The following is a 72,089-nucleotide window of genomic DNA, read 5'->3' as shown; positions in this document are numbered from 1 at the left end:
TGTAAGTTTGGCTAAAACTAGATTAAATAGATAAGTAAAAAAATCGAAAACTTTTGTATATTCAACAATCACTGCAAATTTTTAGAGTAATTTAATTTGTTCGAAGTCAACTTTTATAAAAAAAAAAACATAAAATACACTCCTACATCAACTCATATCTATTAGACCTGCTCTTCAAATTATTTACAACTACCTGATTTCAATTGAGAAGAAGGGATTTTTTGAAGTAAACGGATGGACGGACACTGTTAGTTTGATTTGGATTTAAGACTGAAGTAATACATTGGATTGTAAGTAGAGCTATAAGAGATGTTATGCCGATGAATGTAAATTCATTTGAATAATTTTACGAGAAGATTATGTTGCATAGGAAGAAGACCGAACAATACTGCACAGTTTCTCTTGTATCTGCTACAATTAAAACAAATTACATTCAAATATATTAGAAATCCTTGTTTTCTTTTAATACATTTAAAAATGATTGCTTTATAGAGTTAGGGTTACTTTTGAATTAATTTTTAAAAAACCGGCCCACAAATTCAGAAGATTGAATGGCAATTTAAAAGATTCAATCGAAGGAAGCAACAATTGCCTTCAGTTAACACCAAACAACCTCTTTGAATTATATACATTTTTTAAGGGCATGTTTTATGTAAATTCATATTTAGGGACTATATTCAAGAATTTTTATCTTAAATAACACAAGTTAATTTCGCTAATTCGTGAAGAATTTTTAATTTTTTTACGATTTTTTTCTTAGGTCATATGTTAAACCCTTTTAAAATTAGAATAACAAATTTGCATTTCAACAATTTCAAATATTTTGATGTATTTTCAGAAAAAATAGAGAGTTTTGATTAAATGATAGAACGATTGATAATGTATAGGCAGCCATGGACGACTATTTTAAATCCTACATTAGTGAGTATATTAAAAGTGTGGATTACTTTAGTTAATATTTAAAATTAGTGAATTTTCTACAAGAGGGATTATAGGGGGGCAAGGGTAAACATGAGCCTATTCCTATAAATTTTGGTTGAGGGATTAACGTGGACATTAAAGTTTTTTTTTTGCTGAATTAAATCGTGATCTTCTTGTATATAAGTGAATCTTGATTTGAATTTTCAGAACTTGATACGGGGGCTTGATACGGGGCTTGATACGGGGGCTACGTTCCGATCATTACGAAGACCGGCAATTTCATTAAGACTTACGTATATTAAAATTATTTTTTTTGGTTTTTATAAAGATACTCAAACATTTAACATTATTATGAGCTATAAAATCCTATATAGGAGATACATTTGTGTAGAGGGTGGCGAAATAATGGACAAATTTTAACCAATGATTCGTCCTACGTTTTTGTACAAATTTCAACAAATTATTTTGCAAATCGCGACCTGTAGCGCACATGGTTTACATGGACATATAGGCGGACAGACGGACATAGCTAAATCTATTCAGAAAGTGATGAATATTTTGCCATTAAAATCTGTTTCATTTATTTCATAACAATAAGAGATAGCGATTATTGAATATAATCCCTTGATATATAAGGCAATTTGTATATGGTATTGTTGTACACCATCGTAAAAAAAATCATACAACAACTTTTTGAATTGAGTTTTTTTTCACAGATTTTACATTTTTTGTTGCTTAAAGTTTGTTAAATCAAATTAGTAATGCTTGTTTTAGTTTTTATAAAGATAAAGAAAGAAACGAAAAAAGAATTATAAGTGCAGTTGTGGATTATTTTCTATTTCACTCTTTCTCTATTTATAAGCCTACAAATATGCTAAAGTTTAACTCCCTTGTCTATGTTGTGTTGTTATTGTTTTGTGCATGTAGTGCCATTATTTTTTCTACATCCCTCTTATATGCAACAGTTTTTTGCCAAGTGTTTTGCTGTTTGCCTGCACAGTTTTGTTTTACATCACATGTTGCCACTTGTTTAATACAATTTAAACGTTTTGCAATTTCTATAGAACTTGGCAACTCGTTTTGTTGTTTGTTATGCGCACAATTTCTAGTGTGGTATTTGCAAAAGTGTTTGTTTAAATTTCACTTTTACTTTTAGATTGTTTTATTTTTTATTTTTTCTTTGAAAAAAATCAATATTTTACACAGAAACCGACCGGCTCATTCACTTTGACAGAGGATTAAATACTTGAGTGAGTATTTTGTGTGTGTGTGTGATGGCTGCTGCTGTTGGTTGGTGTCATGTTCTCTGAGGATATCTTTTCAGTTTTGCTTATATTCAATTTGTGTGTGATTTCGCAAGAAATATTTATTTTATTTCTGTCATATAAATACTTACTGTTTCATCTTGTTCATCGTGTGAATTGCAATATTATCGTATTAATTTATTTTATTCTTTTATGCAATGAGACAACATTTGTTGTTTAAAATTAATAAAACATTATTTTCTGAGAAGAATATATTTACTGTGCTGGTTATTTACTTTCGTTCGTTCGCTCGTTCGTTCTCGTTTTGCTATAATTTCTGTTGCTGTCGTTTCAGCCACTAAAAATGTTTATTTTGAGTCATGTCTCTGCACGCTCACACACTTTGTGACCTTGACAATGAACTAGTAGAGTTGCCAAATATTTACTTTGGCATTATGAAAGAGAGTTTTTTGAACTTTAATTCGATATGAAACAAATGTATTGTTGGAGAAAAATTAAATTGTTATATTAATGTTTTAATAAATAAAATTATTGTTATACAATGACACGTTTATTTGTTTATTTATTTATTTTGTTGGCAAAAAAAAAAAACATTTCGAATCATAAATTTTGTTGCTACTGCTTGAGTTGTAGAAAAACCCGATATTAATTAAATAAGAAGTAAATAATTGTTTTTATTTATGTATTAGCGCCAATAATAAAGCCGAAACAAAAAAGTGTGGAAAGTTAAGATTTGAAAATTCTAATAATTGCATAATATATTTAAAATATTAATAAAGAGATTTTGTTACTACTCCAGTGATTATGGCTCGACAATGAAATAAATCAATCAGATAGAATACGTCCATCCATGTTCTTAAAGTGTTAAATATCCCGCAATTCCAACTCTGGATAATTTGAAAGTTTTTTTGAAAAACCATACTATTTTGCAAGAAATTGAGCAATTTTCGTTCACTAAGAATGGAATTAAATCTGGTGACTGCCAAAGTGGGAGTAACCCAAAACCAGTTATTATCTAAAATATATATATATATTATATGCAATTCCAGCTCTGGATATTTTTGACGATTTAAAAAAAAATTAAATTTTGTAAAGAATGGTGGAATTTTCAAGTTGATTCTACGGACCTTTAAGGAAGAAAATGTGGCCTCCGGTAGGTTAGTAATTAGTGTTCTAGTCTGGTATACCAGAGGTGGTGGGTTCGATTCCCACCCGTGGCACTGGTTAAGGAGCGCACAGCAGGCCCAATTGAGGCATAGGTGTATTTCTTTGGATTTGATGTGTATACATCCTCCTTTCAAACTAACTAACTAAGGAAGACAATAATCGGTTAAACGCCAATTCTAAAGTAGTCCAGGACCAGTTATTTTTAAAAATTCATAATTAATATGCAATTCCAGCTCTGGATAATATTGAAAATGTTTTGAAAAAACATCATCTAATGCGAAAAAAAATACATTTTTACTGGAAGAATGGAAGTAGCCTAGGACTTGTTCTTTCCAAAAACATATAGTTTTTATCAAATTCCTGCTCTAGATAATTTTGACAATTAAAAAAAAACATCCTAAAACTAGTTCTTTTCAAAAATATATAGCTTTTATGTATTCCAGCTGTGGACATTTTAGAGGATTTTTTTCTTTTTGCAAATAATGTTATTTTTGACTGCCAAGTGGGAGTAGTCCAGGACTAGTTCTTTCCAAAAATATATATTTTATATTAAATTCCAGCTCTAGATAATGCATGATCTAGTATAATACACATACCTTAAAATATACCAATGGTCTCTTATATCTTCTTAAGGCCGCCTGTCTGTCTGTGTGACCACAGAGCTGTGATGTGATTGTGCTCACTTTACAGGTCGCAATTCTCAAGATACTTAAATGGAATTTCCCACATACTTTTCTTTTGACCCAAAAACGAAGCCTAGTATATAATTATTATTTATTGAAATAGGTCCATTTATCTTTGATGATCAAAGTTCACTTTGATTGGACATTTAAAAGTTTTGTTTTACTTTCCTTATTTAAGCGTTACATTTTTTGATGTTGTGAAAGGTTTTACTTCTCTTTTTATAAACATTTCGTATAACATTTATTTAATACTTACTTTGAACAGAATAAATGCTGATAAAAATTTTTGTAAATGTTTTTTTTTTTTTTTTTTAATAAATTATAATATATTATTTTAAATAACAATATAAATAAACATTTTATTTGAGTTTAAATAATAGAAATCTTTCCGTATATTCACTTTATTACTGAAACAATATCTCAAAAGTGCCATTAATTCATATATATTCTATGTCTTAACTGTCTGTATAATTAGTTTTTTTAAGAAGAACAAAACAAAAATTAAATGTTTGCTAAAATTCTACAGCAAAAAATAAAAAAAATAAAAAAATGGCTATCAAATAAAAATTATTTCAAATATTTATTTTTTTCTATTCAAATTCTTTTTGTGTACATGTGGAAACCAACTGCCATAAACAATATTGGTTTAGGTGTTTTGAAAAAAATCAGCGATAAATTGCTTGATAATAATCAGCAAAGAAAAAAAGTACTTAAAAAAAAAAAAAAAAAAAAAATTGTCACCATTTCAAATGTCGCACTGAATATTTGAAATGGTGATAATTTGAATATTGAATATTTTTAGCATCTATGGAAGAGATGTTAATTTACTTCCAAAGGAGTGAATATTTTTTTCTAAACTGGAGATATATTTTTGTACTGACATTTTATTATTATGAGTCCTTATTAAATTCTCATAAGATGTAGACATGTCTGTCTGTCTGTTGAAAGCACCATAGAGCCCGAAAGTAAAGTGATAGAGAATTGGAATTTTACACAAATATTCCCTATAAATAAAAAATATAACGTTGGTTTTTGTTGAAAATGAGCAATATTGGTCCATAACTGTCATAACTGTTATAAAAATGAGACTGTAGCGATAGAATTCTCTCTACCAAATTTTATTAGGATCGGTCCATAATTGATTCTAACCCTGGCTTAAAAGTATGACTTTAGCGCTGAAATTCGATATAAGATTCTTACAAGCAAAAATCTATTTATGAATTTTATTAGAATCGGTCCATAATTAACCCTACCCCCATATAAGGTCCCCTTTGGAAAATGACTTTAATGCTTACTACTGATTTCAAAAATGTGAAATTCAACATAAGTTATTTTCTTATGAGCAAAAATCTCTTTACTGAAATTTATGAGAATCGGCCCATAGTTGACCCTACCCCCAAATAAGGCCTGTGTTACAATCATCACTTCTGCAGGTATTTTTCAGTACTTCTTTTTTTCAGTACTTGCGGTAAAATAAACTTCTTTTTCGCTCTTTGGAAGTCCTTTTTTGCTAGCTAAAGTAGATATATTTAAGTATGAAATAGATATATTTAATAATCCTGTTATTGCAATCCCGGGGTATAAAGAGGTGGCCAATACCTCCAGTCTGACCGGGACCGAAAAATTGGTTACAGTCTACTGCTTGGCTTAGTCTTTGCATAGATTGCCAGAGGTAAGGACCAGAGCACTGCATAATCTGGTACTCCGTGTGGCCAGTTCCCCACAGGACTATGTCCTGGCTGGTCAGTTGGTTGAGGTTCCTTCGGGATCCACGTAGTGTCTGTGGTTTAAACCCAAATTCGTGGGGAGAGTAAATGGCGGTTAAAAGACTGATGCATGATTATAATCAATATTTCGGGATAAGTTCGGTGCTGTTGCCAAAAATGTGTATGAATGTGTCGTATAAATGAGATGTGTACATTTAATACCATTGAATTTTCCTTCCTTGTCCCGATATGTTCAGAGTTTACTCTGTTCATATCAGAATTATCACAGTGTGTCCCTGTGAGTAAGAACAATGTCCACGGCTTATTGATGATCGTACTTCGGTCTACCGGTTACGTCTCTAGATGCTGTTGCCGAATCAACAGAGGCCATCCAATGGTCAAGAGATTAGATAGCTCGAGTATTCCAGCAAAGTTCTTGTGCATGGACCGGTTAGAACCAATGTACAAAAATTGCCACCTGCGTTCTTCATTGAAGAACAAAGGGGTAGACCGTTCTCAAGTCTACCCAGTGGATGAAAAAGACCACCGTGAGATAAGGCCGTCAAGGCAGGTGCTCACGTTAAAACTCTCGAGATTCCTGTCTGGATTACTTTTTTAATATTCTTATAATGATTGACATATAATCAGTTACTTAAGTACTTTGTTTTGATTTTTGACGTTTTATTTGCACATTTTAATGAATCGCGAGCTACCAACAGTTTTTCATATATAAAATATTTGTAAGTACTAATTAAGTAGTGATTTGTAGCTAGCGAGGCAAGTACTTGCCTCCAATGTTATCACCGTGTTAAAAAATTAAATAAAATGCTAATGAAAAAGTAATAAAAAGCGGGTTTTTTACTTTTTAACTTATTACTTTTTAATTTAAGTTTTTGCTGGGTAGTTATTAAAGAAATATTAAATTAATTATAAATCCTTTAAGTATAGACATAAAATATTCGCTAATTATATAAAAACCTAAAAAAAACTAAATAATAAAAAAAATATATTTTAATTTTTAAAATTTACAAAAAATCAATTTAAATATAATGTAATACTTACTTCTTTTCTTTTGTTTGATTATTTTCTTTTAAAAGAATAAATTTTTCTTTGAAATATAATTTTATTTTATATTTTTATAGTTTTTATATGATTTTACGTTTCATTTTTTTAAGTTTAATTTTTTCAAATGAGATATTTTTTTAGTTTTAGTTAATTTTACTATTTTTTCAGTTAGTTTTACTTAATTTTGGAATTAATTACACTATTTATAATTACATATGATGAAGTTACTTTTTTTTTGTTATTTATTAAAGTTTTTGCTATATAATTTAAATTATTAATATATATATTTGTTTGTATAATAATTATTTTGTTTTTATTGTCCATTGGAATTTGGACATAAATAAGGAGTCTTAAAATATATTTATAATTTTTTGGAAAATTATTTTAACTACTTTTTAGGAAAAATTAATCAATAAAGTATGTATTTTGTTTAAACGTATAAAGGTAGAAATATGAAAACTCGTTTACTTAAATGTTAAATAAAAAATAATTTTGTTTTTAATTTTAGTTTTGATTATTATGGAATTTTAGTTTATTTTAGTCTTAAAAATAATTAATAATAATTTATACAGTTTGTTGCTAATAAGTAGTTTAAATTAATTTTATATTTCTAATGGATTTAGTTTTGTTTATATTACAGTATTTTGTGGCGTTTTTAATTTTTTTTTTCATTTTATATATAATTTATTTTTATTAAATTAAAGTTATTACTAGTTAAAGCCTAAATAATTTGTTTAATTATATACACAATTATAAGCAAAATAATTTAGGAATATCATTCAGTTGTAATGTTTAATAAAAAGCAAACTTATTAAAATTTTAATTTATATATAGGGGAAATTTTGTGTCAAGTGGCCTAACGGAAAAATCGATTTAGATGAATTTTAAATATTTAAGCAGGGAGTAAGAGGGAGTTAAATGAGACAGAGTATAGAAACCCATTATCGATTAGGTACTTCATATCGTTAGCAGATGTTTGCGAAAGAAGTCGATATTTTAGTGGCTAACAAATCTTTGGCGAAACTCCAAAAATGTGCGATATTCCAAGAACGATTGGAATATCTCTAATAAAAACTCTGACATGTTCAAAAACCTTAACAAGTTACACATCCATTAATGCAGATCAACTGGTCCAAAAAGTAAAAAAATATCAGAAAATCATTAAAGGTGGAAGTACACAACCGGCAACGCGTTAAAGGATTCTATTGAAAACAGTTGAAATGGTGTATTTTTATAATTTTCAACGCGTCTACCGCAAAAAATTCAGCATCTTTCACTTTTTTACGCCTCGGCAGCTAATCAGAATTGTAGCTCAACAATCATGTGAACTTAGTAACGTTATCAGAGAAAAGCATTTCTGATAATATTGCGATACAAAAATTGTAAGCTGACATGGTTGTGTAGACACTTTCTGAATATTTTTCTGACAACATTGTCATGATCTTTACATAGATAACCAAGATTTGGCTTTACAACCACTTAATGGGATACGAATAATGGCAACTCAAGAATAAAATTTATCAATATTTAATTTTATTTTTCTCCATGTTTTTAAAATCGACGATTTTTTTTTTGCTCAAAAAAAAAATTTAACTATTTCCTTTGAAACATTTGTGTTTACATAAATATCGCACTTTGTTATATAGTAAAATTTGACCTTTCAACTCCACAGCTTATGGGTTAAGAATGTGCGATTTGCATAAAATTTTGTTTTTTTATTTGGACTATAATATTATGAAAATACTTTACCTTAAATGTAAAACACTAAAGAATTAATAAGACTTATTTTAAATATTACAAGAAATTCGATATTTACGAAATCTGAGTTTAAGTTAAAGTGTTGATATAACCTTTTATATCTAATTTCGTTGCTATACTTGCATTTTTTAAAATAGTTATGACTGTTCGAGGGCCACTTGTATGGGATTATATGAAAATGTTGACTGATATTTCCCATTTTCGATATACCTATGGGGAATACCAAATTTGGTGCCAAATGATCAAGGAGAGTTGTAAAATATTTTGTCTTATTCGTATTTATTTCTATCAGAATCAAAATATATCAAAAATGTTCCAGAAAAAATAATATTAAAAACCTCAATAGATAATATAAGATACAAATTTTAAAAGGCATTTTTGACATTTTTTACCTGATAGTTTAAAACGAAAACGGTACAACTTATTTCCCAATTATTCTTATTCATCTGTTGACATTATAATCGGCGATATTGTTTGAGTAGTAGATATATTTCATAATATTTTTTTGAAAAATATACTTCTTTAAAACTGTGATGTTCTTTAACAGGATCACGAAAAACGCAGTTTTTCTATATTAAATTTATAATTTTCGGTTCATGTCGGTTTTAAAAAAATCAATGCTTGAGAACTTTATTTGTTGAAATTTTAGCTAAGTTCTTAAAAAGGCTGAAATGCAAAATAGTGTGCAAAGGTTGTGGTTAAAAAAAAGCTTCTGGTATTAATTATTTTTTTAAGCTGGAATCTAAGTCAGATTAATTTTTATACCCTACACCACTATAGTGGGGAGGGTATTATACGTTTGTGCTGATGTTTGTAACATACAAAAATATTGGTCCAATACCCACCTTAAAGTATACCGATCGATTCAGAATCATTTTTTGAGTCGATTAAGACATGTCCGTCCGTCCGTCCGTCCGTCCGTCTGTCCGGCTGGCTGGCTGGCTGTCCATGTAAACCTTGTGCGCAAGCTACAGGCCGCAATTTTCAAGATAATTTGATGAAATTTGGACCAAGCATGTTTTTTGGCACAAGGACGAAGCCTATTGAAAATGGCTGAAATCGGTCCATTATTTCACCTAGCCCCCATACAACCGTACCTCCCGATTTGAACTTTTTATGCTATAATTACGTCAAATATTCTGCTATCTCTCTAAAAATTGGCACAAATAAGTTTTATATAAGTATAAATGATACTGCAGATTTTCGTAAGGATCGGCCTATATTTGACCCTAGCCCCCATACAAACCCCCCTTCAAAAAATGACTTAAACGTCTAAAATTGACTAGTAACCATTTGTATCGCAATGAAACTAAACAAAACTAACTGATATTTAGAAATATATCCTTTTCCCAAATTTACCGAGGATCGGCCCATATTTGACCTATATACTGCCTCATTTAGAAATTTTAGTTTTTATCAATAAATGGCTTAAATATTTTGGAATTATGGTAATATTCAACATAAAAGTTTCTTTACAAAAAATAAAAATTTTATAAAAAGTAAAAATTTTAAAAATATACTCATGGTGTAGGGTATTATATGGTCGGTCATGCCCGACTATACTTTCCTACTTGTCTTAATTGCAATTTTAAGGCAATTTTTCAATTATTTATAACAACTACAAAATATATACGAAATCGAGCAGAAGTCGTTTCAATGGAAATTTCTATTGGCTTTTTTTAGAATTGTAGTTATAGGAATTTAATGACCAATGTATATTTTAATTAAATTATTTTGCTTATAATTACATTTACAAATAAATATAATTTTCTTTATTTATCAAAGACTTACATACGAAAAATCAATTCTTGGTGGCGTTTTTTAGTTATCAAATTTTACACATTTTATATTTTTTCTAATTTTGTTATTTTTTATATACAATTCCTTTTAAATTTACACTTTTAAATAGTTAAAATGATAAACTTAATAATTTATGAAAAATTTAGGTTACAAATATAATTTTACGCTAATATTTTTGTGATTAAATTTTTAATGAATATTTAAATTCATTTACATATTTTTTTCATGTTTAGATTTTTTTCGCTTATTATACTCTATTAAATTGTTTATACGCAACGCAATTTTTTCACTTTTGCTTATATAATTTAGTTAATTTACATAATATTAAATTTACAACTAGCAAAAGAATTTTAAATTAAAAAAATGTATTTAAGTTTTTTTTTCTTTTTGTTTAAAAAAATTACTAATTATTTGATCTACGTTAAAGTTTTTTGATTAATCTGTTGCATTTTTTCTATTCAATTTCAAATAAATGTTTTTAATAAAATTTAATGAAATTCATGTATATTATCCAACAAATAAAGATGGTTTCATTAACAAAATGTTTTAAAACGATAAAGGGGCTCAGTTTTATCGTTTCCATTTCTTTATTGTTTCTTCACCATCTTTGTTTTTTCTTGTTCGTTTATTTATTTATGGAAGTTTTTTTTTGAGTTTTATAACATAAAATATTTTTAAACATTATTATTGTTATAAATTTTAGTTTTACAGTGGAACAAATATTTTAATCGTAACTCATAGCACCGTTTTATAATTCGTTGTTTTTTATTTTATTTTTATTTTTTTTTTTCTAAAATATATTGGTCAATTTTTGTTTTTTTTTATGTAAAAGATTTAAAACAAAAATGATTAAGTATTTTTTTCGAATTTTATAACTTTTTAAGTTTCAACTAGATAAGAGAAGAAAAACAGGTTTTTAAATTATATTTTTAGAATTATAAAATTTTGAATTTTTTCTAATGTTTTTTAACAAATTAAGTTTTGATAAATTTTTACATAATTTACAATTTTGTCTAATGATTTTTGTTTAATTTATTGAATTGTCTTTTTATATTTTTTAATAGGAGCTTTTAATGAAACTACAATAATTTTAAAATATCTAAGGGCAGTTCTCCTTTTAGGTTTTTAATTTAAAATTCAAATATTAACAAGAAGTAAAGTGTAGATATTTTAACCATTATTGGGGGAATAATATAATATTCTGGTTAGGAACCGATCCTGATAAAAATTTGGTGCAAAATATATATATGACTAATTTCATCGATATTGGTATTTATAAGTGAATGGAGGACATTCAAGTCATTTTATACTTTAATAACAACGTTTATATGCAAAAACGGACGGACGGACGGCCATTGTAAAATCGACTCAGAATGAGTCAATCGGTATACTACTAGATGGCTTTAGTATTAATATTTTAGTATGTTATAAACATCAGTATACAGGCTGATCAGAAAATTAATTTATTCCATAATGCTTATATAAACTCAAATTGAGCATCATAAGTTAAGCGAATGAACGGTGTCTTATTCAATACCATTTCGCATATGTTTAGTGATTATAAAAAAGATCCCATGTTTCGTAAACTTTCCATTTCTATTAATGACGAAATTTCAGATCTTACTAACATAAGGAGCGAATATTGTTAATAGATGAAGAACTGAATTTAAAAAGTTTAAACGAAAATTCTGAGAAAAAATATGTCATCCCGTATACGTTTAGATCCCCAGGGGCACCTACCAGCAGCCATGTTTCCTTGATGACAGTTCCTATCTTGGTGCATTGCAATTCGTGGGTAAAGAAGTGCTACTAGTACCTCTAGTCTGCAGGGACTATAAACTGGTGATGTCACTTTACTCCTCGATCTAACCAGAGAATTACATAATCTGGTACTACGCAGGACAATGTCCTGGCTGTTTTGGTTTAGGTTCCTTCGGGATCCACGTAGTGGCTGTGGTTCAAACCCAAATTCGCGGAAAAAGTAGCGGTCAAAGGATTGATGTAAAAGTCCTATTTTGGGAGACAAGATACACCGAACAGATGAGTGACTGTGGGACTAAACGTTATAAAAATATACGTAAATTGCATAAAGGAGCAGTGGTGAGTTGTTATTTTGTAAACACCCAGTGTAATAAGCATTTCGACTTCATCCCCTCGGGGCATGTTTCCATGATGATAAATTCCATCTTGGTATTGTACAAACGGGGTAAAGAGGTGCAACCAGTAATGAGCAAATATATTCTCGGTTTTTATTTTGAATGATTTGACATGGGATCGAACCTGAGTACCAAAACACTAGTACTACGGGTGACCAGCAGGACTTTGTTCTGGGTCGTTGGGTTCCTTTAGTATACATGTAATAATTGTAGTTAAAACCCAAATTTGCGGGAAGGGTGAAATATTAAAAGATTGGGTACGCGTTGGTATGCGATGTACCATCGGATACTTGTAAAAAATGCTCAATTTAGTACTGTAGGTCCTTGTGGCAATTAAAATAAGTCTTGTTATCGAAATAACAGAGTAATCTAAGTAATGCTGTTGGAGGATTTAAGAGGTTAAGAAATACACTGAGGTGTGTATTTAGAAGACGAGAAGAAACAGCATCAATGTTTTCAACTGATGATGGGTCCGCCCTTTCTATCTGTACTAACCACTGACTTCATTTTTCTTTGGCTGCGTTTGATTAAAATTCACTCATGAGACCTGTCATTCTTAAATAGGTCTACTACGGCAATAGATTAGATAGTTCGAGTACTCGAACAAAGTTCTTCTACATAAAACGGCAAAACCATGTACGAAAATTTTCCCTCTGTGTAAGATTTAAAAAAGGGTAGTGGTGAGTCGTGAAAAAAATCACAGTCAAATATGTCTTACACTGCAGGTGTTCACTTTTAATTAAAAGAAATTCAATCGTAACCATTTCTTATTAATAATGTGTTATGAAAAGGCTATTGTTAAAATTATTGTTTCTGCATATCTTTTTCGATACTTCCATGGAGTAATTTCTACTTTCGTTCTGCTTCTTTAGAAGTTCGTTCTGCTTCTTTAGAAGTTTTGCTTTAATTTGGCATAATTTTAGTGATGCATTTAAAAAAGACGGAAAAAGATGGAAAATATTTGAAAGAGAGCTTTGTGTAGACTTCTGTTTACAACACCTTCAAATATTCAAGGTTCTTTTTAGATTCTAAGACGTTCAATCTATCTTCTTCCGTCTGTCGCTCAATCTATTGAAATATAAGTATTAAGCTTAAAATATTATAATGCATTAATGCAAATTGTTTGATATTGAAAATTGATAAATTTTGCTTTTTATAAGCCAAAATCTGCGTACCAAATTCTACAAGGATTGGTTCATAATTGATCATATCCATCTATAAATGTGAATGAATTAAAAGTCAAAAAATTTATAAAAAAGTAATAGCTATTGTTTTGGCTGAAATAATAGTGTAAAAAACTTTAAGATGTATTGCCCTTAAATTTTTCTGAATTGTTATTTTTTTTTACAAATTTCCTTATAATTAATTCATCTAAATTTAATAGTTAACGAAACCATGTTTAATTTATATTTTATTTATATATTAATTAGAAATACACATTTAATTTACAAGTTTTTATTTGTATGTATTTTTTTTTTACTAAAAATTATAAATTTAATAAGCACTAACTGTTTTTTTTTTGTTAATTTATTTTAATATGTATTTAAGTTGTTACTTATTAAATTTAGATTTAGAATACAGGTGATTTTGTATACTATATATGTATTTTTATTTGTTTGTTTTTTATATAAAAAATGGAAAATATGTTTTTATATGTTTTATAAATACATTTATGTATTTTAACTACTAATATACAAATTTAATATTGATTTTTTTTTTTGGGGATTTGTTGTTATTTAAGGTTTATTTTGAATTTTTTTTTTCTGTGGTAATTTATAGTTACATGAAACATTTTTTTATTTTATATTAAAATTTTTGTTATTAAATTTCTGTAACAAGTTATAAAATTTATAGTTTTTAGACACACACATACATTTAGAGTTATAGAAACAATATTGTAAAAAGGAAATTAGTTTGAAAAAATATTTTTTATAAATAGTTAAACTTTTACAGTTTTTGCTTGTTTTGTTTTCTTTTTGTTATTTTTTTTATAAATTTATTTAACAGTAACAATAGTGGAAGACTTCCCCGCTTAAAAAATATTTGTTTTTTTTTTGTTTTTAAGTTTAAATAAATATTTTTGTAGTTTTGAAAAATTAATCTTATAGTTTATATTTTTCTTTTGTAATTTTGATTTTGTTTTTTTTTTTAGTTTAATTTGTATGAGTATTTTTATTTACTGTGTTTGTTGTAATTTTCAATTGTTTTCCAAAATTATACTTTTATTATATTTTTAATTGTTTTTACTACTTATCAAAAAATTTTATACTACACATTTAGACATAAAAAATAGAAAATATTTGTTGTTGTTTTTTATCATAATTTTTATTTTATTTAATAATTTTAGTATACATTTATTGTATTTTATTTAATTTTTCTATATTTTTTGTGTGTTTTATTTATTAATAATTTTTCTATATAAGTTTTACATCAGTCATTTGCATCAATTCGCTTAGTAATATATAAATGTTATTTGTTGAAATTTCTTGCGAAGAAAATACTTTACTACGGAATTTAAGGAAATGAAACAAATTAAAGGATTTATAAATATTCAAGTTATAATCAAAAAAAATGTTTGGTATAAAAAAGTGATAAGACATCTTATTGCAATAACTATTAGAGTGAATCATTTAGGTTTTACAATATTTTTTTTTATTTCCAAGATATACATATGTATGTACCTAATATATTAAAAAAAATAAATTGCTTATAAAGAGCTGCACTATGTTGCTTAATAGATGGAAACAGAATTCGATAGAGAAAGAAGCTAAAGTCTTATAAGGCAGCCTGGGAAGATTAAAATGGTTTAAGGGTATAAATAGGCTTAGAAACGTCATAGCATTATTAGTTTACTGTAGGTTATATTAGAACTAATATAGCAGGTACATAACTGACTTTTAACTTTTTAAAAATTTGTCGTTCGATATATTTGATCACAACATGACATACTTTGTAATTCATTTCAAAAACTGTATTTATACCCCTCACCTTTCTCAGTTGGGTATATACAAGCTTGTCGGCAATAGTACCAAGAGACGTATTCCGTAGTAAGAATTCTGGACAAGGAAGGAAAATTCAATGGTAAAAATTGTATAAGATACTTTTTATCCATTACCATTTAACCCTGCACACTTCTCATTCATCCGACGCACATTAATCGTTAAACTGACATTCTCTTCTCTCAAATTTGGGTTTAAAGATTCCAAAGGAACCTCAACTATCTGCTTATCCAGGACAAAGTGATACAAGAAACTAGTCACCCGTATTACCAGATTATGTGTTTCTTTGGTTGGACCCCACGTCAAATCATTCCAAAGAAAGGCCGAGAAAACATTTGATCATCATCATTTTAAAGTTTCATTTTAAAGTTTAAGTGGTCTTTCATCAAGGAGAAATATGTTGAATGATATATGTGTAAGATCCGGCCAAGGCGAATAAAGACTTCTTTCTGGTTCAAGAATGTTTTTTTTTATTTTTTTCAAGCTTTTTATAATATGTCATTTAAACAGAGATCCAGATGTCTTACTAATGCTACTGATAAATAGTTTTTACAACAAATAATTTCTACAATGAAAGTTCATAATATCATACGTATGAGTAATATAATTGGAGTAAAATAATTTAATCATTACGTATACGCCCCGAAGATGTAAAATAATATAATATTATGACAAGACGACCATACCGAATTGATGTATACAAAATATTATTATACATCGATATTAATATAAGAACACAAGTGGTTTTAGGAAAAGCTAATAAAAGTTTATTGGTGGTAGATTCAATACTGAATCGATCACTTTAATTGGACTTCATATTGGAATCAAATAAAAAGTCATTGTCTTTAAATGTTTTTTAATAGCCTTCATATGTCATAGTACATACTTTTTTGGAAATCCGATATAAATATGAAACAAATAATGTGGTCTTCAGCTTCTTAAGCATGAAGAATGGATCTTGTCAACACCTATTATAACTGACATCTAATATCGGTAAAATTCGGATATCTTAAGTGTTTAATTTGAGCAGTCACAAAGTCCTTGAAACTTAAGAGAAACTATTTTGTGTAAATGTTACATAAATACTTTAATGCTTCTTTTCGCCTTAGCTCCACTATTTTCCAAGATCAAAGAATTTTTCTAGCAAGTAATTAAAAAATTCCCTTTTTTCTACGTACATATGTATTTACCTTGGAGCAGAATTAAAAAAAAAATATTTCCTTTTTTTCCTCAATATTTTGTTAAGTATTTTCCCCAAAACTAATTACCATACACTTACAATTAAATCCACACTTGTGTTTTACAGAATTTTTCCCTTTTATAGGATTTGTTTCATACTTTTTTTACATTTTACTCATACAATTATTTAATTTCCTTAAATAATAAACATAAAATTTTATTTTATTTATTTTTTATTTTTTTGTTCATGGATTATTTTTAGTTTGTGCTTTCGGTGATTTTTGTATTTCGACATTGGATTTCGTTATTTTGCTTTCAATTTCACTCATTTTATTATTTGATTTTACGTCTTTTTTGTTATTTTTACGATTTTAACGTTTTTTTTAATGAAAAGTGTACAAAATAAAAAATAATTCTTAAATAAGTTTTCTCTCTTTTAAAACTTGTAGAAGTTTTTGCTGTAGTTATAGTCGTTATAACGTTTATTGTTTATGCAAATACTATTAGGGTTGGTTTTGTTATTCGTGTTGCTTTTTTAAAGTTTATTATTACTCAAGGGTTATTTTTGCAAAGTTTTTTTCTCTGTTTTCTTTTTAATAAAATATACAACAAAACAAAAAACAACACTTCAAGAAAAAGAAAAAAACCTAAAGTATGAATGAATGAAACTAAAAATATAAGAAATATAATAAACATAATTATTTAAATAAACATTTATTTTACATATTCTTTACATGGAAAAACAAAATTGTTTCCCTTATAATGGTGTTTCTATACATTACATACATACTGCTATGTGCAGCAGGAAAGAGCTTGAAAATGTTGCTGATTATGTGTTCATTTCATATGTTTACTTTTTGCACCTTTAAACAATCTTAAGTAGAGGGGGACAGTATCAGTTTACCAATGGTAAACACAAAAAAAAATATTGTAATATATTTACTTTTTCAAAAAAATTCTTGGAAAATATTTTCAAATTTGCATAATTTAATGTAAATTCCTTTTTTAAATTCAAATATAAAATTCCCAAGAATTTTTTATGGTTTTTTGTCTACATTATATGTATATAAATTGTAGCTATTTTTTACGATCATATTAGATTAATAGAGAGATTATATTTTATAAGTGTATGCTTATATTTCTTTCCTTTCTGTCATTAAAACTAATGACAAACATTTGTATAAACTAGTTAGAAAAATGGAAGCTAGATAAGTATGAGCTTTGTGTTCCTAATTAATTATTACTTTAATTTAAAAACAAGTAGGAAAGTATAGTCGGGCATAGCCGACCATATAATACCCTACACCAAGAGTATATTTTTAAAATTTTTACTTTTTATAAAATTATTATTTTTTTATAAAGAAAGTTTTATGTTGAATATTACCAATAATTCCAAAATATTTAAGCAATTTATTGATAAAAAACTAAAATTTCTAAATGAGGCTTTATATAGGTCAAATATGGACCGATCCTCGGTTAATTTGGGAAAAGGATATATTTCTAAATAACAGTAAGTTTTGTTGAGTTTCATTGCGATACAAATGGTTTCAAGTCAATTTTAGACGTTTAAGTCATTTTTTGAAGGGGGGTTTGTATGGGGGCTAGGGTCAAATATAGGCCGATCCTTACGAAAACCTGCAGTGTCATTTATACTTATATAAAACTTATTTGTGCCAATTTTTAAAGAGATAGCAGAATATTTGTTGTAATTATGGCATAAAAAGTTCAAATCGGGAGGTACGGTTGTATGGGGGCTAGGTGAAATAATGGACCGATTTCAACCATTTTCAATAGGCTTCGTCCCTGTGCCAAAAAACATGCTTGGTCCAAATTTCATAAAATTAGCTTGAAAATTGCGGCCTGTACCTTGCGCACAAGGTTTACATGGACAGCCAGCCAGCCGGACAGACGGACAGACGGTCATGTCTTAATCGACTCAAAAAATGATTCTGAATCGATCGGTATACTTTAAGGTGGGTATTGGACCAATATTTCTGTATGTTACAAACATCAGCACAAACGTATAATACCCTCCCCACTATAGTGGTGTAGGGTATAAATAGTATGTAATAATAAAGTATGCTGTGACGTATGATGAATATTTATCATACAAACAAATTTTAACACTCATACGCTTAGGGCTAACCTTCGTGAGAATAGTATATCGAGGAACTATATTTAATAATCTTTATCTAAAATAACACAAGTTTTTAGGAGAGCAAAAAAACTGTTTATTTCGCTTGTTCGTGAAGATTTTTTTATTTTTCTTCTATAATATATTTTACGACCATATTCTAAATCGTGATATATAAAAAGAATTAAAAATTTTGTTTTCTGAATATTTTGGCATCAAAATCTTATATTCATGAAAAAGACAGATAGAGACTATTGAATATTGTCCCTCGATATACTATTATGGGAATATCGTGACAGTGACCCAACTTTAAAAATCGTTGTCTTCCGATGTCATACTCTAAGTGACCACAAAGCTCTCAAAGGCAATAGCATACTGTTGAGTAAAAAATGCCACAAAAATTGTATTATTTTGTTAAAAAGTAATTTTTTGATACATATTCCACTAGCATTCCATTATGGAACTATAAGCCCTACATTGAAATTAATTTCTTTTAACCAAAATGTTTAGCTTTGAACCTCTAAATCGGCAGTGCTGAACAATCTGATTTTATTTAATTTCAATAAAATTTTTATTCAAATTATATTGAAAGTTGTGAAATTCAACAAAACAAAATGTTTTAAAATGAAGCTCTTCCTTATATTTTAATAACAAATCCCGCAAATTTTGCCTTTATATATATTCGTGATATTTATCCTATTTGCTGATAAAATAACCCAGATCATACTTAATAGAAAACTGAAACCGAAATTGAAAACAGATTACCATGACAACTCTCACCTATATGTTGCAGATTCCAGGTTATGTCCTGTCTAATTACTATTACGTTTGACCGATGCTGATTATTTATTACTTCAAACAATATTCTCCTTTTGGCCTTATAAATCCTAGTCAATCCTGTTTCTTCTTATTTCGATAAATAAAAATTCAACAAAACAAAATGTTTTAAAATTAAGCTCTTCCTTATATTTTAATAACAAATCCCGCAAATTTTGCCTTTATATATATTCTGAGTACAAACATTTTCCACACTATATTTAATCATAATAAACATGACAATAAAAAAAATCCAATTTAAATGCGCTTAATTTTAATAAAACTACTAACAGTATTAATGCTCTGTAAATAGACTTTAACAAACATAATTAAAATATTCCGTAAAAAAATGGTTCAAATGTATTAAATATTTCATTTATTTTTTTTTACATTTTCCATAATTATTTTCTTTAAGCAAATTTTTAACATATTTATTTAAATAAAAATAAATTGTTATTTATATAAGTTTTATTTTCCTATACTTAGCCCATTAAAAATTCCTCTTAATAACGAATAATAATTTTGTAATAAATTGATTTATATTATAGCGAAATTAAACTCTCATATAAGATTAATGTAAATATCTGGTCGCAAAATGAAACATTTTTGTTGGAATTTATATAAAAAAACCTTTTGGTGCGCAAATATTGGAATGCATATGTATGTAGTATGTATTTAAAAAATTATATAAATTATTACTTGGTTTCATTAATATGGCAAAAATATTCACACTATATCTGCATAATAATATGCAAAAATATTTATAGTATTTATATAAAGTATGCATGTTTATTAGCGTGTTCCGTGGACCACTTTTATTTTGGAAGAATATAAGAGGATTATACATTCTTTTTTATTTTTTAAAGAAACTATTTTTCCCGTAATTAGACCCATTTCGAAAAGATTGCAGAAGTATCATTTTAACATTTTGTGTTGAGATTAAAAATTAAATTTTTTAATTTTTAAAATTTCAAAAAGTCTTTAATAAATTGAGGGATTTATATAAACAACCATTGGGAAGCTGTCCATTAAGGAATCTAGCCCGAAAAATGTAGCCCTCATAAATGTTGTACTAAATTTCTTAAATATCGATACATGGACTATTTAGAAGTTTCACTTTTTAATGTCAACAAACCTTTCAATTTAAATAAACAAAATGAATTTTAATAAATTTAAAATTTAACTAAAATTTATAGAACTTTCTCTATACAAAAGTAAGGAAAACCTCCTTAATGTGCACATTGGATAAACATTAGTGAACCGTCTGCTCATATGAATTATATATGTATATGAATATAAACTTCCAACATTGCGTATTTTATACATACATTTGACGGCAAATTTGGCTTTAATGCAGTAAAGTTAAAAAATAAGGAAATAAATATTTCATAGTATATCCAAACGATAAGTACTGATTTCATTAAATAATACTATAATTTGTTATTAATAACATTAACCCAATGAACAGAATTTGTTTATAAACCTTGATTTTGATCCATTATTGAATTATCAACCTAAAGTTTAATACAATTTTTCACGAAAAACTTATAAGTATATCACTATTTATAATGTTGCAAGTGGTATTGCCACGCCTACTTCTTTAAAAGTCGAATATCTTGGCATTTGGTATATCTAGAGCAGCAATCAAATGGTTCTCTAACTGGTTTTGTTGTTTTTTTATATATGTTTGAGTTCACTTAAGATCTCACTGCATTTCACTAAACAATGGTAATAAATCGGCGGATTAGATATAGGGACGTGCTTCAACCTATATGAAGAAAAAAAAAACATTTCGGATATCTGTGAAAACATAAATTCTAAAAGTACATTTCGATTTTATTTATATCGCTTTTAGAGCAACAAAACAAGTTTTCAGTTAATTTTTTAAATAATAAATTCGTTCTAGGGCGTGTAAAAAAGTTTTAATCAAAATTTGCTGGAAAAAAACTAGTTGCTCTAAAGCAGGAGTGCAGCAGTTCGACAAAGAGTCAATGCATACGAAAAAGACAGTAATTTCCACTAATAGTTAACCACCTGGATGATCGTAATTCGTATGTTTTGGGTCATTCGTCACGAATGTACCCTTTGCAAGTCGTCACTTTAGTGTCCTCTTTGTAAGCGGGATCGCAGACAGTCGTCTCATTACTATCCTCAAGTAACCTAGAGATTATACTCTTAAAAGTAGTTTTTTTTGTACTTCCGAAAGTAGTTATTTTACCCATCTTTTGCAGAAATGATTATTACTTTCTACTAATATGCTACCATTTGGTTTACTCAAATTATATCTTTCGGGTAAATCGTCACATTATTGTCCCATAGTATCTAAAGAGTAGACACTTGAAATTTTTAAATTTTAGTTCCATTAATATTTTACCACCTGTCTTCGTCACAAAAAAACTATTTGTAAACGAGAATGAAGACAGTCGTCACTTAAGTGTCCCCTTTGTAAGCAAGAGCGGAGGCATTCGTTTCTTTACTGTCTCTTTGTAGGGTGTAGAATGACGATTGACTTCCTCGTAGGACAAGCCCATGTTTAAATTATTTTTTTTTACGAAAAACAAAACCAAATTCTACGTGTCGTCATTGTTTACCCGCAAAGAATACGAAAGTGTTGTTGCTTTGCACTATATTCATGATTTTTAGAACTAGTTATATAACGAATAAAATTTTCCTGGAATATTAAAGTTATTTATTTTTTTATGGGGATTTACGGGCTTTTTAATATCGTTTAATAGTTTAATTCATATGAAATTCGTAATATGTTTCAAAAATAATTTATTTTTATATATTTATATGAAAAAAAATTAAAGAAAACACTTATATTTTAGATCAATTATGAAGTTATTTAACTAATTAATGCTGGATCATATTGAACAAAAATGATTTATTATTCAATTATTGTTGTCAGGACTCTTTGTCTTACTTATGTATTTCTTAGAACAGACTCAATATTAAAATTTTAATTATTTTTTAAGATAAATTAAAATTTCAATTATTATTTCTAATATTAAAAAAGAAGCAAAATTCATATGGTATACATTATTTGTAGATTTGATTGTATTGGTATAAATTTATTTATTGAATTGTGTAAATATTTTATTTTTCTTTTTATTTTGTAACAGAAAAAATACTGCCAACCATCTTCTCTCATTTCCATATAGTCGTCATTCAATTTATTTTAGTTAATCATGCATTAAATAGGCTCATAAAGAAATTTCTTTTTCTGTTTTTTTTTTTTTTTTTTGTTATATTCAAATTGTAGAATTTGTATAAAATTTTTACGATGCATTTTATATTTTCCTCTTAAATAACCCCCTTATAAAATTTTATATATTTTAACATTTACTCATTCATTAGTTTGTTTAAATAATGCTTATTTTGTATAAAATATATCAGTTGGATATTATTGGATTTAATGGTTTTATTGTTAACCACATAAGTACATACATATTATTTGCAACCATTATTATTAAAAATACAAATGTTAAATGTTGCAAAAGGAAATAGGAATCATGATTGTTACTTTAAGAAATCAGGTTAAAAATGTTGTAGAATTTTTAAAATATATTTTTTTATTTTTAAATTGGCTTACGGAAATTTTTAGAATCAAAAGCAAGAGATTTTTAGAAATAAATAATTTATCGTATAGTTTCTATAATTTAAAAAACAAATTATCGAAGTATTTCTGAAAATGGAAAATTTATCAGAAATTTCCTAAAAAAAAGAAAATTTATCGAAAATTTTCTAAAAAATGTATAAGAAATTTTCTAAAATATAAATAAATATAATTGAATTAATTTCCAAAGCTAAAAAGGTTCTTCGATAAGAATTTTCTTTAAGTGTATATGTACATAACTCAATACTTTGAGTTACTTAAAAAGGTGAAAACGAAACCCTTTTAAAGTATCACATAATGTCTATAATACATTTTGCTTTAGGTTATATTATTCTATAAAAATTCTTTAAGTAATTTAATGTGAATTAATAACACAAGTACAATGCTGTGATTTCTTTACAGCCTCTTGTTGATATGCCAAATGTGTAAATTGCACCATGGGGCATTGTTGGCCTGAACAGGCACAAATAAAAATTTATTAGTTTAATGTCTAACCAATTGTGATTTTTTTTACTGAAAATCCCATAAACGAAGGTCATATAAGATTATATACATATTTTGTAAAGTTGTACATACACATATACATATATATATATATATTATATAATTATATATATATATATATATATTATATATATATATATAATATATAATATATATATAATATATATATATATATATATTATATATATATATATATTATAATATATAAATATAATATATATGTACTTGTATTACATATGAGTGTACATACCTATAGTATATTAGTTTTATTACATGTTGATGTTAGTTGTATAGTATTGTAGTTGTGGCAGTAGTAGTGTGTTGTATACAACAATATTTATTTTATTATTTTTTTTTCATTTAACAAATGTGCAAATAAAGAATCCTTAAGCTTCTGTCAAGTACAGACATATGATGAAGAGGAATTTAATACTTTATATAAAGAGAAAAGAAAAAAATCGAACGCAAAAAAGCAAGTGCGGGTGCACTACAGTAATCCCTACATTAATAGCGTTTCGTTAAATTTTTTTATATTTTTAGTTATAAACAGAATATTTCATTTACTTACATTTACAAAACATGTCAAATTTAATTTACATATTTATGATCTAAATACATTATATATATTAATCGAGAGATTACTGTATTGCCAACAAGAAACTACATAAAATCATTAAATGACCAATAATTTTTTTAAAACTCAAATATATTTTAAATGTATTATTTTCAAAATAATAAATTGACCTTGAGTTAATAATAAAAAAAATAATAAAAATAAAACAATAATGTATAGTTGGACATGGCCGACCATGTGATACCCTACACCTGTCAGTGTGTTAGAAATGTTGATTATTTTTTAAATAATAAGGCATTTAATTTGTGTTTTACCTTAATTTCGGAATATTTTTACTTTTTATTGACAAAAAAAGATATTTTCTTCAAGAGGACTTATAGGGGAGTGGGGATAAATATATATACAATCTTCAAATGAGGCCTGATCATTACATCGGAAGTGTCTTTTAAAAATCTGTAAAACTAATTTTTGCCGATGTGTATAGACATAACAGAAAATTTAACTTAATTATGAGCTTAAAAGCGCTATTCGGCAAGTATAGTTGAATGGGAGCTAGGCAAAATAATAGACCGATTTCAACCATATTAAAAGCGTTTATCATTGGAAAAGTTTGTGCCGAATTTTATTAAATTATCTTGAAAATTGCGACTTGTAGCTTGCGCACAAAGTTTACATAAACACAGACATACGGACGGACATAGTTTAATCGACTCAGAAAGAATGCCGATTGGTATACTTTAAGCTATTCTTGGGCGTTAAAAACATCAGCACAAACGCATAATACCCTCTCGACTATAGTGGTGTAGGGTATAAAAAACACACAGAAAAAAGGCAGGATTAGGAAAATAAAATATTTTTACAAGTACATATATTTTTGTATAATCTTCGTAACAATTATTAAATATTCTAATCTCAATATCATATGTTATACAAATAAATTTTTTTGATCAAAAGAGGCGTTCATGCCAAATTTCATCAAATTATCCTAAAAATTGAGACCTGTGCGCACAAAGTTAGCATGAACAAACAGGCGGGCGGCAGACGGACATAGCTTAACCGACTGAAAAACTGATGCCAATTTGTTTACTTCAAGATGGGTACACAAACGTCGGAACATAAGCAAAATATCCTTCCCAATATAGTTGTGAAGAGTATTATTAGTTGATAACATAATTTAATTAAATAATTAAATTTACCTTTTACTTTCATAAAATGTTATTACACATACATATGTATATTTGGAAAAAAATGTTTGTGCTGAAATATTTATGAAATAATGGACCCAACTCAATTCTGGAATCATTTTCGCATTCGTCATAGATTTTAGTCTTATAACTCGAAATAATAATACAAATTGTACAATACTTCCGTTCCGTTCAAAATCCATTTTAGTACTCAGAAAGAAAATTTGCCAGAATGTTGAGTTTCCAGCCAGATTCGGCCAGTAGTTTTCAAGATTAAAGGAAACAAAAAAATTAATTTGACGGTCTTATTTTATAAAACGATACGACAAACGTTCAAAAATATGTGTATGGAAAAATTCAAATTTTCCAGTATTCTTCATACAAATTTTTAACGTTAACGAAAGTTTCGTGTTTTCTCTGCATTTAAGAGTTCTTATCTTAGTGAATTATTTACTGGCCAAGGCAAGAACAGAACTAAAACTAAACTAGATTTGAAGATAGAATTGATCCAAAACTAAGGTGGAATTATTTCAGATCTTGAACTACTATTATTGTTAAAAAGAAAAACATTTTTAAATTAAAAGGGAGCGATAGAAAAACAAGGTCAAAAATGCAAACAAAAATATTAACTTAATGCAATATGTTGTAACCAAATTCAAAATGTTGCAACTAAATACAAAATGTTGCAGCCAAATGCTCAATGTAGCACTTTTCTTACGCTTAATAAACTCCTCCTTATAATTATAATGGCGTAGGCTATAAATAAATCGGATATAACGATTTTTTCAATTTAACGAAAGGGCCTGACTTTATATCATTCGTTATAGCGGAAATTGCCTGTATTATTTGAAAACATTTTATTAATTCATAATATTAATTACTTATTTCTATTATTTTTTACAGATTTGGCTATCGAAATCAACGCCAATTATTCACAGGATGATGACTGCAGGATAATGTACATATAAAGCATACGACCGAACTATTTTATGATATTTTTATATTTATTTAATTAATTCTATCAATAATATCAATTGTTTTTTAATAAATAAAAATACATTTTTATGACGTAATGTCTGTTATTAGAAGTTGTTTTGTTTTCTTTATTTTATTTAATTATTAGTATTAATAGAAATAAATTTAATATTTAAAAAACGTAGCTAACATGATGTAAAAGAACATAATTCATAAAATCATCATTAATATTAATGAATCATTTCATTCAATTCACATTTTGCTCACATACACCTTTTTTATTTGAATATAAACAAACAACCATACAATCGTATTTGTGACGTCACACACAAAAATGAAAACAATTTTTAGCAATGTCATTTTAACCACAAATTTCATTTCTTAATACCAAGCGCACAAAATCTGCCAAAACGCAATAGGTATAGTTGAATATTTTTTTCAAGCAATTTTCTTCACATAATTTTAGGCATTAGTTTAATGAAATATGCGAAGCACCCGGTTCGGCATTTCGCAGTACAGGCAGACTCAAATACTTTTTAGCTCCTTAAGGTATGCTATGCAAAATTTTTACAAAAAAACACCTTGCTGGTTTTTTTGCGATTCTGTGCTCCTGTTACACAAAAATCAATTTGTGGGCAAATTTCGATTGTTAAAATTTTGCAGTCAATTTGATTGTGACGTCACAGTGTAGAAAATGCGTGTATGTGTATGTTAGGTGTATGTTCATATAAAAAGTGCATGGGTTTAATGATGTTTTCTGATAATATGGTGATTATTGAGTTTAAATTCAATAAAAATAAAACAAATAAATTAATTTTATTAAATTATTATTTATTTATTTATAAAAATAATAAAATTCAACAAAGGAGGAAAATTATACAATAATTTAAATAGTTAATAGATGTGACTATGAGAAGAATATTGAGATTTTAAAATATGAATACAGTTATGTAGCAAAATGTTGTTTTTTTTCATTTTCAAAATAATATTAAATTCTCTTTTGTGATCTCTTCTTTATTTCATCAAATACCGAGTCTTTGTGAACATACCTTAAGGTTTTGTGTATTTCTCATATCCTAAATGAATTCAAGTTCTCCGATAAACAAGGATGCAAACATTTTCTAACACATACAAAAATGCAAGGAACATGCAAATTTCTATGTAAATTGCAAATGTTTTCGTTTTGCAGACTGGTAACAACGGCAACCACATTTTAGACCGTGTCCTTGTTCATATAAACGTGAAAATCGTGATGGGTAGAGTGTGTTTGTTTTCAACTATTCATTCATTTGAACGATAAATTGTTATTGGATTGAACATCAAAGTTCAATTCTTTTTCAACAGTGCAGGCAGATGTTTTTGAACATATAATAGGTTTTTGCTTTTATCGCTACTTTGGCCAGCATATAAAAATGCAAAATTGTGTAAAAACAAGTGAAGAAAAAAACTAGTTAGAATCAATAGACGGCCAGGGCCGACTATATGACACCCTACACCAATAGTAAAGCATTTTACCTTAAATCCAAAATATTTTAACAATTTGTTGCAAAAAAAGAATTCGATTTTTTTGAAAGAATAGTGAGTATGTTTAATATGTGCATTATTTTTCTAATAATAAAGCATTTTACCTTAAATCCAAAATATTTTAACAATTGGTTGCAAAAAAAAAAATAGATTTTTTGAAAGAGAAGTTATATGCGGCAAAGGTTAATATAATCCTATCTGTATAAATTATGGCAGAACGATTTACGATGACATTTAAATTATTTATGCAGTATTTTATGGTGATATTAATGTTTAAATTTGTATCTTCGTCATTTTCTGTGTGGATTAAAGGTCAAATGAGGTTCGATCATTACGAAAATTGGCAATGACTAAGATTTGCCGATTTTATAGGGATTTTACAAAATTTAACATAATTATGTTATATATTAGACCGAATTGAGCAATTTTCAATAGGCTTCTTTATAAGAAGAATATGTACTAAATTTCATCGAATTATCTTAAAAATGGTATCGTGCATGGACGCACAGGACATGGACAAACGGACGTAACTTAGAAAATGATTCTGAGTGGATTACTTTAAGGTGGACAGGACCAATATTTTTGGGTGTTACATTCATCAGCATATACGCCTTATTCCCACTATAGGGCTGTAGGGTATAAAAACAATATGCAAAGTATGGGGAAAAAATATTTTTTTTTTAAATTCAATTTAGTTGAAGATTTTGAAACACAAGACGTATATGAAAACTGAATTTATTCAAGTTTAAGGCTGTAAATATGAACTATCATAATCAAATAAAACATAAATACACACGCTATATAGCAAAGTTAAGGAATACGCCAATTATTTTATTTTCTAATTTAATGCTGAAAGCATTTCATCTGTCTTTCAATTCGTTTGTTAAACCACCCGCAGGTTGCCTAAGGATGCAAGAATGCTGCACAATAATTTTTTATAGTATTTTTTTCTATTCATCTGTCCACATTTCAACATGTTGCTTAAGTGTCTGTTGTCAACATGTAGCCTGCAGAAACCTTTTAGTTCTCAATTTTTTTTATATATTGTTTTAACCTCTTTCTAGAGTAAATAAAAAATAAAAGTGTAATAAAACACTTTTATTTGGAGTGCAATTCAATTCGATTTTTTTCTATATTCCTATTTTTAACGATTCCTGTATTTTTACTTTAGTTTTCTTTTTTATATAGAAATTTAATACAAGTGTCATTGAAAATATTTTCGAGTTTGATTTAGTTTATTCAGTATTTGAATTTTTCTATTCATTTTCGGTTTTTTTGTTCTGCATTTTAAATATTTACATTATTTATTTCATTTCATTTTATTTTATTTGTTCAGGTTTTATTTTCTTCATATTTTTTTTAAATAACAAAAAATTTAGTAAAATATGAAATTCATTTATTTATTTTTAAGGGCATGAATTTTAAATCGATTTTTTTTGTTGTTTAATTTAGTTTTAATAAATCTATAACAACATTTTCTGATTGCAAAAAAAAATAGTTTGTTTTATTATTTTTGTAAAAATATTACCATAGTTTAGAAATTGATTTATTTTATTTTTTTGGTGCTTGTAAATATTTATTGTGGGATTTTTTTAAAATGTTAAAATGAAAGTGAAAAAAAAATTTTCACAAAAAGAAAATACATTTTATAAAAGCCCAAAGTATGGACAAATATTACAGAATTTATAATAAATTAAAATTTTCATAAAAATTCCTATTTATTTTCTATTGAAAATTTGATAAATTTAAATAAAAAAGACTTCAGTTAACGATGCATTAAGTTATTGAGAATATTTAGCAAAGAATATTTAAGTTATTGATAAATTTTCTACTAAAAATTTTAGTTGTCTTTAAGTTTTTATAGAAAATTTAAAATTCTATAGAAAATTAAATTTTTTAATAATAAATTCTCTAAAAAGTTTCAATTATGGAAATATTTGCGTTATTTTAGTAAATCAATAAACTGCAGTTATTGAAAATCTTTTGTAGAAAACCTCCATTATCGACAAATTTTCTATAGAAATTTGAAATTTAACAAATTTTATGCAGGAATTTTTAGTTATCGATAAATTATCGTAGAAAATCGTAGTTATCAATACTAAGAATTTCAATTTATCCAAATAGTTTTTATATAGCAAGTATCACTTATCGGTAAAAAATTTATAAAAAAAAAAATATCAGAATTTTACAGAAACACCACAAAATCAACAAAAAAAATTAAAATCATATTTAACTTAAAAATAAAGAACAATTTGGTTTAATAATAAATTAAAATATTTTAAATGAATGAAATTAAAATATACAATTCACAGCCTTTTAATGCTTTAAAATGAGCTAAATTTTGGGTTTTTACAAATAATTAAAAAAAAAAACTTTGCAAATAACCCTAAATCAAAATTATAGAAAATTTAAAAAAATCTACACACTTAATTTATACAAATTCAAATTGAATATTATGAAAATAAATTAATGATTTGTATTATAATTAGTTAACTAATTAATAGTTAAACTTATTGCTGGCGAAACCTTATTTTCATAGTTGATTATTTTTATTTTGTTATTCTTATATAGTTGTTGATTTAAATCCGTTTAGGGTTTTATTACATTAGGTTTAATTACTATTTGTAATTTAGAAAATCTAAGCAAAAAATAACCAAATCTAACGTCTATAATGATACATATTATAACCCATAGGTGTGCTGCCCATGGCACGTTCGGTTGCCTTTTCGATACTGGCATGAACGCACCGATAACAGCACACATAGGCCAAACATCACTTGAAGAGTATGCGGCGAAACGCTCGCCGAAAGTCCTTGTTGAAAATGGTATAGATGGCCGGATTAAGGGCTGAATTCATGTAGCCGAGCCAAAAGGCAATGGCAAACGCCGAATCGGGTATATGACAATGAGTCGAGCACGCTGGCATTAGAATGTAGAGAAAAAAGAAAGGCAGCCAGCAGGCAATAAAGGAACCCATTATAAGACCCAATATCAGGGTGGCACGTTTCTCTTTTTTGCGTGCTATACGCCGTTTCTCTTTTTCGGGATCGCGGGGCTTTTGTACTTTCGGTATGGCAGGTTCGAGTTCGGCTTTAACGATCTCAGCGTTTTGTTTCGGCACATCCTTAACCGTCACCGTTTTCGATTCATTTTGTCTTCGGTTATTGTTGGACTTGCGACCAAATATTGGCTGACATAAACGAAATTTTAAAGGTTTTACGACCGCACAACGACTAACAACTCCAGAATCTGAACTTGATGGATCAAATTCACTTACCATATCAGGATCAACGCCTACAGAAAGGGCTCGACAACGTCCCGCCAATGGTGATACCTTCAGTTCGTTCGCATTGGAGGCCGTCAGCGATGTATTGGTGGTGGTGGTCGTCGTCGTTACACTACCATTGTTGTTGTTTAAAGCAATTGCTGTCGTTGTCGTTGTGCTATTATTATTGGCAGCCATTGATGGTGGCACGGGTACATTTAACGCCCCATGACCTGTTGTTATTGTACTCACTTTTAAGGTTTCTTTACAATTCGCTGATGCACTTAAATTACTTGGTATGTCTACATTATTGGAGGGCAGGAGACCCATATTACTACTACAACTACTATTGGGATAAACAAGAGGATGCGGTTCCATTTCCGCTGCCTCGGAGGTTGAAATGTCTGATGCTAAATCGCAGGTTACAGTTGGTATTTGCATTGGTAGTGCTCCGGCACTGTTCGGTGGTGTTTCGATTGTGGCTATTTGGTGTTGTTGGTGTTTTTGCAGTGCACCCGCACTCGAGGATGGCATTGGTATGGTACCTTTTTTGTTGGCGGTGGTAAAGCTGGTAACCTGTAATTGTTATAAGAGAGAGAGAGAGAGAGAGGAAGCCATTTAATTATATCATTCAACTTGTTTGTTAGTTACTTAAACGTTAATTTAAAAATGATTTAAAAGAAAATGACAATTTAATTACTTTTCCCTGGCATCCATCTATTACGTGTGTATTATTTATATGCAAATTATTTGCTGATTCATGTTCACACTCATGTTGTTGTTGTTTTTTTTTTATTTGTATAAGTTGGAATAAAAATTGCAAAAAAGACAACTTCAGTGCAGCACAATATAAACAGAAAAAAAGTGGGCCATGTTCTACGCACTTATTTGGTCAGAAAGTTGAACAATGTTACGAAAAAATAGTTATCGTTTTTAACCATTTCTTTTTGTACAATTGAAATCAATTCCTTTTCAATTTCCTGCCAACAATTTGACAATTATTGAGCCATCGTTTGTTAATCTTAATGATGAGATGAACACGATGAATGCCTGCATATAGTGTATAAAAGAATCAAATTTCCATTTGTATTGAAAAATGTGACTACAATTGTTGAAAATTTACAGTTAAGAAGAAATATGCAGTGAAGTGAAATATTGCTGGGCATTGGTGAAATCAGTTTTTTATTAATATTTTATTGATGTAAGAAGAACAAATTCTTAACCGTGTTTAGTGTTTATATAGAACTTAATCCCTTGACTTATAAATGTGAATAATTTATTTTCTAAAAACCCACATTAATATTCAATAAAGTGGAATTATGTGGGAAATCATTCGGATATTTGTATATTTGAGGGGTAAAAAGGGAAAAACGGGTAAAACAGTTTTTCTTCATTATCTTACACAATATTACAAGAACAATTTTATTTGCATTTACTTTTTCTCTTAAAAAAGTGCACTTTTCGAAATTCTACTTTTAAGGGGTGAAGAAAGGTGATTTTGGTACCTTTTTGGGGCCTTTATAACTTTTTAACTAATAAACATAACAACATTTTTTACAGTACCAAGAAGGGGAAAACCGAAAATTAAGTTCAAACATATTGAGCCAATTTTTATAAAATTTGAAAGATAATTTATTTACTGACATAAAATGAGCTGTTGGTACATTATTTTGGAATCCGGATACTAAGGCAACTATAGGATCAAATTCGTTTAAATCGTTTGGTACTTTTCGAAAGCACAATTTTCCGGAACACATGAATGCAGTTTTGAGTTCTATGAGTTATATCTGTGATGATTTAAACACGGAATTTTTGGAAAAAGTGTATTTCTAGACTAAATGGGGGAAAATTATATTCTTTTATTATAAGAACTAGCGAAGCACCCAGGGTTGTTCTAGTTCAAAAAAAAATATATATATAATAATTAATATTTTACAGAACCCGTTGAACACTTCTAATGTAAAATCCAATGTGCTATGTATTAGAATTTTTTACAATTCCTTATAAATTTACAAGATCTATCGAACACTTCTAATGATTTCGACATGTAAAATCCTGTTTGATAAATTTAAGAAAATGTAAATGCAGCAAAATAAAGTTCCATTCATCAATATTTTTATTCAACATTATTTTTTTCATTATGTTTTAAGATTAAAATGGAATATGCAGATTAAAAACTCGTGTAATGCACACGTGACAATAAATTTAATACATCCCATATGCCATGAGATTCCAATCAATTTTACTTAACTCATTTCCCACGTATATCCTGAACAACATGTACTGCGTGTATTTACATTTAAACAGTGAAGAGCATAATTTTAGATGAAAATCTAAGTAAATGAATTGAAAAGAAAAACATCAACGAAACGTTCATTTTATTTAAGTTATTTAATTTCAATACAATTTGTTTTTAATTTTCGAAAAAGTGTATTGTTTTTTTAATAGAAAACTTTTCGTTTGTCACTGTTACCATTTGTCTTTATGTTCAATGTCTTGTAGTTTTGTTTGTGGTATGTACATACATACATACATACATACATACATACATACATACATACATACATACATACATACATACATACATACATACATACATACATACATATGTAAGAGTGTGTGTATGTTTCTGTAGTAATCTGTCAATACCTTGAAATCTGTTCGCTTGTTTAAGATGGAACGAGAAGAACAAATTTGTACACACATTGTATGCGTACTTGTATTTGTGTAATTGGTTTTTTTACAATTCGGCAATTTGTTTTTTTTTTACTGTCAAACATTTATTAATCAAGAATTTTATTTATTCTTTTCTCATGTTTCTCTTGTAGGAATAAATGAAGAACTTGTAGGAAAATCAACGATTAAATAAATAAATGTACATAAATGTTTATGCGGGCAGTAAGAGAGAATTTCGTGCCAAGTTACCCATCTTATAAAATCGATGTCTTACGATTAAAAAAAATATTTTTTTTAAATTTTTTAAAAGAATGAAGAAATAGTTATCTAAACTCCTTTGGAAAATTTTGATAGGACCAATAGGTAACTAAGTTACACACATTTGAATGAAATCCTCTATGACCAAATCGCTTAACTTTGACTCCCTCTAGATGCGATAGTTTTTGCCCAATATAGCTAAAAATTTGTGTGAGACCTATCTTATAGTACTAACGTTTGTGCAAATTTCGTCAAAATCGATTTTTTGAATAACTTGAAATAAAATTCCCCATTGTATGTAGATATGTATATAAAACAGTGTTGCTCAAAAACTGTGCTGATCAGCAAATGATTTGAATTTGTTTTTCAAGTTGAGAGAAAACTAACTGATATTGCTCATTATAAAAAGAAGAAGAATTTTCTTACCCTATCACGCGTTCTATGTAATGGCAATATTGATCTTCTCTGATATAAAATGAATATGAGTTTTTTTGAAGTCTATGGACAACTAATCGTCTAAACAGATTTTCTTAAAATTTTCACAGTGTGTTCCTGTAGCCCTGAAAGGAAACATACTAACATAGACTAGTTTCGCCCATCACAAAGTGGCTATGTATTACAAAAATGGGCCAACTAGCAATATTGGGCGTGACACTTCCAGTATTAACTAAATATTAAAATCTTTATATCTACCACATTAAAATATTTAGACCCTTTCATCAGTATGAAGTAAATATTCAATCTGTACAAAAGTTCGTACATTTGAGAAACTATAAGAAATAAAATCTTAAAATTTTACACCAAGAACTTAGACATCCATATGAATATTTGTTATAATAAATTATCGGAATAGCAATAGAAGACGTTTCCAAAAATACTATACTAAAAAAACTATAAGTGTCTTTATTTATATTTATTTTTAGAACCAGTATTTTGATACTGGTATATTTGGCTATATATTGTGGGGCAAGAAAATTGAGCTATAGAAACTAAATCGAAAGATCTGGTTGTAAAAAGAAATAATGGACTGTTTTCAACAGTTTAAATAGATTTTGTTTTTGGGCCAAAAAACACCCATTCCATCAAAATATCTTGGAAATTTAGCACAAGGTTCCATGTATGGGCAGACGGACATGGTTTAATCCACTCAGAAAGTTATTCCGAGGTAATAGGTTGAAATTGAAATTAAACTAAATTTGAATTTTTAATTGCTGGTAGGAACTAGGGGCATTTTCAAAGTGTTATTTTTTATGTAAAAAAATAAATATGATTTTTTTAAAAAATAACTAAAAAGTTGATAAATTATTGGTTTTCCAACATATTAATTCCGCAAAACACAATCAATATTATTTCTTTGAAAAAATCAATTAAATGTTGAAATTGGTTTCTACGCTCAACAATAATAACCAATGTTGTTATGCATCATCATCATTTCTCTAATGACTTTTTAATATTAAAATGTGCCAAAACTAACATTTGAGTAGATACTCCATTTACCTCTTCAAATACATAATAAAAGTCAAGTGGAAACAGAAAATAAAAACTTTTTTAGTTAAAAAAAAGATATAAAAATACATATAAAGTTTTATATGGAAATTTTAGTGATAAGTAAAAAAAACTTCATAAGTTAAATATAGCAAATAGTGCAATATTTATTATACCCTACACCACTTTAGTGGAATTATAATGTTAATAACGTACAATAATGTATACCTATATAGCTATGTCCATCCGTCCGTCCATGTAAACTTTGTAATCAAATTATAGGTCGCAATTTTGAAGATAATTCAATGAAATTTTGTACATGATCTCCAATTGTCCCAGGGACGAAGCCTATTGAAAATGGTTACGATCGGTCCATTATTTTATCTAGCCCCTATACGACTGAACCCCCCAAAAGGGCTTGTAAACCTTGTAATCAAACTATAAGTCGCAATTTGGGAGATAGTTCATTGAAATTTGGCACACGATCTTCTATGGTACCGTAAACGAAACCTGTTAAAAATGGTATACATCGGTCAATTTTTTCATCTAGCCCCCATTCCACTGAACCCGCCGAATACTCATATCTCGACAAAATGTTGCAAAACCAAGTTCTATACTAGACTTAATGACCCTCAGGACTTCCATAATAATAGGTCCTCATATAACCATAACCCCTATGAAGAGCCCCCATCAAAATTTCACTTAAATGATTTATTATGGCAACTAAATGACATTATATTGTTGTAAAAGGTGTAGGGTATTATATGGTCGGCCTCGCCCGACTATAATTTCTTACTTGTTTAAAAATGCAATTGCCATGTCAAAAAATACGACATTCAATTGTTAAACACTTATACAAAGTATGGTAAAAGTTAAATAAAACTGTAATACAAATTTGCAACAAACGAATTAAACAAACCACTTTTGATAAATTTGAATATATCGAATATTTTATAGACTTCGCAATAATTTTTTCTCTTTTTCTCATGTGTGCTTTGCTATCCTAAAACCAACATAAATGACAAAATTCATTTATTGATTTTAAAGATTCTTACTAAAGTCAGTTTTTCAGATATAAAATTTTGTGTCAGCTATGAAAAATGTGAATAATAATATATCATAATTAATTCATATGGGAAGGGCCAATCCCCTTCCCATATGTTAGTTTTATGTCCCCAGAAATCATTTTGTAAAGTATGGCAGCCATAGGTCCATAATTGATCCTAACCCCTACAGAAAGTTTTCTTCAGAAAATTACTTTAACGCTCATTGCTGATGAGATGATTAAATATGGCAACCGATCCCTTTACTTGGCTACTAAGTAAGTGGAGTTTAAAAAGGACACTAATAAATAACTAAGGTACAAGTATTTAATATGTAATTATCTGTACATTAGGGTGTCCCGTAGACCACATTTATCTAGGGATATCCCTAGTAGTAATATATAAATTTCCGAAATGGACCAAAACAAATTCAAACAACAAGCTAAAAATTACGATTATTTTGGAGCTTATTTTTATAAAAATAAATATTTTTTATATATTTCATATTCAGTACATTATCGATTAAGAGATATTTCCACAAAAGGTTCCTAAAAAGGCACTTCCTCGAATAAGTCTAATTTACATAAAAAGATGTATGCATGTATATCGTACAATGTACACAGAAAAATCACTTATAGTTGCAACAATCAAATTTATATTCAATACAATGATTCGTTGTTATTTGCATATAAAAATAACAGATTAAGTTGATCAAAATAGAATTGAAGAAGAAAATTCTTTAGATTTAAGATTTTTTATTTAATTTTATTCACCAGAGTCATGATTACTTAGTGGTTGAAATTGTTCTCATAACGAAATTGTTTTCTCAGTGTATACAATGTAAGCAAGAATACTTAGAGGATAAATTTAAATTCAATGACAACATTTGTTGCAAATACCACAAGCAATTAACGTTGCATAAACATTCGTTAAACACACACATTACACATACATGGATACACAAATACAATCATATAGACATTCATATGTAAGTTCATTAGGATGGTCACAAAATGTAAGTTCCTATGGAAAAGCAAATTTTAAATCTTTCTATAGTATCATTTCGAAAAATTTGTGTCCTCATATCAATATTTGGTGAGTTGATTCGAAGGATTAAAGGTAGCATTTTTAAGGTTATATTGTTTTTTTTTGTTCCATATGTTTTGCAAAGTAACAACATACGCGCAAATATGATATCATGTTAAAGTTCTTTAGAAGGCGTATTCAATGGCGTATTGAAAATGTATTAGTTTGGCAAGTACACCTCTTTTGGAACGCTGTTGAATATGACTGAAATCGTTTATTATATCTTAATTTTTTTCAGTTTTTTATGATATGTTGTTCTATGTCAGTTGGTATAACAACAAAACAACTTTATTCACACACTTCACACATATTATTTTGTGTGTGTGTTGCTTTACGCGATAATAAAATGAGTTGAAATAATTCACATTTGGTTTATAACATTATAAGTATAAGTATTACACGTTGTATGGAATAATGTAGTTATATTTTTGTGAATCAAATTGATATTTGTAAATCGTATGATGTATTGTAGGTGTATTATGTTAAAATATTTCAACTGTATTTAATCATAATATGATATTTTAAAATTGTTACAATAAATACATATTTAGACTACAATCATAATTTTAATCATAATATGTTGCTCTTAGAGCATGCATACCACAACCATGTTTTTTATTTGTGTGTAGTTTGCTTGTATTTATTTAAATTGAAGAAATATTTCAGCTTAACTGAATGACTTTATTAATCCTTCATCATATATTGAATCCTGGATAAAAGATCTTTCTATAAAAAAGATTTCGTTCCATTTTTCTCTATACAAATGGGTCCAATCTAATGTAAAAAACAAATATTTATGCAACAAGCAGAACTGCGGTGAAAGGTAATGGATTTATAAAGAGAAAAGTGTGTAGGGGTTGCTACCCTTTTTAATAGGTTCATCATCAGTCGACCCTGATATGCAGTGCTATTTAAGTATAATATGTATATGTATACTTAAATATGTATACTTATTGCAATTTGGCAATAACTAATGGTAGGATTTTATAATGCCGATTAGTTTATCGTTATTATATTTATACGAGAAGATAAGCTGGGAGAAAAATCTCCTTATCCTTTATCGATATCCTTTAACAAAAGTATAATAACTTATAATAACTAGAGAGAAGTTATTTGAATTATTAAATCATACCTTTAGTTAATGCAAAGTAATGGGCTTAAGTTGCTTGAGTGAATACTTTCAAGATTTACATTCAAAGCGTTGTGGCCTCTTATGGGACCACTTAAAACTGCATTTCTCCTTGGACTTCTGCTTGGTAATCTAGTATCGGTGATTTAATGACTTCTGCAAAAGTTGTCAAAATGAGGATGGGTCAATCTAATTCGTCGACTTATCTAATATTTATTTAGTAAGTTAGTTACTTATTTTGTTAGTTAGTTTGAAGGGAGGATATTTATACATACATAAAGTCCAAACCTACGCCTATATCGAGCCCTTTGTGCGCTCCTTAAACAGTGCCTCAGGTAGTATTCGAACCCACCACCTCCAGAGGCAAACTATGTACAATTTAAGGAAATCCTTCGCTATATTAATATTTTTGTTAAGTCATCTTTCAGTGCTTAATACAATTCACATTGCAGTTTTATGTAAACATACATTTTAAATAATATAATTTTAATTATATGCAAAAGGTTGAATATGTTGCAAGCATCTATGCGTACGAATGTTTGAACATATCTAATGATAGATTGAACAGTTTAAATGCATACCAAACACAAATATTTAAAACAGAATAGCAGAATACATTCAAAATAGACCAAAAGCAATGGTTGCCCACATGCATGCAAAACAGTCATAAGAAATTTAATTAAGCATTACGAACATTTGTCGATATAATTTGTAGAGATATTGGTGTAGGTCCATGATGCCTGATGGTAATATGAATAGAATTTATCGACAGATGAAAGGAAAAACTACAACTGCCACATTACTTGTAGCACTAAATACTACATACTACAAGAATGTTCATATTCAACAAGCAATTTAAAATTTGAAATTAAATTCTTTGTAAACTCATCCATTCTTCTCACAAAACAATTCAGTTAAAATTCATTTGATGTATATAACAATGTATTGGCTTTTCGATTGCATTGTATTTTTGTAATTACTTAAAAACAAGTAAAAAAAAAACAAACATGTTAGGAAGTATAGTCGGTCGTATACTACATGAACTGTATTAAAAGTAAATTTCAGAAGAACTAAAGGTTTGTGTTTGATTTTTAGATAGTTTTTTGCTTATTACATACATGTTTATGTATGTTTACTTGAGAGATCGAGCGTAATGAAATAATTTAATTTTTTATATTTTGAGTATAGAACTATGAGTATGAGCACTGCCATCATCTTTTGTTGTAGGGTATAAAAATATCAAATAGAACTGCAGTCCAACAACTTCTATTGTTTAATTCATAAAATTAAAAAGTTTTTCTTTTCGTTTTTAGCATTTGTTTTTTTCTCTAAACTAGTAACAATAACAATGGATAGCTGGCTGATCTATCTAACAACCATCCTTTTAAACAGCAACATCATCATGCTCTTCATTATTGCCACCAACCACTTTTTTATTATTCAAGTAGACACTTTAGAAGTGTAAAACTATTTTTACAGTTTTTTTTCTATTTCACAATGTTGACGATGGTCATTGTTCAAGACTATAAAAATTTATACCAACAATCGATTCTTTTCTTCAGTCAAATACTTTCGATGGTTTGACTCTTTCAGGAATGAATGAGTGAAGGAAAGAATGAATGAACAAATGAATGAGTGAATAAATGTTAAGTTGTCGACAACAAATAAAAACTATCTAAACTACTTTGCTCTATTTTTTTCTTTCTTTTAATTTTTTTACAGTATTTTGTTGAATTGAAATTAAAAAAATAAGCAAAAAAAAAAAAAAAAAAACGAACGAAACTTTTTCATTAAAAGAGATTGCGATAAATTGATTAAAAGTTTTATACCAAAGCATTCGTTTATTATAAAAAAACAAACAAAACTATTTCTGCTATTTTTGCTATATGTATCACCCAACAACAATAACTACTTTCTACTGACAACTCGAATGCCACTAAAAGAGGAAACTACTATGTACAGACTTGTAAAGTTCAGTCTAATGTTCGTGGTCAAGACAGGCACATTAATGACTCCAGTTAAGTATAAAACTTAAAACCCTCCTCAATAAATAAATAAAGAAATAAAGAAAAATAAAGAAATAGATGCATGGCTAGTAAAGGTAAAAGTTTTATTTGTAAATGTTAAAGGTAAACATAGCAAGGAACTTAACAAGACAATGAATGTAGTAGTGATGAGATAAACAATAGGCAACAATTAAAAATTCTTAAAAAAATTGGAAATTATCGATTTTCTTGTCACTTGTTTATGTTAAATAGATTTTAAATTAAAACTTTGCAAACCGTTTTTTTTATTTTCAAATATATGACCAAAAATATCAAAACAATAAAAAACAAAAAGGTGGTTTAATTTTTAATAAAGAAGACCAGTAGTACACGTGGCTGAATTATGTACTTCTAGCTGTACGCATTTGTATGTATATTAGACCGGTGCCAAGGAAATGTTGTCAATGATATAAAAAAAACAAAAGATGAATCTCTTAAGATTAAGATACGTTCATATGTCCTTAAATCGACTCAAAAAGTGATTCTGAGCCGATTGATATAAGACACACACGTTAGAACAAACACACATAACCCTCCCCACTATAATAGTGAAGGTTAAAAATATAAAAACTAAATAAACAAACAGTCATAAACTTTCATTCCTACTTCAAACAAAAAAAAAATCGTAAATCCTATTTTTTAAACATGAATTTAACTTTAATTTCAGTTTATGTTAATAGCTCCTAGCCTAATGCAACGACATTTGATTTTAAGTCTCTTATTTTTTGTAGCTTGAATAATTTCTGCTACTTAAATATGCAAAAAATAAAAAGAAAAAAAAATATTAAACAAAAGTGAACACAAACTTCTACTCACCTGTTCGTTGTTTGTTTTGCGCGGATGTTTTTTAATGCCGCGTCTCGCACGCGCCTTGGCGGCAAAATAAATTCGTATATAAACGAAAACCATTATACAGCTGGGAATGTAAAAGGAACCCAAAGCAGAATACAATACATAGCCAATATCTTCACTAAGCTGTAAAAGAGAAGAAAATGAAAGGAAAAAGAAATAAGTGAAATGTTATTAAAATTTATTTCATAAATTTTATATGAGCTTTTATAATTTTCTTTTTTTGATTCCATCTTCTTGATACAGTAACTTAAAATATTTATTTTCTTTTTTTTTATTTTTGAGATTTTTTGGTGCTAGTATTTTTTAATATTAAGTTTATTTCTTGACAGTTTCGGGCTGCAAGTAAATTAAATTTAACTTAATTCTTTCCTTGTGTTTAAATTCTTTGCCACTTTTCATAGCTTTTGGGGGATTGTGTAAGGATACTATATTTATTTAAATTTCTTTAACATCAAGATGGTTTTTTTATCGTAATGGTGGGCTGTGTAGTTGATGTTATTGTCTTGCTGGTTGTTGGTTGAGAGTTTGGTGTTATAAAAATAAGAAATGTTTTATTACTTCCGTTTCCGCTATAAATGTTTGTGTTTATTCATGTGTAATTCTATGTTTATTTAAGGAATTATATTAAAAAAGAGGTCATTTTGGATTTTCTTGGTGGGCTTAACAATTTAAAAAGCTGATAATAAAATTTAAACAGTCTGCAAATAAAACTTTTAGTATTCATTATGAATAATGATGTTAAATTTAACTTTTTGGAGGGTTATTGCTCGAAATTTTATTTCATTTATACCTATTATATTTTTGATGTTTTTAAACATTTCAAATAGATAAGTTCCTTCGTCCATAATATACTATTTATTGCTAATTAGTTTAATATTCCACTAGCATACAATGGCGTATGGTTGTTATGCATGATATCAATCATACGCCTCGTCAAAGAAATGTTATGGAAAATTTTTAATTGTAAATTGTACTTGTTTCTAAAAGTGTGTGTCCTCATTTACTACATGATTAGCATTATTTAAAAATTTAATTTTTTAAAATAATAAGAAAAAAATATTCGTTAGAATGACACTTGTTGTTGAGTTTCTACAGGTTTATAACCTTTAATTTTATTTAAAAAAGTATTTTGGAAAAAATATTTTGGAGTGAGGTTGGCGAAACTGGGGTAATGCAAAAATATGAATATTTCAGAAACTTGGTTTGATAGAAAGAAATTGAAAGCTAATAAGGATTTTGTATAATAAATACTTAAATTTTTGTTGTCTATTGACAAACTTATAGATATAGTATGTGTAATGTTAGTGAAGAAATTAGCCTGACAATGCTCTAGTACATAGACAAAAGAAAATGCTAGACCATCGACTAGTTTGTGGAATGCGTTATGAATAAGTCTATTAACAAATCAATCGACTAATATAATATATAGTTCGCTAAGTACGCAAACGTAACACGTCCATCTTTGTCGTGATCAAATCAGAAATTCTATATAGACTAAACTTTATGAACATAAATCGCTACACTACATTTTTGACAATTTTTGATCCAACCCTCAACGAGTTGAAAGCAAATGTCTTTACTAACTACTGTGAGATTCGGTCCATAATTTACGCTATTCTCTATATTATGTATCTTAAAGAAAATCAGTTTATTGTCTTAGTATTCCAGGATTTCTTACTCAATTGAAGATTATACAAACCAAATAATAACAAGTAGTGATGGTGAACAGACTAATCTTTGAATTAATATGTTTATTAACTATTCACTCATAATCGATCTACAATTAATATTAAATTTATGGTATGAAAATACCATCAAAATTTTGTATTCATTTAGGATTTCGAAGTACTAATATATTTCTAAAATCCATATGATATAACATGTAGGGTATCACAAGACTAAAAGTGCTTGACCAAATTTTAATTACAATTTCTAACTAAACCACTTTAATGAAAAGACAAAGTCTCAAATCTTAACTATTTTCAACATATTTAGCATTAACATTAAATTTAATTATTCATAACTATTCAGAGAATTTTTAATATAATCTTATTTAATTGAATACATTCACCATACCTTAAAGAAAATACAAGAAGAGTTGATATGCAATAGGAAAAGAGAGGTAAAGGAAAGAAGGTAACTATGATGCAGTCAACATAAAACCTTAAATTTCATGTTATAAATAGTATATACTTGTACTTAAAAGTGTGTGTGCGAGAAATGCAAGGACTCTTCTTAAACTAAAGAGGATATATATATATTTTGTATACGAATTTTATATTTACTTCCTATTTTTTGTTGACAAATCCAACATCTTAACCGGCATTGGTTTTTGAAAAGTTTTTGTTGAAGTAAGCTTAACTAACAAACACTAACTAACTTTATAAATCTATGTCGTTTTTTCTATTTCTTATCGTTTGTGTATATTTATTTTTGAATAAGTATTTTTATATACAAACATATACATAGTATGTATTTGCCTTTATATAAAATTTATATTATTATATAAGAAAAAAATGAAAAATCATGTTAAGTTTATATTACACTTGAATAAATGCCCCTCCCTTTAACAGCATTACAGTTATCCCCTTAAATTGTTTCCCTTTTCTACAACCATAATAAGAAGATTATAAAGATTGATTTACTTTCATATATTTTCTACATTTCACTAGTGTGTTTATAATTCATAGAAAACTAGTATTTCTTCTGTTAGTTTTGATGTTATTATTCACCCAATATTTCGTTAACTATTTAAATGTGTTCAATGTCAGTTTGTTACTTATAGTACATAAATACATATATATTCATATCGTACAATAGAGTGTCCTGAGAAACAGACTTTTTAAGAATTTCATTGATGTACTGAATATGAGAAAAATAAAAAAATAGTTTTTTTTTGAAAGGTCCTGTATTCCCTATCAGCGATTGAATAAATAATTTGAACATTTTTGTGGAGTATTTTTGGTCAAAAAAAATTTAGTTGCTTGGAGAGGCATGTTATTTTCATTTTTTCGATATTGTCATAATGTTTAGTTTATTCAGAAAAATGTTAAAAAAAGCTTGGCATTTGATTTGGTCCATTTCAGATTTTTTTTTACAATATTCTTAAAATTCTATTCTCTTTATAATACACTAAAAGTCGTTTTGTGGACCAGGCCAAATAATATTTTATTTATTTTCTCCGAGAAAAAATTACGGAATTTTTAGATCCATTTCGAAAAGATTTCAGAACATTTTTTGAGCATATTGTACTAAAGATCAATATTTTCAATCGTTGGTAGGGAACTGAGGGCCTTTAAAAAAAATTTACATAAATTTGCATTGTTCGTTAATACTATTTTTCTTTTTTTGTGGAAAAAGATGTGTAAAACATTAAGTTAATAGTATCGAAACATAGCTTTTAAAAATCAAGATTTGTAAGTCTGATTTCATGTTAAATTTTATTTTGTAGAATTTTATTTGTAAACTTCAATTTGAAAATGTTCTTTGAATAATAAATAATATTACAACAGATTAAGTTTGCAACATACAAGAATACCAGTTATTGAAGATTAGTTGGAAAACTGTTTATAACAAAATAAACTCAAAAAAACTTTGTAATTACTTGTACTTACACAATATACAGTCTAGCTTACTTTTGAAGTACTCTAATAATGACCATAATTGACTCTATCTCTCCTTTTCAACAACCCCAACAATACAAGTTCCTTCTTTCAACAAATACAAATTACTGTTTGTTCTTTAAATATTTTCCATTGAAAGATTATTTCCATTTTAATAAACCCCATTTCAAAGCCTTATACTAGTGAATGAATCAGAAAATAAATGTGTAAAAAGTAATATATCCACCAGCACCAGCAAAAATCTATCTTAATGATACTTCAAATTTAATATTTATAAAATTTCTCCTCATTCACTCGTATACAAGTACACTTCAATTCATTTCATTTCACTGCATTTTCTTTATTTCCTCTCAAAAAATATTCGACAATTGTTTTACTCACTCAACTCAAATTTCCTCGTTTTTATATTCTAGGTTTTAACTATAAGTTTTCTTTACATTTTAATGTATCTTCAAAAGCGTATTTATGTATATGTACATATGTATGTAGTTGATCTGTAAGATACCATTTTTAACGCGCAATTCTTTTCTAAGAAATATGAACACACTAACTGACGTATATATATAGATAAGAATTTTAGAGCTATATGTATTTTGTCTGCCTGATATTTAGGGAGTGAACTCAACGTTTTTATTGTTTTAGCTTCTTATGAATTTTTTCTTCCTGTATCTGAACTGTTTTTTACATTCTTATTCTTGCTAAATTCTTGATTGCTTATAAAAATGCACATTTTATACTTTTCGTTTTGTATTTCCCTGAGTTCTTTATTTTATTTAAGTTTCCCTCTTTCAGTTTGTTTGACTTCCTTGCCGTGGAGTAAATAGTACTTGAAGTTGAAGAAGAAAAATCATTGACTTTTCGGTTATTTTGAATGCCAAAGGTGTTGTGTTCTACCACACGAAGAAATTATTTAGTAGATACCTACTCCTTCGTCATCGTCATTATAAAAGTTAATAGATTTTTTCTTGTCTTTATCTTCATGGCATTTTTTTGGTGTATTTTAGCATTAAGTTTATGTTTGATGTATTTAACCTTTTTTATTGCTATTTTTCATTATTTTAATTTTTAATGAGGTCACACATAAAACGTTTATTTTTCAACGAAAGATGATGTTTATTTGGATACTTTAAAGGGCATTTCATATAACTTATTGAAATTTAAGAAAATGTTGTTAATGTTTTAAAATATTTAAAAGGAAGTAAAAAAAGTAACAAATATTATGAATGACTTTGCAAAATTGTAAAATAAATTGTTATGTAACAAAGAAGAATGTGAACAACTTATATATCCTTTAGTAAAAACATCTTAAAATATAAAATATATATCGGGCCTGTTGTGCGCTCCTTAACCAGTGCCACAGGTGGGAATCGAACAAACCACGTACGGTCTACCAGACTAGAACACTAACTACTAACCTACCGGAGGCCACTAGATTCTTAAAAAAAAAAATAATTCACATTTCAACAAGTAAAAGTGTTATATTAGGCTATGCCAAATCAAACCTCGTTTGACTCGAATGAAACTTACTTATGTCGAATTTCATCGCTGCACTGGTATTTTTGAGCCATTAATTAGCGTTGCAGTTTTGGACCATAAGAAACTTGCTTATGTCGAATTTCATCACTATATTCGTATTTTTAATCAAGTTATGACTGTTAAAGCTGCTTTTCGAGGGGCCACTTGTATAGGAGCTATCCGAAAACGTGGACCGATATTGCCTATTTTTAATACCAAACAAACCTATAAGAAATATTTATGTGAAATTTCAACCCTTTAGCTGTTTCTATTCGGACTCTATCGTGCTTTCAACAGACAGGCAGATGGACGGACAGACATGGCTAGATCGTCTTAGAATTTAATGAGGACCCAGAATATATACACTTTTGTGGGTCTATGACCAATATTTCGATGTGTTACAAACGGAATGACAAAATCAATAAAATAAAACAAATAAGAATATTAAATTGTTTTACCTTTTCTAAATATAGATTTTTGTTTATGCAGAAGTTAATACATTTGTCTTTCTGTACAGTGGACATTTTTTTGATTAACATAAAAAATATATATTATTTTTATTTAAGTTTACAGAAAAGTCTTTGTGTGAAATATTTGTTTAAACAATTTTAATATTTTTGACATTTTGCTCTTTTTTGGCAAAGATAAATTATCTTTGACTACTATACGGTGCAACAATGTTAACTGTTGCATGTAACTATAGAAGAAAATAGAAAATTACCGACACAATCTCAAGTGGTTTTAACAAGAAAAACTTAATTTATTACAACAGAAACAAAAGCAACATAGACAAATAACAAGATAAATGTATTTGCATGGAAAAATACATATAAAACCCAACAGACAGACGTACGGACTTAGATATTTATACAAACAAAGAGGCAAACGAATAGATAAACGAATAAACAAATACAAAATAGATTCATGTAATAAAGTTTAACAAGAACAATAGAATTTACAAGCAGGTAATAAACTTAAAACTTTGTTCAACATGGACTTACACTTTTTACTCTACTAGTAGTTGTACTAGAATTAAAGAAAACAAAAATCTAAAGAAAATAAGTAACAAAGAAATTGTGACAATAAAACGGAAGAAATCAAGAATTTGTTGGAAAATAGATGTATTTATCTATGTATATGTGTATTGTGTTTAAGACTAAATTGATATTAGACGGATAAACAAGGTTGATGTTTTCTCTGTAGTATTTATAGGAAATGTCATTTCATCACTTGCTGCAGTCACTTGTTTTCATTGCTAGCAGAATTTATTATAGTTTTTAGTAGACTCTAATTTTAAAAAAAGTTTAAAAAGTATAATAAACAAAAATATGTTACATATACGATATGTTTTTAAATAATTGAAATATTTTTTTAAATCCTTACAAATTCTTAAAACGATAATCCTTCAATTTCATAACTTTTTCATGTACCAGATAAAAAAATAAAAGAACTATATCCGACCACTTGTTAATCCAAAAAAAAAGAAACATACAAATTATAAAAAACTTTTAACAACAATGTTACCAACACTATGCACAGCAAACTAATACAAACACCTACTTACTCACCCACACCACCTGTGGGTTATATTACTACGATTTATGTACTTGAATGTTTCATGATGAAAATTGGAACAATGTTGTATAAATGGCTTATAAATACATTTTAAATATTTTTACTTTTTTATTGCAGATAGTTGGTACTGTAAAAAAAAGCACAAGTTAACAACAACAGAATGTATAAAACAATATCAGAAAAAAAATTACAGGAAGTAAAAGAATAAAAAAAAAAATTGTGAAAAAATTACATGTTATGCTAAAAAGTCACGCACACCTATAAAATATTATAGCGTTATTTTTATTTCATGCACCGACTAATGCTTTTGATATACCAGAAAACGATTACGAATTGGAAAATCGCAAATGAGAAAATGGTGAGAGTTAAGGTGAATTTTTAACTCAACTAGAATGATATATGTATGTGGCTACTCATAGATGTAATGTTGTGCAGACTACGAAGTAAAGAAATTCCTATAAGGGGATAATAACTATTTGTAAAAATGAATGTCCACCAGTTTGTCTGTTTATCTACATCAATTGATGAGCCCAGAAATCTTAATTTCTTTATATAGCTCAATTAAGGCTTTTCCCAGATATGTTTTCCATGTGCAAAATCACACAACCGTCCAAACGGGTATCGAATCACGGCAATTTGATCTCCGCCCCGGAACAACCCGATTTTCAATCGGCCAAAGATTGTCAACTCAGTAACAGATGCAATAATCGGAAGTTTTTTCTCCAGAGAAAAAACATCCAGCCTCAACCAATCTGTTACAACAACAACTACAATTAACAAAGAAAGTGATGAAGTACCTGAATAAAAGTAAAGAGTACTCAAGGAAGTTACCCCGACGAATGCAATACCGTTCAAATGGAAACGTACGACTACAAAAAGAGTGGATGAACTTAATTCGTTTAATTCGTACAATGTATAATGATTACGAACACAACTATATGATATACACGATATTTGATCCAGGAATTTTAGTTTTTAAAAATCGGACAATAGAGAGCAATATAAAAAAGTATTTTCCCATAGACATTTTCATGTAGAGGAAGCTCAATGGCGGCCCAGGAGTACTTAAGCAGATCCGATCTTATATGCATCATCCTGTAAATCTAACCAATTGTGAAGTATGGAGAACATCCGAATATATTTAAGGTAAGCCAAATAAGGTCGTCTTCAGGAAATTACTTTAGGACTCATAACTATATTAATGTAAGTAGCTAGACAATAAAGTTCTACATAAACGAAAGAAAGATTTTTATTTTATACACTAAACAATTATTAAGAAAAATTTTAATAAAAACATGATTTATTTATGAATGTAGAATAGTTAATACATCCCAATGTAGACTTAATTTCAGATCGATTTGCAGTTGTTATCAATATGCAAAACACTTCAGCAAAACAAGTTAATGAAAAGAAGAAGTTGAGTTTAGTTCGCGAGCTTTTATTCTGTGTACTAAATACTATAAATTAAGCAGTGAATGACATTCGGAATTAAAAAAAAATAAAACACGTTCCGTAATTCACTTTCAATTTATCAATAATATTGATATTTCCTCCTTAGTAGGGTAGAAGGGGGACCATACGCCACTCCTTTTGAGACGGCCCCAAATTTAAACCGCAATATATATTCTTAATTTTATTCTTGGTTCGAATACTTAGATATGTTGGCTGTGGTTTTGTTCCTTTCGATTTTTCCTAAGTCATTTCAATGTACAATTTTTTTAACTTTTTCGCATTGACCAAAATGGCGTAATTTCGCCAAGGGGATGGTTTAGATTTGTCATTAGTAAAATAAAACAATTAATGTGTAAAGTAAATTTTCCAAACTCTTTGCGATGATAGATGATTTAAAAAATGAAAACAAAATTTGATAATGTAATAAAATCGATTACTCGGTTTTCAAGTTATTCGGCATTGGCAGATGTGCCCCTATGGCAGATGATCCCGGTATCAAAAGTACCAAGCACGCATAAAACTCGAAAAATATAAATTATCACACATAATATCTTTCACATTTTTAACACTTTATTGTAAAAAGTTCTTTTTTTACTAATTCATACCAAAATGCACTACAAATAACAGAAAAAAAGCACATTATCCCCAAGTTCACCTTATTTTCCCATCCCAAAACCAACACACAAACACACATAGCAAGTAATTTTTCCTTATAGTCAATAGTTCTATGTGTCGAATTTAACATACATTGTAATGTAAAAGGGAGTGTAAGCTACAGAACAATTGAGAACGCCTTCTGGAATACAAGTCTATAATCTGAAGAATATTGAACATTTATTTAAAACTTTAAGCAAGACACTCACGAAGTCATTAAGATAGACTAAAATTTAAAGACCAAAGTTTTCGTAATCTTAGTTTATCAGAGTTTTTCATTCGTTTAAACTTTTACTAGAACGAATCATTTTTAAGGTGCATGAATGTTTGTTGGTAAAAAAGGAAAAAAATAAGAAAATAAACTTAAATTAATTCAAATGGAAAATGTTATATGTATGTGTATGTATGTATGTATGTATGTATGTATGTATGTATGTATGTATGTATGTATGTATGTATGTATGTATGTATGTATGTATGTATGTATGTATGTATGTATGTATGTATGTATGTATGTATGTATGTATGTATGTATTTTGCTCTGTTTTCCGTCTATTTTTTTTAGTTTAAGCTGATGAAAATAGTAGTATGTTGCAGATAAAGTTGTATATTTGAGTTTCTTCGTGAATTGGCATTCGTTGGCAAAAGGTGTTGCTTTTTAATTTTAACAAAAACTTTTCAATTTTCATTTTGTTTTCTCAACCAACGAAATATATGTATATATTTAAAAAAAATATAATGCTTTAAAGGAGTGTTTTGTGTAGGAAACAATTTCTTGTTTTATTATTTTTTTTTTTTGGCACAACGAAAGTTACAACTAATTTATACTTTTTTAGTATTTTTATTATTACTTTTTTTAATCTAAAGGATGTTGTAGGTGTATTTTTCAGTTTTTTTAGTAGCTTCTCTTACAATGCAATTTCTTTGCCAACAAACGGATTTAAGTAATTAAAAGTTTACATATTTACGACTATGAAAGAAAAAAAGCATAAAACGTTTCATTGTTTATTTTTCTTTTAAGCTAAATAGATTGTAGCTTAAAAAAGTTTGTTTGTAATATATATGTGTACATACATACATACTTATACATATATTGAAAAACTTATTAAAATGATTATACATTCTCAGTTTTTTTACTTTCTTTTTAGTTACAATGTTAAAATATTATTTATTTTAAATTTTACTATTGAATGAAGAAAAAAGCAAAATAAACAAGTAAGAATTTATAGTCGGACATGGCCGACCATATCATATCTTACACGAGTTATTGTGTTACAAATTTTATTTTTTTAATAATAAATTATTTAGTTTTTATATTAATTCAGGAATATTTTAACAATATGTTGTCGAAAGAGGAATTTTCTGTAGAGTGCGCACAAGATTTACATAAAGTTGTTTTAAGCCGATTGGTATACATTAAGGTAGGTGTAGGACCAAACATCAGCACAAACGCATAATACCCTCCCAACTAAAATGGTGCAGGATATAAAAATATTAAAAAGCTTATATACATAAAAAATCATTTTATCTGGCATTTCCAGGAATTTGTTTAATTTAGATAAGAATTTCTTGGAAGAAAATTCAGAGGAATTAGTTTTTAATTTAAAAATCAGCATAATCGCTCCAGATATAACGAATATATAAATATCCTATATATTGCTAATAGGGGCCAGAGATGGACGTTTTAGTATAATGTAGCATTAAATTAAATTAATTTAATTTAAAAAGATAGTCGGATAGACAGACAGACGGACACAGGCGGACAGACGGACATGACTAAATCGAATCCTGTACACATATACTTCATAGAGTCAGAAAGTAGAAAGTCAGTAATAAAAATTACAAACATTAAATACATTTGGGCAATTTTGTGTTAAAGCTCAAAAAAAACGATTCGAATGTAATTTGCATTAAGATAAGCACTATTGACGGATAGACAGACATGGCTTAATCAAATCCTGTACATATTTATTCATAAATACGTATTTTATAGGGTCGGAAAATTAGCTTATTTATTATATATAAATTTTGTGTAAAGTGACTCAACTCAAAAAATCGATGAAAGAAATTTGCACCAAGGAATGCACTATGGGAAATAAGACACTTTGGCCCAATCTAAGTCCGGCAGTTTTTGATCGGATTTTTGGGTCAAAGGTAAAGGCTATTAAAGGTTACTACTTCAATGTTAAAGTAGAGCAAGATAAAAATGAAAAATTGTAATGAAAATGTGACTTTTTTTACTTACGTGTCCTTATCTCAGACATTTGACCATAAATTATAGATTCCTTAGATTTGGAAATCGGTTAGAAACTATCAAACTCTCATATTTTGTTCTTAAAAAGTAACTAAACGAAGTGATCGGGAAAAAACTAAAACATTGAATGTAACGTAATGGTATTCTTATACGAGAACCCCTACCTTTTTATGGTATATCTCTGTGTAATCCTTACATGTTTTATTTAAAATTCTATTGAACAATAATAAAGTTTTTTTTTTCTTTATATATTTTATTTTAACTAATTTCTTATTAAAATTATGTATAAAGAAAAATATATTTTCTATTTACCCTAAATATTTGCTTTTGTTGCTAATATGCTAGTACATATTTAACATTATATTGCCTTAACGTATACTTTAGAATTTGCCGCTCCACAAACGCCTAAATCAATGTAAATTTAAACTTGTGATTTAAAAAGAGTGTTATATCCGGATTTTGTACTTTTTAAACAGTAAATACCCTCAACAAAGTAAGCATAAACAAATTAAATATAAAATTCAATAAACAGCTTTAAGGTATGCATAATTTTTGTAAGTGTGAGCTTCAAATAAAATAGCAATAATGGAAAAAAGAACTTTGATGAACATTATTATTATTATGAAAAATTGTTACAAAGTATTTTTCAAAAATATTATGGAAGTTTGTTAAGGGTCAAGGCAGCCACCAAAAAGAAATATGTACATTATTTCTAAAATGCTTTTAAGAGACAATCTCTTCAATTTATATTTAAGGCAAATAATTTAATTTATTTGCTTTATTCTTATATGCCCCTTTAAATATGCTACACTTTAATATATTCTTGAGACATAGCATTAAGTAATTTTTAATAATTTTTTTCCATTTTCATTATATTATTCAACATATACACATTTATATTTATCCATAAGATACTTTGCATACAAACACCCTTAAGTATGGCAAACATTATAAAGAAAGTATAAAAAATGTATAAAAAGTAAACTATGGCGACAATTTGTAAGCGCCTAAAAACTTACTTTAACAATCTATAAGAGGGAATAAAAAACTTATTTGCTGTTTTTTCTCTTAAGTAAAAAATAAAAGGAATCTTAAGGAGCAGCAACAAAAACAAAAAAAAAAATGCCAAGTGGAAAAACCATTAAAATGCCATTTCATAGCATTACCAAACATATTTATGCATGCACGTATTACATCGTGGAATTGTATGCAAATTATTGTTGAAAGTATTTCTCAATATGAATTCTTTTCTTTTTTATTTTCATTCCATTTATACTTTTATACTTCTATAGTCGCATACTTAAATATTATTGCTGTTTGTCACTAAAATTAAAGCACGACTATACTATAGTTTTGGGTGTGAGCTAAAGGGTATATGACTGAACTTAAGAATGTATTTTTTTCTTGTAAAGCATACTTAATAGCAAAAGAGAAAGGTTTTATGTACATATACATTCTTTGTTTTATTGTTTTTGCGTCTTTAAAAGTTAAAATAAACAAAAGTATTGTAGATTTTATTTCTTTGTGTATTTTTAAGGAAAAAAAACATATATTTTTGTTTATTGAAATTGATGTATATTTTAAGAAGTTTAATGTTAAATATTTTGTTTTAAATAAAAAATATTCTAAAAGTTTATAAAGAAATGTGTGTTTTTTTTTGTTTATGAAATATAATAAAATTAAAAATTATTTTATTTTAAGAATTTGTAAAACTTTTGCGGCAGAGCATCTGCTTTGAAAGATTATAAGTAACAAAATATTTGACATATTAAAATTGTATTTTCTATAGCAAGCAATTAATTTTTTGTAAAATAAATTTAAAACTTATGAATTATACCGAAATTGCATTCTAATTTGTAACATAACTTTAAATTCTTTTAATTTAATACTTCAAAATTTTAAGTAAACATTAGACTTCTTAGCTGGTTTTGACTATTTTGACTTATGCCCAGTTTTACGGTTCTTCGTAGACAAAGGAAATTATATTTTAGATAAATATTATTTTCTATAAATCCGACACATGTATAAAATACAAATATCTTAATATAACATACTAAAATGGATTTAATAGAAAGTAGCATGTTGAAAAGTGTTTAAGATTCGGAATTTCCGAATACATAATTCTAACTTATTTATACACAAAAAGTTTACGGAAAAAAATTCAATAAGTTTTTGATGGTTTGTTTTTATTAAACACAAGTTGTGTCACAATTAAATGATGAAACCTGGTATGAAAATACTTTTGAAATAAAACTTTAATTTTTTTGAAACTTTTTTCAATTTAATTTAATAATTTAGAATTTAGAAACAAAAAAAATATTTTTTATTTTTTTGAAACTCAATTTTTGTTGTTGAAATTAAAACTAAAAAAGAAATCTTTTAAAATAAAAATTCAAATGTAATACTTTTTTAATACTTTTTAAATCCGATTTTGGCTTGAGAATTCTACTAATACATTCTTAGAGTTAGGTTCCGACTGACAGTAGATTAAGGTACTTTTTGAGAGCGTTTCACTTCTTAATGTTCAGTTCAAATTACATTCAAAGTTTATATAAATTACAATTTTAAACTATTTTCATAACCTTACAAGTTAATTTATTGTAGATATTTGTTTTACCTATAACTTGTCTTTAAGAATATGTTTTCTTAATCTTTTTATCCTTATAAATGACTTACATAATTTTTTGTAACCAAACCAAAAGTTTTTGTATTTTATTGGTCAATATCTATAATTATCGACTTTTCGAAGAAACAAATTTCTTCTACTTTAATTAACATCGGCTTTTTTGCTAAACAAAATTAAAACCTAAACCAAAAAATGAAAGAAATGTGTTTAATTATATTGTATGACTGAACTACAGACCTACCGATACAGCAATAAAGTAAAAGGCAGAATAGAATGAGACAGAGACAATGGTAATTAATGTGGTTAAGACTTAAACAAAGAAAATCTTTATGTAATTTACCTGAATTAATAGGTTTTCTATAGCACTCTCTATTATCGTAAATTAACTGCTGATTTTAATAGGCCTAAAATTATGCTATGGTTTTTAGCTTTAAGTGCAAGTAGATGTAAGAGTATGTGTATGTGTTTGTCTGTAATCAAAAGTGTGAGAAAACATTCGTGTTGGTGTGTGTGCTGGTATGAATACCTAAACAAACCGCAACGCCATTTAACAGCCAACAGCACCTTTATCATAATTTATGATTAAACATTAAAAGTTATAATAAATATAATTTTCTTATACATAGCTTCATACAGCTTCATATTTTTGGCTGCAAAAATCTCAGAAAAGAGTAACAGTAATGTTTGCTCATTTACTAGACTTAAAATGAAACTTCAAAAACAGAAATTGTAACATAAAACTGCAGAAAAAAGGTACTTTTAATAGCATTAATAAACCACAACAAAAAGTTCTACATCACACAACTTAATATTTGTTGATGTATAACAAGCGACATTTGAATACAGGCGCATTTTTCTATTTACTCCATTTCTGTTTTATTCGTCCTGTTTGAGAATATTTTTAACAAGCTCTGCGGTTTATGTGTGTGTCATTAACACAATAAACTCTATGACAGCCTAGAGTGCCTAAAAGTATGTTGATATTTATATTTGCTACTAATGGGATTTATATTTTAGTGAAAAATTTAAGTAGCCATAAAAGTATACATATATGCATACATACATAATGAAACCTTATATATGGATGTATGTATGAATGAAGTACTTGTTTACTTTATTACTATATCGTTTTACATAGTTTTTATGATGAAATAAACCAAACTAAAGAAATCCTTAAAAGTGGTAATTTATTGTAGAGTAATATATACAGTTTTTCACCTGCAATACTCCACAAAACATGCACCATATACTTTTATGGATCTAAAAACCCTGTTAAAATTTTGAATAGGTTTAAAGGTATTATGTTCCACTTACATATTATATTTTAGTAAACATTTGCCTGCCATAATGTATTTTTTCTCTATTTGAAAAATCCGTTTTTAGTAAACATTAAAAATTCATTTATATTAAAGTGTAAACATGATTTTAAGTTTACGTTCATGTTTAATGGTGGGTCATCTAATAGTTACTCTAGAGTAGTGAAAAAGTATAATAATAAAAAAAAAACTACCAGCAACAGTCAGGCCATAAACATAACATTTCAACAAATTATATAGAGTACGCCTAGTATTGCACCTACAAAACTGCTTACAAATACATTCTATTGCATGCCCCCTGTCCGTCTCAACAACAGTAAATATAAAAATAGCAGAAAAACACAACAATAATAGTAATAAAAATAGCCACAGAACTCATTTCATTTCCGTTGGAAAAAAATGTAAATAAAACAACAATAAGGGAAAAGAGTAAAGCGAAAAAAACAAAAACAAAACAACAAAAGAATGATTGCATTTCCTGCCTCTACAACGGTCGCACCTTACAAATTAAGTTTTATATTTTTTTGTTAACCCAGCAAACAACAACAAATTGTAATACTGTTTATGAATGTATATAATGTATATATGCTCTAGGCATTTTATTTAAATTAAAAAATACTATCTTGAATTAAGTAATGAGTAGTTTTAGATTGCAATTCTATAATAATCTAATATCTGAACTGAGACAATTCCAACCAAATTGAATTTGACCTTTATAAACCTATGTGCCAATAATACTTAATATAATATTATCTTCAAAATTGCAACTTGTATTCATACAAAAATATTTAAAAAAATCGAATCACGGCAAGACGGACGTACATTAAAATAGCCTTGAAAATATTACATAACTCAAAAATTTATTTTTTTAAGCATAAAACTTCGACAATATTTAAAACAATTTAATATTACCCAATTTAATATTATCCCGACTGAACTCCAAAGCGTATGATTATTAAATATTTGTATATAAATTTAATAACAATCATACGCCACCAACAGTTAGAAGAAATTAATTCATTCATACTATAAAATAAATATCGGCCATAAACAAATAAAAGTAATTATTTTTAGCAAATTTCATAACTCAGTTGTGGTAATAGTCAAATATTATAATTTTCTACGTTAAAATTAAAATTTTGGTTAAAAATTAAAATATAAGAAGTGGGGGAAAATAACACTCTTTTTTTCAATTTATACTAAACCTAAAGAAATTTTATTAATTTAAATTATTCTCAAACGACATAATGTTAGTTTTTACTACCATGTACAGGACATTAAAACCATTTTATTACCAGTCCTAACATTTTAATAGTTGTAACAACTATAGTATAACTATAGCCAGCAAATGTGATAAGTATTAAAAAACATAAATAATAATTCATAAAACATAAAGAAAATTAAACAGACCATAACTAAAGTTTTAATAGTTTCATTTTACAACATTAACTGGTACATTTGTGAAAAAATTCCTTCAACTCATACCAAATAGGGAAAAAATAAATATAACCACGACAAAATTTTATTATATATTGTTTCAATTCTACGGTTTTAAATCTACTTTCATAAAAATATTTCATTAATTTCACTTTATGGTCACTGTAGCCTGGGGTTTTATTTTATTTCAAACACGTTTTTTTTTTTATTTTGTTCTATTTTTGCTGCAAGAATTAAAATAAAATGTATAATTTTACATTTTGTAAAACAACAATGAAAACAATATAACTAATGTTTGCAATAAGAACAAAAACATATACATATAAGTGTAAAGTGTAAGTACCCAGTAGAGGAAATCTTCTGCAATTGAGATATAAAGATTACTTAATATATGTTTTCTATAAGTTAGCTTTGGACACTGAAATATCAATTAATTATTTCTATTGCAAAGATTAAAAACTTGTCAAATACTTTAAAAATATATAAATTTTAGTAAGAAAACTGTCTCATATAAATATTGACTCTATATTAAACTGCCGGGTTCAAATGAATAAATGTTGCAAAAACTCTATATATACTAATCAAAATAAAGGTGTCATTTAATTTTACAACTTTGCATACTCTTGTGGCATATAATTTGGCTTTTAGTTTGGTAATTTAACTCTATTTCACATGATTGCAACATGCAAATACATTTAATAAAAAAAAAACATTTTAATAAAAAATGCTTATATAATGAAAATAAATAAAATTATTTAATTTTTAAAGATATTAAATTAATTTATTTCAATAAAGTAATTGAAATATTACAAAAAAATATTGTTAAATTAAAATAGTTTTTATAGTTTTGGTTAATAAATTAATACAAGGTGTTTTAAACTACTTAAAAGCTATTAATTAAATATTTATTATGAGCAAAATGTTTCAACCTTGTTAAATGTTTTTACTTGTTTTTTTATTACAATTAAATATCATATGAATGCTTATAAATTCTTTTCATTGTACATTTTATATGGAGCTATTTTCACATTAAAGTTAAGAGTTCTAGTTAATACATTTTTTATCACACACACCTATTAAAATCATTTAGTTAGACCAAGTAATACAACAAAAAACAAACAAATCTTAAAATTAATGGTCAATAAATTCTGTTAGAATCTACAAATCACTTTTGTTTGTTTAACACAAATCAATAAAATTTTATACACGCATACATACATATATATATTTTCTAATCTTATGTCACGCACATAACTCTACCGGCATAAATTGCAATTACTTGTAAAACATTTATTTTCCTAAATTAACAATATCATCAATTTTATGGCAAATGAACTATTTATATTTTATGACCGTTATTGGGAAAATTAAAAAAGTACATAAAATGTAAGAGAAATATATAAATATATAATATTTTAGTTAGTTGGCTTAAACGGAGGATGCACATATATAAATCAAATCCGCCTGCTCTGCGCTCCCTAACCAGTGCTTCAGGTTGGAATCGAGATCACCACCTTCAGACCAGACTAGAAGACTAACCACTAACCTATCGTAGGCCACTACATAATATCTTAGTCATAAAAATGTATTTATAAGTAGAATTATAAGAACCGTAAAAACAGAGTTAATGGGCAGCACTATAAATCTATTAATGGGTCGCGGTTCTTTGTGATTATCAATATTATATAAACACAAAAAATTGTTGATTTAAAGTTTTCCCATTTAACTTTTTTTTAACTTAAAAACTAAATAAAGACTGTGTCCCTGTTATTGTCATTGTCTTTTCCTTCAAATGTTCATCACACTGTAACTATCATAAACTCAGCATTCATATTGCTACATTCTTTAGGTATCGAGAATTTTGAGAATTATAGTATCAATATTATATTATATTGAGTTTTATCTTTCATTTATAACACATTGAATCCCTCAAAAGTGTATAAGTAATGTCTGTCTTTCACGGTACAAATACAATGATGAAATTTTACATATTTTTATACCCTATACTACTTTGGTGGGGAGGGTATAATACGTTTGTGCTGATGTTTGTAACACATATTGGTCTTATACCTACACACAGAAAACAGATCGATGGGAAATCGGTTACCATGATAAATATTTAGTTAAACTAATTAAAATTGTATCGCTGTTATTGAAAAACTGTATACTTAAATGATTTTCTATATTCAGTATTAAAAAACAATAATACTAATCGAATTGTGGTTTTAACAATTTCTAAATCAATAATTTGAACTGAATTGTATCGGTTATTAAATTCATTTAGCAATTCAGTAAATGCAGCCGACTTTTATTTAGGATTAAAACGTAAGAACATCAAATATTAGTCGCTACAACCGAAAAACAGTAGAAAGTAAAAAATATTGAGCACTGCAACTAATTATCAATTGAAGTAATTATTTAAAATTTAATTACGGTTAAAGGAACCAAATTCGATGTTCACAACCGATTAATTGGTAATTTTAGTTAACGTATACAAAAATAAATAAAATAAAACGAATTTATAATATAAAAAAACCTAATTACATTTGAGGATAAATTAATGCAGAAATTTGGATAAAAAAGGTAATGTTTGGTGTATTTTATATCTTATAATCTATTTTGTGTTATCTTTCTATAATTTTTAATAATTTTACAGCAGCGGAAAGGCGTGGAAAGATAGTGTTCCTTTGAAAATGTTGAGCAGAATCAAGAGCGAAATCCCTGTTTATTACCATGAAAATCTCAAAGCAAAAGGGGAGAAGTTATTTTATATTTATACGTTTTGTAAGTTTATACATATTTATATTTTTATTGTAAATACTTTACACAAAATAAATATATTTCAAATACACATAATCCACAAATTGTTTTTCTATAAATAATATTTCAGTTGCTAATACCAATAATTTCAATCCAGATTACCGAATAATAATTAAAAATTTTTGTGTACAAGATATATTCAGTAATACTAACCGAATTATACAATAATTACAAGCGAAATCCCTGTTTATTACCATGAAAATCTCAAAGCAAAAGGGGAGAAGTTATTTTATATTTATACGTTTTGTAAGTTTATACATATTTATATTTTATTGTAAATACTTTACACAAAATAAATATATTTTCAAATACACATAATCCACAAATTGTTTTTCTATAAATAATATTTCAGTTGCTAATACCAATAATTTCAATCCAGATTACCGAATAATAATTAAAAATTTTTGTGTACAAGATATATTCAGTAATACTAACCGAATTATACAATAATTACAATCGAATTTTGGGATAGTTGTTAGAACCGACTGAATTCGATTGGAAACAAATTCGGTTATCACAACGAATCTGTTTTCTCTGTGTACCTTAAAGTATACCGATCGATTCAGAATCATTTTTAAAACATGCCTGTCCGTCTGTCCGTCTGGCTGGTTAACCATGTAAACCATGTGCGCGAGGGCCTGAGCAATTTTTAAGATAATTTGATGACATTTGGACCAAGTATGTTTTTGGCACAGGGACGAAGCCTATTGGAAATCGGTATATTATTTCACCCAGCTTTTACGCCGTAATTACGTCAAATATACTATTATCTCTCTAAAAATTTACACAAATAAGAATAAATGACACTGCAGATTTTTGTAATGATTGGCCCCTATTTGACCCTAGCCCCCATACAAACCCTGCTTTAAAACATATCTTAAACGTCTAAAATTGATTTGTAACCACTTGTATTGCAATGAAACTTAACAAAACTAACTGTTATTACAAAATACATACTTTTCTCAAATTTAATGAGTTTCGCCCCATGTTTGACCTATACTCGCATATAAAGTCTCATATAGAAAATTTTGTTTTTTATAAATAAATTAGTTAAATACTTTGCAATTAGGGTAAAATACAACATAAAAATTTGTTTATGAAAAATAAAAATTTGTAAAGAATACTCGACTATAATTTTTTTTTGTAAATTTGTTGGGCTATTTTTCACAACATCGGTTTATAATAAATGTGTTAAAAACTACGTATATATAAAAAAATGCCATGTAAAAGGTTCTCTCTTAATAATTTTATTAAATAACAAATAAATGACAATACATATTTTGATGGTATGTAAACTAGATTCATTGTAGTCGAATACAACATCTTTTGCGTTAATAATTAGCACAAATGTTAAGCCATAGAAACCTGGTAATGCTTATCACTTACACAACTACTTAATTTTCAATGACTGGTACGTATTAGTCTGTCAGTGGTGTATAAATAAATAGCTACTTGTATTGACTTATTTAAGTAATTATTTTAGATCAAATGCCAATGAAAATGGTTTTAGTAGCGTATTTACTTATTGATTTTTAAAGTCAAGTTTTGCTCAACCAAAAATTGATAAAAATATGTTAGAACAACAGCAACTCATGACAATTGAGGGTTTTAATGTATTTGATAGAGTACAGTATTTGAGATAGAGAGGGAATTGGCTTCATTGGATTGGATATTGCGTTGATATTATTTATTAAGAAAGTATTTTAGTAATTTTTGCATTTCAACAACCAAAACGTGCTATGTCAATTTAAGTTCAGTTAAAAACTCGCAAAACTTTCCTAAAAGCAAGAAAATATATTTGACTTCAAAATCGCAGGTCACTTATAAATATGTCTAATAAAGAATTTTGAAATGTATAATGCACTATAAATGTCACAAAAATGCTAAAATATTTATATTCTTTTAATTTTGCATACATATAATGCCCAATGAGCTTTAAAGGCCAAGGTCACATAAGAAAACTTAAAGTATTTTTTTTCAAATCCCTTCAATTCATATAATTTTAAATTATAACACATTTCCTAGCAAAGCAAAGCAAAAAAAAAAAAACAATTTTATGATGAATTGTCATAAATTTTACGTTACGTTACAAAAACTAAAAAAATTATACACAAGAAGATGAAATTGTACAATAAAACAACTGAAAAAAGTACTTGAAAGATATAATAAAGTATTTCCTTTTTGTTTTTAAATTAAAAAAAAAAAAAAATTATGAAAATATTTTTATATTAGGATGGCTCAGCAAACGAAATCTGATATAATTTTTCCTGTAAATGTTTTTGTATAAGTAAACAGTATTAAATACGGAACATAGAATGATGTTATTTTGAGAGTAAATCCTAGATTCATAAAGATTTAAAAAAAAAAGATTTTTGAAGATTCGTAATATTTAAACTAGAACTGATACAACAAAAAATTAACTTTTAAACAAACATTTCAATATTTAAAATAAAATTGAGAAGAAATTCAAACTTCTGACCCACCTTACTAGATACCTAAGTAATATTTCAGTTGATTTATTTATTGTTCAGTTTCTTGATGTATTTTCCATTAAAACAATATTTTTTCTTTTCTTCTTTATTTCTCTCTAGATTTTCTCTCTTTGAAATGTTTCAGTAACAAAAACAAAATAAAGAAAAAAAGCAAACAAATAAAAATGACACTTGATGTCATACAATACTAGATGTACGTACAATACATACTTAATCTTAAAAAAAAAACTTGGAAGTCTCAAATGCACCCAATTTCAAAACACTTGTATTGCAGCATCATGCATTTTTTTGTATTTCTGTGATTTAACTTTCAATTGTATGACATATTGAATGGGCGGTATTTTTATCGGTAGGATTGTCTGGGAAGTCTTTATATTATAACAAAGTTGAAAATGAAACAAATTAAAAAAATATATATATTTCATTCACATGAATAAATTTTGCATAAAAATATATAGGAAACACTTGGAACAGGATATTAAAACGGCTATGAAATTTTATAAAGTTATATATTATCTATTGCATCATTTATATTTAGATATTGATTTGTGCTTATTTCTTCTTTTTTGTTTTTGTTTTTTAATGTTCACATGAATGTCAAAGGTATTAATGCAAAATTTGAATATTCTAGCTTCTATAGTTTTTAGTTATGAAAATTTGTCTATTTAATTAATTTGGAAGTTCCTTGCCACTACCCAAGCCCACTCCGCTTTTTTCTCAAAATATTCCGATGAATATGAAAGTCCTCTTTGAAAAATTTAAGAATCTTTTTCTTTTAGTTTCCGCCAATTTAATTTTTGAATTTTCCAATTTGAAAAAATGGAATATATATTTCATACTATCTGGTCTTAAATACTCTGAAAATACTTTATTTAAAATATGCAACAGTAAAGAATTAATATGTTTTCTCTAAAATTTTACAGAGAGTTCAAATCACAGGTACTGCTAAACTGTAAGAATTATTGATTTTTTCACAGTTTTTTTTTCACTTATCTGTTGTCTATAAATCCTCATGGGATCTTCTAAAAAATTTTAAATTAGTTTAACAAAGATCCAAAAAAAACTGAATATGAGTTTTGAAATGGCCGTTGAAACAATCAAACTTTTTTGACCATGCCTGACAACAAGTTTGCGTTATCATATATGGACAAAAACAATTACTCAAGTAATTAATAATAGATTTGAAATAAAAAATGTTTATTTTAGTATTTTTTTGTCTCATTTCGAATTTATGTGCTATGAGACACGTTAATGGCCTGGGGAATTTGCAATAACTTTAAAAGTTTTCAAGAAATTTTTGTGTTTTATATCTTTTTCAAATACTGTGCGCATTGTCATTCCTTTACAATAAAGTTCAAAATTTATTACAAAATTGCCAAATTTGAGCAAAAACTGAAAAAAATCGATATTTCCCCTTGTAAATGAACTTGGAAACTTTAGAGCCGTTGCGGTGCCTCTTAATGTTATTCTATCAGCCCAATTTTTAACATGACGTAGTTTTACAAGCCATAGAACAATTCCAGAGGAGGGATTGACCTTTTTATAAGTATAGTTTTACAACACTCAACGGAGCCCCCTTAATGTGTGGAAAAACTAAATATCGCTAATTTTGATTGATGTTTTAAAATATGCCACGCCCTCATACAAAATAATTATTCAATGTCATTTATGAACAATTTTCTGTCAAGTGATCCAAATCAAAATATTTATTCGGATAAAGACAATAATCGATTTACATTAACATTGTTTACAAAAATATTACCGTTCACGGTATATATAAATTACACCATTTGATGATTTGCAGTTAACGTTAGAAAAAAAAAGAAAAAACTTTCTCAATTAATTAAAATGATTTGGATTTCTTACCACCAGTCGACATTGAAGTACCTTATTAATAAACTTTTATCAAAGGTTTATAAGTTAATCAAATAAGTCTTTGATAATAGATTATTATTCTAGGCAATTATAATATAAATTTTTAAATTTTCTAGATAAATAATTTTGTCTTCAATATTACAGACATTTCCCTTTCTTGTTTCTAATAAACAACTAAACAAACTGATGACTATTCTATGGTCTTCCTTATATTACAAAGTTTAAAAAAAAAAACGTCTACATTTCACACGCCAACATTCTAATATTGTAAAAACTTATTTATGCATATCTACAGCATCTAACCAACTATTATTTGAGATATGATGCTGTGAGAGGACGTGTGTCATTGTATGTTTCCAAGGCATAGAAAAAATCGATGCCGGTTTTGAAAGGATATTTCACCATTAGATGATTTCCTTTGTGCCGTTGACAGTTTGTTGTCTTCACTTTTCAAGTTTATTTTCTTTTATAATTTTGCTTTATTTTCTTGTGTCTATCATTTTTGTGGTGGCATTTTAGTTTCTAGGTTTTGGATTTTTTTGTCGATATGCAGTTAATTTTTTTTCTTTGTGTTTTTTTTTTAGTTTATGATATTTTTTGCCTTTGAAATGTTTTAAATGGATACTGCCAATTTAAGAGTATTTTGTGGTAAATTATGGGTTTATTTTCATATTTTTTACTATTTTATGTTGGTTTTAACATTTGATTTATTTGTTGGTTTTTTTCTAAGATTTTTGTTTTCTTTTCACATGATTTTATTAAATTGAGTTGTATTGTATGCAAAAAGCATACACAATCAATACTTACTAATTTGTATGCAAAATATATTTTCATATTGACAAAATTCGTTTTGTATGTCTTTTGATATAGAAATGTCTATGTTATTTTATGATGATTTATATTTTTTAGTATAATACCACTATAGTCAGGAGAACGTCAGTCTGTCCGTCCATCTGTCGGTAAAGCTTGTGCGTGCAAGCTACAGATCTCAATTTTCGAGATAATTTGATGAGATTTAGTACATACACTTTCCAAGGATTAAGCCTATTGAAAATGGTTAAAATCGATTTAACCAAAACCCCTGTTTTAAAATGACTCGCAAAATCACTTATAACTAATAATAAAACGATGAAATTTGCAATAACCACATTAATATATAGTTAAAATTCACTTAATTACATTTCTTAGATAAATTCTTTATATTCTCTAACCAATTTATATTATATATTAAATTTTATAACATTTTACATGAGCTGACTTTTGAGCACAGTTTAAGAAATAAAACTCTTTATACCAATATAAGTTTTATTAGATTTTCAGTTAATTGCTGCTTACCCATGTCGTTCTATAAGAATTTCTTTAATAATAAAACTTCGCTGTTATATAAGAAATTTTCTTCAACTAAAACTAATAAACTTTTAGTTTTAGCTAAAGTCATCAAAATAACATTTCCATGTTCAAATGCATTTCAGCTCATAAACAATGTTGTCATACACGAGTGTGTATGTTTACTAGTGTGTGGATGTTTATGTCACAGTAATGGGCAACACTAATATTGAAGCAAAGCTCTCAAGGCTGAAAAAATATATTAGCAAATATTGCACAGCAAGTTGCTGTGCACACCTACACAATTTCTAAATATCTGCCCATAACCGTTTTATGTGGAAATTCTTACATATGAGTTTATGTATCCTTTTGTAAATTGTTTGTTTTTAGCAGTGAATGCCTTTGAATAAATGAGTTTTTACTAGTTGCAATTTGTTTTTACAGCTTAAAATATGTATACGGAGGCAAAAAAAAAAATAGAGAAAATAATAAAACATTAAATGACGCACATATGGAGTTAAGTTGTTTTGTTTTTATAGCAGTGCATTTCAGAGAATTTAATAAATTTTCTTTAGTATTTTTACTATATTCTGTATCTATCTGTATTTTGATTGTCTTAAGTATGAAAGAAAATAAAACTGGATATGAAAAAAAAACCGAAAAAGGAAGTATTATATCAAAAGTATACATATCAAAGCGATTAAGAGCAAAAGAAAAATTAGTTTTTTTTACGATGGTATTAAGAAGTAATTAAATGTGAAAAAACATAATATTTTAGTAAAATCAGATGTTTGCAAGGAAATTTCTATATTATCTTAATACATACATACATACGTTCATAGTTGGAATTATAAGACTAACATAAGGACTTTTTTTCAAGAACATAAGTATATTTAAGCATTATGTTTAACTCTTTAATACTTTTCGTAGAAAATAATTATACCATCTTTACTTCCAAGGACGAACGCTATTTTAATAGTTGTTATATCCATTATTTTGCTTAGCTCCTATACAACCGCACCCCCTTAATAGGGATTTGACCTTAGCCCCTATACAAACTCCCCTTCGCAAAATGACTTTATGGTAAAAATTCACTTAGAAACACTAATAACACGATGAAATTCTAAATTAATAAGTTTGATGTAGACGTAAATTCTTCTGTCAAAATTTATAAGGATATGCCCATACCCTCACTCCCATATTAGTCCTCTTGTAGAAAATATCCTTTTTGTAAAAAAATATTTAAAAAGTTCCAGAATTAAAATAAAAATGAAATCAAATGCTTTATTATTTAAAAAATAATCTACATTTTTAACATACTGACTGCTGTAGGTTATCATATGGTCGGGCATACTCGACTATAAATACTTTTATGCTTGCTTTTCATTTGCTATTGTTTTCCACTTTTTCTATGCTTAAGTTTACTTTAATAGGCGTATGAGTAATATTTTTTACTACAATGCTATATGGACGTATGATTGTTAATTAATTCATTGAAATATTGATTTTGATGAAATTCGCACCAAAGTTAATAGTATTAAACAGTAGGGCATTTGGTTATCGGTTTTTTCAAATAAGTGTAACTTTCACATATTGATTCTAAGAAAAAATTTCCAAAGCTATTTCTCAATGTTTCTAACAAATTGTTTATTTTTGCATTAAATAAATATTATTTTGTATTGGTTTTTTATGAAGATATAAAAATTCCCTTTCGCTTAATGGAATACAAATGAGATATCCATCAAAAAAATATTTTTAACTCAAAAATAGGATTTTCCAATATTTGGCACATGTACCAATTTAATTGTTTAATTGGTTTTTTAAATTTGACTTTTTTAGTCCTAAGCGTCTATAAATTGATTATAAAATAATTAATTTGTTCAAATAAAAAATTAATTGAATTTAAACTATGTTTAGAAATTTGATCATTAATATCATTTAATTCATATCAATTATTTACATGTGGAATTAATTACCTTATGCATAATGTTTTCTAAATTGTATAGTTTTCACTTACCTAAAAAAAAAGAAAAATTATAATTAGTATATTTACAATAAAATGCTGAAAGCTTAATATATTAAGAATTAAAAATATTATTAAATGAAAACATATTCTTAAATCCAACTAGTTCTGGTATATTTCTAAAAATATTGTTATTGTTTATGCACATACTAAAAGCAAACCATGTATAACAAATTTTCCCCCTTTTAGCAATTATTTAAATCTCTTCTAAATACATTCATATTACAAACTAATTAAAACTTTGTAATGTTATAGATGACATTTAAAGAAAACCAAAATTACCCCTATATTAAAAATTATGAGAAAAAATCTGTTAAACACTTAAAAAACTTCGTTTGAGAAAAAAAATGTGTAAAACAACTGCAGAAATTAACAAATTTATACTTAAATACAGAAAATGAAGAAAAACTGTTTCTTGATGAGTTTTATATCATTCTACTTATTTACCTTTGTTTATTCTATGTAGATTTTTTCCTCTTGTTTACTTTATATTTCTTTTTGTTGTTGTCATCTAAGCTAATAATGGTAATGTCCCACATATAGGTAAATACACATACATACATATAGTGTAAACATTAGTACCCTACATCATGTTAGCTATTATATGTTTAAGAAAAAGTTCGCTTAAAAATAATAGTACAACATCTTCTTTAAAAGATAATCATCGTATACACTATCGTTTTAAAAGTAAAAAATTAAATTTTAATAGATTTTTCATTTACTATTGAGGAAATCCTGTTAAATACGATTTAATCGTAACTGATGTAGGGTTTTATTTTCTACACCATTTTCTTTGTTATTTTCTTTTGTTTAGTTTTTATTTAATTCCGTTTTAAATGTAATTTCATTTAATGTAATTGTACAATATTTTTTATTTCTTCGTTTGTCTCGGTTCGTCGTTACAGAAACGTACACCCCATAAATACACATGACTGTATGTACACACTGATACTGTCATATACATATATAGATTAGAATGGTTCCTAATCTTCCTTGTGCCAAACAATTTTCTAAATTTAAAACATACAAACATGACCCACACAAGTTAAATAGGAATAGAGACAAGTGTGTGAATTAAAACTTAAAGCTATGTTTTGTATTTATGTATGTATGTGTGAAAAATGAGACTTCATGAGAGGGCTTATTGCCAATAACAGATTTAATTATGCTTTCAACCATGAAACAAATCGAAATAAGAATCAACTGTTTCGACCACATTTAGTTTATACCATCCTAATATACATACATGTGTTTAGTCATTTTAAAGGTTAAATTAAAAAGAGGTGGTCGTGAACTGTAGGAATCTAGTATGTTAATACTATTTGGAACTACTTAGTTCGTTGGTGTCATAACGTAAATGTTGTTGTGGTTACGATTAATAGTGTAAGGTTGAGATGTGTTTCATCTTTTTTTCTGTTGTACATAGAATACCTAAGCTTCTGTAGTAGTTTCTCTTTTTTAGTCCTATTTGTTTTTGCTACAATTGTAATGGTTTACTTTATCTTATTTTTTCGTTCTCACTAAATGTTAATACTTAGTAGTGTTACCGTTGCGAATGAAAATAAATGGCAGAAAAAATGAATTCGATATATTTAGAAATGTCTTACATTCACATGAACTTTTTAATTGTTTGTGGTACTAGGAAATAGGCAAAAGGTTTTGAATAAAACTGTAATTGTAGTTTATAAACAAAGGATAAATACACAAATTTAAATTTTATGCCCAGTGGCAACACTGTTTACTCGTGAATCTGACACACAAATGTATATTTTCTGTCTGTTTATAATTATAAGAGGGTACTTAACACATACAAAGACATTTAGACACACGTGTGGCTTTTTTACACATACATACATTTAAACTTACATACATTTATAATTTCTTTTGCGTATATATTATTTGTTTTGCTGTCGTTTACTGTTTCTCTAAATTAGTTTTATGTTTTTAAATGGTGGCATTTTGTCGGTATAACATTAAAGCAACGACTCCTTTGTCATAAGGTAAAAAAAAATGTTAATTTATATATATACTCAGTTTTAAACGGCGATCAAATGCCCTACAGTGATAAAAATTTTGATTAATTAATATATATATATATATAATATATATATATATATATATATATATATATATAATATATATATATATATATATATATATATATATATATATATAATATATATATATATATATATATATATATATATATATATATATATAATAATATATATATATAATATATATATATATATATATATATATATATATATATAAACAGTCTACAGTCTAGTCTATAGTCAAGTCTATAGTCTAGTCTATAGTCTAGTCTATAGTCTGGTCTATGGTGTAGTCTATAGTGTAGTCTATAGTGTAGCCTATAGTGTAGTCTACAGTGTAGTCTATAGTGTAGTCTACAGTGTAGTCTACAGTCTAGTCTATAGTGTAGTCTATAGTGTAGTCTATAGTCTAGTCTATAGTCTAGTCTATAGTGTAGTCTATAGTGCAGTCTATAGTGTAGTCTATAGTGTAGTCTATAGTGTAGTCTATAGTGTAGTCTATAGTGTAGTCTATAGTCTAGTCTATAGTCTAGTCTATAGTCTAGTCTATAGTGTAGTCTATAGTGTAGTCTATAGTGTAGTCTATAATGTAGTCTATAGTGTAGTCTATAGTGTAGTCTATAGTGTAGTCCATAGTGTAGTCTATAGTGTAGTCTATAGTGTAGTCTATAGTCCAGTCTATAGTCTAGTCTATAGTCTAGTCTATGGTCTAGTCTATAGTCTCGTCTATAGTCTAGTCTACAGTCTAGTCTATAGTCAAGTCTATAGTCTAGTCTACAGTCTAGTCTATAGTCTAGTCTATAGCCCAGTCTATAGTCTAGTCTATAGTCTAGTCTATAGTCTTGTCTATAGTCTAGTCTATAGTCTAGTCTATAGTCTAGTCTATAGTCTAGTCTATAGTCTAGTCTATAGTGTAGTCTATAGTCTAGTCTAAAGTCTAGTCTATAGTGTAGTCTATAGTCTAGTCTATAGTGTAGTCTATAGTGTAGTCTATAATCTAGTCTATAGTGTAGTCTATAGTGTAGTCTATAGTCTAGTCTATAGTGTAGTCTATAGTGTAGTCTATAGTGTAGTCTATAGTGTAGTCTATAGTGTAGTCTATAGTGTAGTCTATAGTGTAGTCTATAGTGTAGTCTATAGTGTAGTCTATAGTGTAGTCTATAGTGTAGTCTATAGTGT

The 72,089-nt window shown here is 27.2% G+C and overlaps 1 protein-coding gene across 1 annotated transcript; it reads right to left on the bottom strand.

Annotated features, from left to right (window-relative positions):
- Positions 1–30,424: 30,424 nt before the first annotated feature.
- On the bottom strand, positions 30,425–69,392 carry LOC111680761 (alpha-2B adrenergic receptor). The gene is made up of 4 exons (XM_046950423.1): positions 69,339–69,392; positions 41,830–41,988; positions 31,304–31,867; positions 30,425–31,216 (listed from the first exon to the last, which is right to left on the bottom strand). The coding sequence occupies exons 1-4, from the start codon at positions 69,390–69,392 to the stop codon at positions 30,800–30,802; spliced, it is 1,194 nt and encodes a 397-aa protein (XP_046806379.1). The 3' UTR covers positions 30,425–30,799.
- Between the last annotated feature and the right edge of the window lie 2,697 nt (positions 69,393–72,089).

Source organism: Lucilia cuprina, chromosome 4 (genome assembly GCF_022045245.1).
Source record: "Lucilia cuprina isolate Lc7/37 chromosome 4, ASM2204524v1, whole genome shotgun sequence".
Lineage (NCBI taxonomy): Eukaryota > Metazoa > Arthropoda > Insecta > Diptera > Calliphoridae > Lucilia > Lucilia cuprina.
This window is presented reverse-complemented; position numbering and strand designations above follow the sequence as displayed.

Excerpts from the sequence above, each read along its gene's own strand:
- LOC111680761 (XM_046950423.1), bottom strand. The coding sequence starts at position 69,392 with ATGTGGGACATTACCATTATTAGCTTAGATGACAACAACAAAAAGAAA. Across the intron at positions 41,989-69,338 it reads ACAACAAAAAGAAATATAAA|CTTAGTGAAGATATTGGCTA; the intron begins GTAAACAAGAGG and ends TCTCTTTTACAG. Across the intron at positions 31,217-31,303 it reads TAGGCGTTGATCCTGATATG|CCAATATTTGGTCGCAAGTC; the intron begins GTAAGTGAATTT and ends CGTTTATGTCAG.